The 60948-nt window shown below is 50.7% G+C and overlaps 1 protein-coding gene across 1 annotated transcript; it reads left to right on the plus strand.

Moving 5' to 3' along the window:
- Positions 1-32680: 32680 nt before the first annotated feature.
- On the plus strand, positions 32681-60695 carry LMCD1 (LIM and cysteine rich domains 1). The gene is made up of 6 exons (XM_062008562.1): positions 32681-32725; positions 45559-45647; positions 47404-47659; positions 51956-52291; positions 58008-58223; positions 58772-60695. Exons 2-6 carry the CDS (start codon positions 45559-45561, stop codon positions 58928-58930), a joined length of 1056 nt encoding a protein of 351 aa, XP_061864546.1. The 5' UTR covers positions 32681-32725; the 3' UTR covers positions 58931-60695.
- Positions 60696-60948: the final 253 nt, after the last annotated feature.

The raw sequence follows: 60948 nt of genomic DNA on the forward strand, positions 1-60948 counted from the left end.
GACCTGAGCCCTCCGCAGCACAGAAGCTGCTCCACCACCTCCCGGTTCGTACCCTCGGTGTGGGACCCGGGGTGACAGGTACCCGGCACAGACAGCAAATGAAACCCACCTGCACTGTGCCATCGCCACTACTTCTCAGTCTAGAACAGAAACCCCAGCACAAAAAACGTTTTCTAATGCTTTTGCTCTAAAGCTGCAGCCGCTGAGCCCCTCCCCACCCTTCCGGGGCTGAAATGGCTGCCAGGTGAGGGCAGGCTGAGGGGCCACGCCCTGGCCCCCGCCGCAATGCCAGCGCCCTGCAGCCGTCAATGCCCCCGAGACCCCGGCACGACCTACCGGCTGTCCGGTGACCTCGGCGCTCCTCCGCGCTCACACCGGGCCGGCCGTGCCCGTGACACCGGCTGCCCACTGCGGCGGGCCCGGCGCTCACAGACAGTGGGGACGAGACAGGACACGCCGCGCTGCGCCCTCACCGCCCCACCCGGCAGCGCACCGCGGCCCTCGGCAGGAATGGCAGCCTCGGGGCTTTGCCGTCGAGCAGCTCCTTCAGAGGGCTGTGGCAGGAACGGCCGCCTCGGGGCTTTGCCGTCGAGCAGCTCCTTCAGAGGGCTGTGGCAGGAACGGCCGCCTCAGGGCTTCGCCGTCGAGCAGCTCCTTCAGAGGGCTGTGGCAGGAACGGCCGCCTCGGGGCTTCGCCATCGAGCAGCTCCTTCAGAGGGCTGTGGCAGGAACGGCCGCCTCGGGGCTTTGCCGTGAGCAGCTCCTTCAGAGGGCTGTGGCAGGAACGGCCGCCTCAGGGCTTCGCCTTGAGCAGCTCCTTCAGAGGGCTGTGGCAGGAACGGCCGCCTCAGGGCTTCGCCTTGAGCAGCTCCTTCAGAGGGCTGTGGCAGGAACGGCCGCCTCAGGGCTTCGCCTTGAGCAGCTCCTTCAGAGGGCTGTGGCAGGAACGGCCGCCTCGGGGCTTTGCCGTGAGCAGCTCCTTCAGAGGGCTGTGGCAGGAACGGCCGCCTCAGGGCTTCGCCTTGAGCAGCTCCTTCAGAGGGCTGTGGCAGGAGCGGCCGCCTCAGGGCTTCGCCTTGAGCAGCTACTTCAGAGGGCTGTGGCAGGAACGGCCGCCTCAGGGCTTCGCCATGAGCAGCTCCTTCAGAGGGCTGTGGCAGGAACGGCCGCCTCGGGGCTTTGCCGTGAGCAGCTCCTTCAGAGGGCTGTGGCAGGAACGGCTGCCTCAGGGCTTCGCCATGAGCAGCTCCTTCAGAGGGCTGTGGCAGGAACGGCTGCCTCAGGGCTTCGCCATGAGCAGCTCCTTCAGAGGGAGCTCTGAGGGATGGGTAGTGGCTGGACCTGCACCGGGAAACCTCCATCCCCAGATCTGGCTCTCCACACATCAAAAAACCCTCTCTCCCTGCCGTTCCCCACCCACGTGTGTGGCGTGTCGCCGCCTTGTCCATGGTATTGGAGGGCTGGGCAGATGTCTGTCACAGGAACGTGCAGGCAGGGTGAGCACACGGCACAAAGGTACATTGTTGAGCACACAGTCACCCCAGACAATCTGCTGTGGGTTCAGAAGCGATACGAAGAGGCATTTTGGTGTCATCATTTTTGGTGTTAAATCATTAAGCACAAAAATATGACACAAAAACCTGCACAAGCCGAAATTGTGTGACTGTCCTGAGAAGAGCTGCAGTGCAGCACAGGGTAAATGACAAGGGGACATTTCTGGGGCCCGGAACGACTCTGAGGACGTTCTCCAGAAGGATTCTCTTTTCGTGAGGATGACTTCAGTTTCATTTAGGATATGACAGTAGGTGCTACGTTATATGTGTGTGGAATGGTAATCAAACTGCAGCATATGTGAAGAGTAGTTCAAATACCTCAACACACTAGTCATCATCAGTTTCCATAACTGAGCAGCTCACAGGGATAATGGGGCTGTCTTCTCTTGACTTTTCTTAAGGCAAAAGTTGTTATGGCACTGAGAAATCTAAAGGCCAGGAATTCTTAGTCAGAAAGCCATGACATTTTTTGCAGCAGACCAGAAAGATTGCATTTTGCTGGGGAAGGAGCATTGCTTTTTGATTCATTCATAAAATAATCCTTGGGGGCTGTACTGTAAGCATGGCTCAGGTCTTATACAAAGGGTTTGTATCACGATGGTGAAGAGGCACTTCATTTTCTATGCCAACCCATTTTCCCCCTTCTGTTCTGAGACTGCCAGTAAGAGTTAATTGGTGGCAAGTGTGAGAGCAACCGCTCTAGCGTGGAAAATGTCTTCCAGGGTCTCCACAAATGCCATCCATTCATTATTTTGCATAGACTGCCTAGGAGAAGATGGATAATGGTGTTTGATCAGTACCGACACAGATTAGAGTGAAAACAGTGACCTCCAGGTTAAATGTTTTCTCTTTTATCACCTATTGGCTCAATTAAAGAGTGTGTTCTGGAGAAATGATATTGCTGTTATTGTTTGCCATGTTTAATTCAAACACCTATCTGCCTCCTTTTGGAAAAGAATTGGCAATCATCACAAGCAGCATCTTTCCAAAAGCAATACATAAATAAACAGATAAATCCTTAGTTGTCTGCAGCAAATAAAGTAATTTCACCATGTTTTACTAGGCTCCAGAGTTCTATGGAAGTAACACATTTGTATGCCAAAAACCTGTTTCCACCAAAAGCTGATTCTACCCTTGCAGAGTATCTGCCACCAGCTGCAGTAAGCACCGAATTGAGTGTAAGCTGGGTATTTCCCATCTGGTTCTGAATTGCAAAGAGCAGACATTGAGACTGAAATAACTGGGTAATTTATTGAGATAATTAAAATTAAGATCACTGAAATAATTAAAGTTTCTTTTTCTTTCACACTCGTGCCTCATCAGGAAAACACACCATCTGCCCCATTGCGAGGAGAACATTCCTGTTGCTTCTAAACACACAACCTGCCGATCACGAGGGTTAATACTCCCTCCTTAGTACAAGGGGGTTTCTGGATGATTGTGATGAAGTATGAGATGTGTTTATTCACTTCTTTGCCACACAAGAATGAAACTAATAAGCCATTGTTACTGAGAGAACTGTAGACCATCCAGGCGTTTTGTAAAGAGGCAGGAATAGTGTTGAGTAATACAAATGACAGGAGAATCTGGATGTGACAGTTCATGCTTCCTACAAGGTTATAACATAAAGTGCTGTGGTCTTAAAAATAGGTGATTTGTTTAGAGTTTCTCACAGTTCTTCCTAAACTCAGGCCACAGCATCACAAAATGGCCTGGTTTGGAAAGGACCATTGAAGATCATCTAGTGCAACCCTCTGCCATGGCCAGGAACATCTTTCACTAGCTCATGTTTCTCAAAGCCTCATCCAACCTGATCATCCAACACTTACAAGGATGGACTTTTGCTTTCATGGTCGAGGGATGAGGGTTTGTGTTCTAGGAATTCATAATATATCTATAATTCAAAGCACTGAGAGAGGTGGGTGGCCTTTTCTTGTGTACACCTTTTGAAATCCTATTTGTCCTATCCGGAGAAATTAATCCTGCTAACAGTGTGCAGCCAACTGGGATAACAGAAGGCATCTTTGCAAATCTAGAAACCATATATATGTGGAGACTTTATCAGGGGAGAATTCTTTGTGCAGGGATGGAGAGAGCCAGAGTAGTTGAATACAGGTCTGTTTTGTCATGCTGTTACAGGACGCATGACAGCACTCGGTGCTGGACAGGATACAGTGCTCAGCACTGCAGGAGCTGTTCTGGGTTGTGCTATCATTTGGACAAAATCCCGGATCACCTGCCTTCAACAAGAAGTCAGGGTTTTCACTGGTTTCAGATCAGCTTGAAACTCACTTGCTGCATAATGAATTGTGACATCTTATGTTAGTTTGGTTCTTGCAGCCTGGTTATTTATCTGTGGAACAAGAAAGGCATTGGCCGTTAATAAAACAGCAAGTGACACGAGAGGCACAGACAGCATCACCAGATGATTCATTGGGCTGCGAATCAGGACGTGCAGGCTCTGTGACTGCAGATAATGGCAACAGCGTGAAGGGATGTTGCATCGTTTTTCAGGTGCTGTCACAGCACTTGCATGGAGGAGAGCACAGCAGTGTCCTGCTGCTGCTTAGATTAACTCTGCACTGCTATTCTACAGGTGGTGTGGTAGAATCATGACAGACTGGCCTGTGCTAGGTCCCTCCCACTAGTTCTGAGTGCATCTTTTGTTAAATAGTTATGCCTCTTCACACTAAACACAGCCAAAACATCAAGATTTTTTTTCCTTGAGGCAGGAAACATCCAGCAGATAAAGGAACCACTCATGTACCATTCTATGATTCTATGAAGGGTGAACCCTTCAGAAAGAAGGGGGAAGGATATTTCCCGGAACAAAATCCACCAGGTTTGCTGCGCGCCCATCATTAGCAGGAACAGGCTCCTGACTGTCAGTTAGACAACTTGGCTCTTTCTAGCAGGATCCCCTACAGTATCACTCCTGTAACTGCAATGGAGTGAGGGGTTCTGGTTTTGATTTTTAATACCAAGGTGAAAGACCCTGAGATTTTAAAAACTAGATTTACAATTCAATGTGTGGCTGAAGCCAACAGGAAATCTTATGGGAAAGGGATAATGGCTTCATGCTTGTACATGAAGTGTCTGCATGCATGATGCATAAAGGCAGTTACTCTACCCAAGTCTCTTGGAGACTCATTTCTCCAGAAGAAGCTTTCAGACTTTTTTCCCCTGGACATATGTGTACTTCCCAACTGTCAGGGTCACAGTCTCTAGTTATGAAGTCTTTAGCAGGAAAAAAAGTCCTTCAGGAGAGAGGAGTTATATAACTGAATATCTATAATTAAGCTGAGCTGTGACGCCAGTAACCATCCTGCACAAAACACAAGCTGTGACTAGTGCACTTTCTCATGCACGAGCTGAAACTGAGCCCTTTCTCAAAGGGGTTAAATAAATAATTCAATGACCATTTATAGTATGGTTATTGACTTTCTTTTTTTCCCCTTTGCTATGATACTTTCCTTTTCATCCTCAAAGTTGCTGAACTTCACGGTAGAGCAGTTTGAGCAGGACAATTGGCACTGTCAGGGCAGCAGCATTGTGAAAACGACGTCAGCCACTCCACAGAAACTCTTAAGCAGCAGCATTTTCACAGCTGGATCGGGGGCCAAAGCCTGCAAAACATGATCTCTCTAACTGCTCTGCAGTCACCATCTAGGCACTGAAATGGAAGCAGTGGCTTTTGTCTGGCAAGGTTGTTCTTTGACCAGAAGACCTGAAAGGGAAGAACAAAGAGCACAGGAGACAGTTGTAGTCACAATTCCCTGCCACGTCCACTCATGCTTTAGACAACGTGCTGGTGCTCTTCGGGTTCCACTGCCTTGTCATTGTCTCTCTGCTCAGTAGTAAACTTTATCTCAAAAGTAAACAAAACTGTTGAGAAAAGCCTTCCTGACCACTCCCCTTCTGAATTGGTAAGATGGAAAAAGCTAATAGAAAAGAAGTAATATTGATGTATTTCATCCTGACAGCTCACTACCACGAGCTGTTACTCCTGTCTTTTAGTTTGGGGTATTATCCCCCCCTTTGCCTATTTGGGGTGAACAATTCCAGATTAACTTGTTGCTTCATTTGCATGAGGAAAGCCAGTGAAGCTCTGCTCTTTACTGGAATTAAGATTAAAAGGGTATTTTCAGTTCTGCTCCTGATGCAGAAAGTAAGCAGTTTGTATCTCCTGCAAGCAAGCAGGAGAGGGCTGCCTGAGCCCACCTCTATCTGGATTGAGTTGTTTCTCCACAGCAGGCAGTGCCTCATGATGTCAGTCAGGACATTCAACCAGCAGTGAATTATAAGGGTGCAGGATCATTGTGACTTCTGTCCCTCCTCTGCAGCAACGGCTACTTCTAGATGAAAGCCCTAGATAAGCTGAATTTCATCTGGATGACAGAACAAACCTGAATCATTTCTGGGTCCAGACATCAAAGGGTCAAGTTGCTAAAATCCTCCCCCAGCACGAAGACCTGTGGCAGCTAATTGCTTCCATGGAGCCGAAGAAAATTCCCTCTGTCTTCACCATACTCAGCTACAGAAAATTGCTGCTCATCCAGCCACAAATATCTGACAGGCAGTCTGACAGCACCTCAGGGACAGAGGTTTTCAGGCAAAGTATAGCTATGTATCAGTGGCGTGTTCATGAGAAAATTCACAATGTGCTGACAATCCAGATCTCCTAGTAGCATCACATAGTCCAGATAATATAAAAGCCCCAAATAAAAGGTGCCCCTGGGGTATGAAAAAGTAACTTTGGAGGAAGATATTAAAATATTCTGGGATATAAACCTACTGGCAAGCAACACTGAACTCTGAGGGCAGTAATGGATGTGTCACAAATTCACATCGACCCAAAAGGGTTTATAAACCACAAGGTCAAAGGCAGCAGGTACATTTTAAACAGAAAAGGAGATAAAACATAAAGGCGAGTTCAAACTGTATTCGAATTCAAACACAGAAGGAGCCAACAGCTACTGAATTTCAACAGGATTTATGTGACTGCTGCCTTTACAGCTTTGAAACCCTTGTGAATATCTATCTCCCAGAAGTGTGCTCACATAGGAGTAACTTGCTTAAGCAAATATCTTTAAATCAGGTCTGATCAGCTCTATTCAGCAGGCACATGTCCAGTGGAAGGAAATTTCAGAACACAGCATGCAGCTGCAGAAGTGTTTTAATTAACAGCAGTACAACACTATCACATGGACGTTTTCTTTCAAGCTTTCCAAGGAGTTTCTCTTCCATATCCCTTGCAGGTTTACCAGCACAGCCTCTGGCCTGTGAAATAAGTGAAGAAATTAGTTCTGCCAGTCACTGCCATTAGTGGATTTCTCCCAAGCATTTAGGATCTCCTTGTAGCTATGTATGTTTCTACATTACTACTGCAATACAAGCATCTGCCTCAATATGATGGATAGTGGCCTAGCAACTTCATCTGCCAGTTCCCTCGGGACCCACGGATGCACCTCATCAGTGCCATGGCCTGTGCACCTTCAGGTGCCCTGGATGCTCTCAAACCTGACCTTTGTCGTGTGTGGCTCTTCATTCTCCCAGTCCTTGCCTTTGCCTCCTGCAACTTGGGAGGTATGGCTGGAGCATTTGCTGGGGAAGACTGAGGCAAAAAAGTTGTTGAGTACCTCCGGCTTCTCCATGCCCTGGGTAACCAGGTCTCCCATTTCCTTCTGGAGAGGGCCCACATTTTCCCTAGTCCTCCTTTATCACCAACATACCTACAGAAGCTCTTCTTCTTGTCCTTGATGTCCCTGGCCAGGTTTAGTTCCACCAGGGCTTTAGCTTTCCTAACCTGATCCCTGACTACTTGGACATTTCTCAGTATTCCTCCTAGTCCACCCAATAATCTCCATGTAAAACCTTCCTGGAAGGGTTTCTTCAGTACATGTTTCATCTAAATCTGGAAACATATTTGACAGAAATTCACAGGAAGACATTTGAAACCATTTGAAGATACTGGGGCTGATAATTTATTCCCAGAAAGAATGTCATGCTAAAATTTTCTCCCCTTCATAAGTGTCGAAGAAATTCACAAAGAGCTAAACTCAGCCCCTGGTGTGCGGCACGAGTGGAATGGCCCTGGCAACACCAATCTATATAAATGTATCTAGTAATTTATAGAACACTGAAACTTACTTTAGGGATAATTTCATGATAGTCATTTGGTAACCACCAAACTGGCAGAATTAAGGGAAATGTAATCCTGCAGGTGACTGATGCCACTAGGAATTTGGACAAGCTAATATTTTGCTACTGCAGTGATCCTCCCTCTGGCTTCAGACTGACATTCTCAGGCTGTTGCTGGAGTGGTTTGCAGGAACAAGAGTGGAAATACCTCCCTCGAGAGTCAACTAGCAAAATCCCCCGAAGCAGAATGAGGCGTCTCATCATTGACAACACAGAGGCAAAGAGTACACTGCTCTCCAAATCAGTGCTGTGGAGATTCACAATCTACAACATGTCAAAGGACACAAGGAAGATGACTTTTATATTGCCTTAAAATCATTGGGAGCAAAGGCTTTGCAATTGAAGCAGCACTTGCCCTCAGCAAGTTCTGTGAAAGGCCTCCAGCATTTTAAAAACAGGACAGCAAAGGAAAATGTCCAGAAATTCATTCAGTTTGCTGTCTGTAGGGATATGGGATCACTGCTTGAGGTAGTCACAGCAACCTGAAACATTCTGACGGCTGCTCCAGACAGAAGCCACACGCTGCCTGCCCCGGGTCGCCCTGCTGCCCGCGTGCACGGCTGCAAAGGGCCCTGCAAGGCAGCAGGGTCACGCTCCTTTCGGGGGGACAGATTCCCAGTTGAAACATGCCACTGGATTTGTACATTGCACTTCACCATCCTGAACTCTGTGGGAAGGAGGGAACGATTTAGTGTGCATTTTAACTTCCACTTCTGTGGATCGACTGGAATAAAAGCCCATTTGACCAGCAATGCTTGGCAGCTCTAACAGAGTTTGCCAGCCTGTTCTTTTGTTCATTATTTTCATTTTCTGCCACTTTGCTTACATAATACGAATTCTACATTGCTCATCACGATCCAGCTTCCTTTCTTCCCACTCCTGCCTAGACAATTCTCTCCCCCTTATCCTCCATCGTCTTTCATACACATAGCGGCTTACAGCTCAGAGTAATAGGGAGGCTTTCCTCAAAGACTTCAGAGATTTTTGTGCCTCTGACACAACTTTATGTTCTTCTGCCTTTGTATTATCCAAAAAAGCTCTTTGCATCCTTTGACTGCAGAAGGAGGAAGCCTTACCTTGAACCTCTCAAGCAAACACCTGGGTTTTGTTAAATAAAGTGCCTAAGCTTTTAGCATCTTGGGAGAAAACAGTTTGTATCAACATTGCTCTTCTCTGCATGCAGAGTGACTAACACAGGTTGCAGTTCCACACTCTGCATTTTGGGGAACGGACAGCCCGAAAGCAGAGCTCCTGTTGACTGAATTTACCCCACCACATGGAAAAGGAGGACAAAGGCAGGAGCAGTGTAAGGGCACCTGTGCACTCATCTTGCTGCTGGAAAATGCTCATGGCTGGAAGTCTGAAGGGATGACACAGACAACATCAGAAGGAAACCCTTTATCACCAGGTCTACAGCCAGCTGATACTTCTGGCTTTGAACAACAGCACCACAGCTGCCAGAGCAACCTTTCTGTTTCAATGTTTCATGCTATAATGTGTGCAGTGAAGTCCCACCTCCCCAGCCCAAGCTGTAAGCAAGTTGGAAGTCGGGACTGAAGTGTCCTGGACGACTTCTCAGTCTTAAACAGAGTGAAAAGTGGTGGAAACATGAAACAGCCCAGCCAGTCCTGCTGACCTTTCCTCAGCTGGACTCAAATGGCACCCTGCTGCCTCCAACACAAACCAGCACAGAATACAAGCTGAAAGTGCTCAAGACCCAGTGTTCAAGTACATTCCCTACCAGTCAAAAGCAGCTTGGGAAATCAGGTTCCTTCTATGCACACTCAGTTTGTCTCCATCACTTGTTCTTCACTGGTGGTGTCCTTTGTGGTCAAGAGGCAGTTCTGAAGGGTTCTGCTTTTTTGAGCTCATTAACCTTATCGGCCTGGGGTGACTTGTGTGATTTTGTGCATACAGAGTGAAGAGTTTTGGGGGTTTTCTGCTGCCACTCATAAGGTTACCAATTATATTCAGGCTTGCTCAGATGCTCAGGTCTTTGTCAAGGCTATGAAGCCTTGTAACCCTTATCTGCAATTTCCAGGTGCCTCACAGTACCCTGAAAAAGTACTTTTAATCAGGTCATGTGTCACCTGGCAGCAGCATTTGGTGTGTGTGCCAGGCAGCGATCTGCGCAGGGCACACGCAATTAACACTCCCTCTCTGCAAGAGGTGCTGAACAAAACTATCATCATTCATTTCTCTTCTCTTTACAAGGACCAAAGGAAAACAAAAGGCTTAATTCAACTCTGGCAGGTAAAAGAGTCCATTGACCTCAGAGGGGAGTGAAACTGGAATTAAAATGGGATTTTTAAGCTGTCATGGACCAGATGTTTTGTGTTATGGCTGCAATAGCTTCGGCAGGACTTTGTCTACAGAGTCCTTTAGGGATCTTGTGCTGTGAGAGATACTATATGAACACTGATATTAATTACCCCGCTGTTGTGAATGTGTATCGGTGTTTTAAAACTTCAGATCTCACGTTAACGTTGTGGCTTTTCAAATGGGATTTACATTTAAAAGCAAGTGGTTTTGCTCTCAGTCCTGAGACGTACAGAACAATAACGCCACTAAAAACGGGACCTGCCAAAGCGTCAGTCCAAGGAAACGGAGCGGCTCGGGGTACCCTTTGCACTGACCCCTTCCCTCGTGCCTGTGAACCTGAAAGGTTTCCACAGCTCCGCAGTCGCTCGGGGCTCCTCATTCGCTCTAACGCCTCAGTGTAGGAGCGCACGTCGGGCAGCGCTTCAGTGCGCTTCTCACCGCTGTGGGGACGGCAAATCCCCGAAGCATCACCGACGGCAGGGTGGGCTCCGACGGACATCGATGCAGGTCCCACAAACCGGCACAGCTCCCCTCGCACCTCCAACTCCCCCCAAACACACACGGAGACCCCCCAGAGCCCCCCCACCGCCCCCCACCGCCCCCCGGCACCGCGGCACTGCAGCGCCACCTGCTGGGCGCAAGAGGGCGGCCGCTCCGTCGGGCTGGCACGGCACGGCTCGGAACTTGGTACTGCTCGGCACGGCTCGGAACTTGGCACTGCTCGGCACGGCACGGCACGGCACGCCACGGCACAGCTCAGCACAGCACTGCATGGCTCGTGGCTCAGCACGGCTCAGGCCTTGACCTGGCATGGCTCAGCACGGCTCAGCACGGCCCGCGGTGCAGCATATGGCATCTGCCTCAAATCAGTATCTGCAGAGCAGAGGTGCCGCTTCCACACCTCTCCAGAATGAATCTGTTCATGACGGCAGCTGACTCGGGAGATCACTTTGGTCCTTCCTTTCAGATAAAAGGGAAAGCCAAGCTCTTCCAGTCAGCTGGAGCTCGCTCTTAATTCTGTGGATCAATATGATTTCTGGCTTTTTCCAGTGGTGCTCAGGCTTTCCAGGAGGGGCACCTGAGCCCTGGGTGATTGATTTCCTCACTTTCCCCTGCCATTTAAAAGAAAAGGGAAATTCTCATCTCGAAGACAGACCCAGAATTCTCACACGTGCATCCTAGGAGCTGCCTGCAAGAGTGTGCTTCTGTGCTAAAAGATCTGTGGGCAGTCTAAATACTGCAGGAGCCACTCTCTGTGCACATACCTGCCAGCTCACTTCCCAGGCACGCTGTCAGGAGCAGAGAAACCAGGAGCAGCTTCCACGTTTCCTGCGACAGTGTATTTGGGACCTAGACACGAGAGTTGTTCTGCCATGAAACTGAGCATTACAAATATTTGCCCGTGTGCAATTTAGTTTGGAAAGCTGAGCACCTGTCAGAAGCATTTGTGAACTATAAGAGGAGGCAAGTGAGAAGCAGGAAAGAAAACCACCTAATTGTACAAAGACTGATTTTGTTCAGAAACACATTATCTGTGTACTGGGCTGGGAGTCTGAGGAGTGAGGAGGTGTTCCAAGGAGCCACTCGGGAGCAGGTGAAACATCTCAGCCATCAGCCTGCAAATCCCCCTCTAATTGTTGAAGACTAAGGAGGGAGTTTAGGGGGAGATTACTTTAGGCTCAGTTCTCTGGGAGTTTTCCTATTGATTTTAAAAGGACTGAGGTCAAACTGTAGCTGCCTGCTCCAGGGTTTTCTCAGTGAAGCAGCTGTGTTTGATCACTGCTGAGTAAAGAATAAATGTAGATAAAGCCAGGGAGAAGGCACTGGAATGAGAGCAAGGGATAGGAACCTATAGAGCCTGTCCTCAAGCTACCTGTTATTGCCATTTAACATGTAGTGAGAATAAATAAACACAAAATACACCGTAGTAAGTCCTGCCTGTAAGGGGCTACAGGCTCATTAAGAGAGCAGTGAATAAAAGGTCACACATCCATCAGTAAAGCTTCAATCATATTCAAACCCTTATGATTTATTTCCTTCCCCTTCTCTTCAGCAATCCTTGGCTCCTCTCTAAAATGTCTCTTAGCAGGAGAACACTTGATATCCCTCTGGCTCTGCAGCCCCTAAGCCCCTCGCTGCCCTTCCAGCTGCCTGTGGTCCCATTGCCACCCAGTAGCCCAGTCTGTGATGCACTCTGCTCTCCAGCACAAGGAAATATTAAGCTTCTCACCCATGGTGCTGTGGTCTTAGATATTAACTTTTTGGATCAAAAGGGGGTTTTAGGTGATAACATCAGAGGACCTGCCGAGTAGCAATCAGGAGGAGTTTTGATCCAGAAGGGATGGCAGAGCAGCAGCAGCTGGGGATGCCCCATCACAGGGAGTGCCAGGTGCACAACTTCATGTGCTGGATGTTGGGGTTTGCTGTCTGTGTGAAGAGCTGTCTGACATCCAGCACATAAGGGAGCTGGGTAATAAGTAAAAACCCCAGATGTGAACCCACCAGAGCTTTGCACATCATGGCTAACCCTTCCTTAACCCTTTACCCCAGGGACACCTGAACTGAGACGCTCCTGGTTGTTTCTGCAGCACTGTATTCACAGGTCACTTGCAGGTTCTGGTTCTTGTGGCCAACCTACATCATCTTTCACAGTTGCTCTGACAGGTCACAAAGCCACGATGTATTATTTCTGTTGCTCTCTCACGTCTCTACTCCAGGCTGTGGCCACTGTATTGCTGCTACACTGAGCTTACAGCTGGCACAAGCTGCCCTGACAGCCCTCGAGGGTTGTTTTTTAGAGGAAGAGAGAGCAAAACCTTTCAGCTGTTCTTACTTAGCCAGCCAGCTCTCTGCCTAATCAGCCCCTCATATATCAGACCCCTAGCCTTAGACCTGAAGGGCCTCAGTGAATGAGTTCTGTGTGATAACCTCTGCTTCCTAGCAGCAACTAGAAGGTGTCCAGAGTTGAAGAGCTTCAAGGTCCAGGGGCTGCCGTTGTTAGAGGAGGTAACTCTGTCATCTACTCTGGAGAAAAGCAATGGGTGTTACAGTGTGGGTGTTGTGGGGGATCCCCATTGGCTTCTGCAGCAGCTGTGGGTGCCCACAATCTGAGCACTGCATTTTGGGCCCCTTTTCCCCATTCCTGTCAGTCAGTCAGTGGGAAGTTCTGGTGGACAGACAGGTAGATGGGTGCCAGCCACTGGCAACAGCACAATGGTCTTTGAATGGAGAGCAAAGACATGAAAAATATTCTTGGTGAAACTATATGGGCAGCAATCTTGTATCAGGACAAGGAGCTTCTTGTACAGTTGTGATCTTCCTTTCTAACCAGTTTGTGTTGTGCCACAAAATCCAAAGCTCCTTCAATCCCAGAGATGGGTCTTTTTTAAAGCTATGTAAGTTTCCCTGAATCAAGGGTAAAAGTGCACTGTGTTCAATAGCTGCATATTTGTTCTCCAATACACAGTTTCTTTTGGGTTTGTTTTGTTTCGTGGGGGTTTTTACTTCAAAAGTAACATGCAATTAATCATGGAGAAGCATGAGTGGCTGACTTTTATCCAGATACTTGATTTATTTTGTTGCTTCCTTAAAGGCAAACACTCCTATTTAATTATAGCAAAGGCTTATGCTATAAAAGACACAAAATAACTACATAAATCCTTAAAACTAATAGCACATGTGCCCATGTTTTGTCATTGCCAACTTAGGGCTTGACCTAATTTCTGCTGAAGTTAGTGGACACTTTACCCACTGAAATCAATAGAAGAATTACTGCAGCCTTTGCTGGAGCAAGTGGAAACCCCGTTCTGGAATATGCAACAACTCCTCTGTCAGGAATGGCACAAACTGATGTAGAATTGAAGCGTTTCCCTGAAGCCACTCTGGGTGCTGATGTGCAAGGCGTGGGTGGGGAAGGGGTGGAGGTCTGCTTCCAGCTGGAGCTCAGCTCTGAGAACATTTCTGCCCTTCTGTTTCTAAAGGACAGAGCTTGTTCTCTGAGGAGTGGACAAGAAATATGTAAAGAATCACCCAGGCTCGCTGAGGGGATATTTTTTCATTACTATCTAAGGAGAGGTCTCTGTATTATGTTGTGAGATGGTCAGATTTTCCATTTTCAGAGCCAAACCTTTCAGTTCTTTCTCAATCAACATTCCAATTGATCTGTCATTGCCCATTTTAACTAAGTAGATGCAACAGGACTAAGGCCAAGTTTAAAATATGAATAAGAGGATGAGCTATGAGGTGAAATGCTGCTGCCTGGCTTTTACTGTACAAATGTTCTTGCTGCTTGGCAAATTTGCTGTCTGAGTATCACTGGCATACTCACGAGATGAGTGCAGCACTTCTCTGGGCTGCCCAGTGTGCCCAATGTCTTCCTTCTCCCCGAGTGTTATCCCAAGGGGGAAGAGGAGATTTCAGTGCCCCAAGGGTGATGGGGTGCCTGTTCCCACGGGGGCTGCAGGTCATCAGGGCTGATGTACAGGGCTCGGTGCATCGCCATTGCCTTGAAGTCCCAGTTTGCTCTGGTAAGAGCCTTGGCAGTTTTCCAGCCTTCTCCATACTCTTTGGTTCTTTCAAAAAGCAGAGCACTACAGGCTCACACAAGTTCTCCTCCAGAAGACGTAATTAGTTTTGACACCTATGGCATGTCAGGGCAGCGTCAGGCCTTCACCTCCCCTCGGAGCTGTCAGTTCTCTCCAACCTCTGATTATTTCTGTGCAGTTTACTGTACGTCTCCCCAACACCAACAGAGCCCCTGTAAGCTGTTCTGCTGCTGGCAGAAGGAGCTGGGACCGTTTCCAGGCTGCAGGAGGCCCGTCCCCCAGATGTGTTACCTGTGCTCCTGGCACATCCCCCTAATCCTGCTGCTGTTGTGCCTAACTGAAATTAAACATGTACAAGGAGTAGCCCTGGCATGAATGTTAATCACCAGCTTTTCATCCTCAGAAGCATTCTGCAAATCCCTTTGAGCCCTGGCTGTTTCAAAGAATAAGAGAGGATTAGGGAGAGACTTGCTCAGCTGATTTTGTTTTTACTGGAGCAGAGTTGCCCGCTGGCAGCCAGGGCAGCATTTACATACACAGCCTGCCACGGGGACCAGGCTGAGACACTGCAGCACAACATCTTAATGAGCCAGATGCTATTTATTCCTGGCTGTGCTGCTGGTTAAGGATTACATCAGTGTGTCAGTGCTGAGGTGAGGAGCTCTGGGAGGAGTGGTGCAGGTACCTGCGTGGCCCCAGCTGCACGGCTCTGCCTGTCCTGGGGTTTGCCTCTTGCAGCCAGGGAAGGTTCTCCAGCCTTACTCACAACAGGAGTGATCTTGTGCCTAGGCTGAGCTCCTGCACCAGTCCCACCAGCTCTGAAACGAGGATGTCAGGTGCCAAAGCCATCAGAGAAAAGGGCCCTGGTGATTGACCTGGAGTCCAGCTTCTGGGCTGCCTTCAGAGTGATGCAGATGCAATCACTAACCCCTCATCGCCCATAGACAGTGTACTGACTCAGATCTTAATGAGAGCTCTGCCTCTGTCTTCAGAGGACAAGGACCTCTCCTGTGGGAGGCAGTGGTAAAGGTTATATCTCTCAAACAAGGCCTTTTGTTTCCTGATAGATGCAGAGCCTGGAGAAATCTGTCAAACCAGGCAGTTACCAGGAGCTGGCTGTGAGGCTGACACAGCAGCCCACCACCATGGGTGGGATAACTGAGGGGGGGACCCTGCAGTCCCACCAGCATCCTTTTTCTCCCAGCCAGAAACAGCATCCCAGAATATTTGGCTAGCTGATTTTGTCTTTGCTCAGGGGTATTTTATATCCACTTCTCATGAATATTTAGCTATTTACTTGGACATTTTTGTAAATCAATTTTAACCAAGTGGGGAATATTTTGATAAAACCCATTCTGAACTTGCAAATGCAGTGTTCATGCTGGAAGCCTCGTTAGAACAATTACAAGTAATGTGCCATTAATGTGTCCAACACAAAAGAAATTAATTCTGAAGACGAGCTACAAATGAACTTCAGATCAAGAACTGTCTGCAGGAATTGCTTTGTGATGGGCTGAGTGGTGAACACTGGCAATTTGTGACAAGAAAATGAGGCCAAATTTATTGCATAAACTACCTGTGGTTCTGCTGTAGTGGTGGCTGAGAGATTGTTGGGCTGAGTTTACCACGAGGAGCGAGGCTCCTGCTGCAGGAATAAACTCCTTGTTTCCATGTCTCGACCCGCCACTCTCAGTCATGATGGGCTGGTTTCTCAAGAGGGTAAGAAACGGACAGAGGCAGATGAGGGGGGAGGAAAAAAGAGCAGCATCAGGTTCATTACAGCTAGCAAAAGTGAAGGTTATTAACCAAGAAATGAGGCCCATCTGTGTGGGTTTGTAACCTCAGCAGTGTGTGGTTCCCATGGCTCCCTCAGCCCATGCAGCACCCGTGGCTTTGGGCTGGCACCTGCTCCTCATGCAGAGACCTCATGGGAGGTAGAGACACATCTTCACCCCTTTGCTGGATGAGCAGGGAGGAAACTTTTCACTGAAACAGTGAAAAGCTGAGACAAGAGATGTGCATTGCTCCACTGGAGAGAGGAGCCAGAACCAAAGCTGGGATCTCTGGTGGCTTCCAACACACTGCTCCCCATGCAGCTTGTCCTGCTGCTTGGCGGGTGCAGGAGCACAGGGAAGGTCAAGGTGGAGAAGAGGAAAATGCTGTTTCCACCGTTAGTCCCTCAGGTGTTTCCCTGCATTTCTTGCCTGGCTCCCTAGGTGGCAGATGCTGCCTTTCTCAGCGCAGTTGGCATCCAACACTTGCTTAGCCTTTAGGGGTGTGCTGCTTGTTTCTGCATGGGAAGCTGAGCATGAGCATCTGGCTAGATTTTGTCGTTTGATCCACAGAGAGGAGTATATGAGCATCCCATGCCTGGTCTGCCTTGGACAGGACTCCCTGAGGGAAGAGGCATTCCCCAAGTTCGAGTGCAGGCAGCAGAGCAGGTCAGGATGGGGTCAGAGCCTGTGGATGCTCCAGGACACTGCTGAGTCTGGGTGTGTCTGGGTGCTCCTCTTCAGTCACTGAAGGGGTTCCTGGCCATGGGAACAAGTTTGCTCTTCTGTGTCTGGAGAATTAGGTAACTAGATGGTTTCTTTTTAATTATACAGAAGAGAAGCTCTTGTTCAATGAAGAAAATAGCAAATAACAGATCTAGACTAAGTTAGCAGGGCCCCTGCTCACCCAGAGGAGTTCTCCTGCCCACAAGTAGGTTTGTGGGTTGCAATAAGATGCCATCAGCATATCAGGAGCATTAGTGCCATTTCTGTTTCCTCCAGACTGATGGAAAACCTGTACCTCTGAAACACTGAAACGAACCTGACCGATGGGTACTACCAGACCTGTGACCAAATCACGGAGGCACTGCCACAGTTTCTACTAAAATCCCACTTTTTGGGCAATCTCAGCAGATTATTCAGGGATGAATGAACTGTACAGCCATGGCTGGGCTCACAGGTCTGTAGTTAATGCTTTCATGTCCTGGAGGAGGACAGGGACATGTGTGGTGCTACCGGGACCTTTTCTGGATCAACTGGAATCAACCTCCCAGGGTGTTTTTACTGAAAGACTATCTCTTTGTACTGTTTCCTTTCATATGGTATTGCACAGACACATCTGTGATCTTCATGGATGTCACATCAACACAGAGTAAGGTTCAGTTAAAGAAATGAACACGTCAGTCTCAGATCTGGAGTAAAGGACTGTGGCTTCAGTGGAGCCAGCAGAGAGAAGCTGATTCACAGGCACTGAGGAGCTTGCCCTGTGGTTACAAATGGTTTAAGTGAATTGTTACCACTGTGCTGGTTCAGGGATCTGGTGGTTATGCAAGAAAAACCATATGATTCACTGGAATATATGAGCTTCCCAGCCCGTGGAAGGGCAGCTCCTGGCAATGGGCAATAGGAGCAAAATGAGGTTTTTATTGTTCGAAAGGCAGAACGTGATGATGAGTGTCTGAGACTGCTCAGTGCAGTAACCAACCAATGCCTGCCTCCTTCCACAGCCCCTGAAATTCACCCTAGATTAGTCTTGTAATTCATCACATAAAAGTTCCCCTTTGTGTCCCCCAGCTGTGGGGGAGCCTTGCTGTGGGGGAAGCACGGCTGGCCGTCACACAGCAGGGAGGTGGGAAATGGGCAGGAACACCTCTCACAACCTTTCCCCTTGTCCCAAAACCAGAACCTGAGCCTGTGTTTTTCTGACAGCAAATATAAAGCAAGCTTTGTGAGGGAGCAAGCTTCAAACACACCTCAGTTCACAGGTGGCTGTTCGGTGTTGCCAAGTACAGTCTGGCTGCCTCGGAGGGAGCAGGTTTGGGGTGCCGGCTGCTCTCCTCCTGCCTATAACAGACTTGAAAAATAGTCATTTAATATGCAGCTTCAGATTATGGGCTATCTTTGCATTTCTTATCTCTGAGGCTACCAAAACAAAATCATGCATTATGCTTGAGAGTTTTATTAGCTCCTAATCCCAGAGGTAACAGAAGCCCGGGCCATGGCAGGCGGCAGCTCTGCGAGCGCTGGGCTGAGGCTCAGGTGTTTCCCACCAGCCAGAGCTCACGGGTGCAGCTCCTGAATCCAACGAGTGTTCCTCTCTTTTATTGCAATAAGTCAGATAGGTGATAGCTTGGCAACAATGGGAAACAGTTATGACCCAAAGGTCCCTTTCCACAGCCGTGCAGAGGCCCCTCAGCCTCCAGCACCGACACTCTGAAGACTTTCGCTGTCGGGATGGGTGTGCATTTACCTCCTGTGTAGGGAAATATCTCTGCAGCCTGTGAGACAGCCCAGCAACCCTCGTGTCTCACATGATGGGGTGATGTGCAAAGGGAAAAAGCCCATGACAAAGTCTCCTCCAAAGTCCTGCCCCTGAAGGGCATCGGGGCCACCTTCCATGCCACAAGTGGTTTCAGTTTGAATGTACTAAACCTCCCCCAGAAGTGATAACATATCAGTTGTGTTGATGCAATCACTCTGAAACGGACCTGAGAAGCTTTATAAAACATATTTACTGCTGTTGTTATGTGTGTTATTCTCAAGGGACAGGAGACTTAAAAGTACCAGCCAGTAAAATGCATGTGAGCTTGCCCACCATCAGTAGAGATCACAACCAGCACAGCCTTTGGCTTGGTCCTTGGTTTGGTGCTCAGCTCAGAGTGGAACTGGCCCTCAGGGCTGTGGTGGGAGTGTGGGAGGGATCCCCAGCAAGTGGTTTGGGCAGGTTTGGGCTCTGCTCTCCTGGATGCCACCAGCCTTTTGGCTTTCTTCCTTTTGCTCTTCTTTTTTTCATTTCTTTTTGACCAACCTCTCCCCCTTGCCTTGATCAAGGGATTTAAACCTCATGCAGCCCTACACACTGTATTTATTAAGATCAGCAGTGCCCTTTGAATATCATATATTCATAGGATGGTAGGGGTTGGAAGGGACCTTTGGAGAAAAGCAGGCTCCAAATGCAACAAATTACATTTCCAGGGGGAGCTGGGCAAGATAAGGAAAGTTCCAACCCCTCTGTATTTTAAGGAAATCTGAAGGATCTGGGACCTAGGCATGTTCTGGAACGTTTGAGATCTAGGCATGTCACTTGTATTTTTCAGGTCAGAACATCTCCTTTACCCTTCACCTTTGGGGCACTTTGTCTCTGCTTCTTGGCTTCATCCTCACAAGCCTGTGTTCCGATTGGGGTGATTAGTTGGGTGGTGTGTAGGTATGTACCCACATATAGACATGTTTGTACGTCTAGTTTGACTTGAGAAATAGAGTTTGCAATGCTGCAAAAGCTTCCACATGCACCTAAAAGTACAGAAAGAATGCTGTGGGGATTATTGAAGGTGCATTCCTGATGACAGGGACCACTCACTTATGTTACCAAAGCCAGATTAAATGGAGAGGTTTGCCATATCAGTGCTCAGCTGGGAAATGCCCAGTTCAGTAAACTCAGGGCAAAATTTGCTCTTTTTTCCCAGTGTCCATTTTGCTTTCAGAATGGGTTTGTTTATAGGGTTTTTTCAGAGTCACTCTGGAATACTGAGGCGGGGGGCAAAGGAAATGGGATGAGGCAAACACAGGTTGTTGTGACTCTTGTGTCAAAAGCCTTTTTTGGGTGAAACTCTGAAAACCCGTGGAGCCCTCACAGACACACAGCAAAGCCCTTGGAGCAGCTGCCGTGGCCTTGCAGTGCTTGTGGTCTGCAAACAAGTACATGAATATTGCAGTGATTTATCTACTGGAGAATGAGGTTCTCGCTGGATTGCAGAATGCATCTGGACCAGCCTAATGAGCACATTCTTCACCATCAGAGAGGCTGCAGAGGGCTTGCAAATATTTTAGCCATGATTCACAGAGCCAAAAGGTCTTGTTTACTGATATGCTATTTATACCTCGCTCAATTAAACCCCTCTGGAAAAGAATGAAATCAAAGATGCCAACACTGGCAGTGCTGTTGGAAGTGGCTCCTCATTAACAAGATTAGAAAAACACCATTAATAATTTTGCTAGATTCTTTTGGGCCCGAGTTTTTGTCCAACTGCATCAAGTATCCTATATGGTGCAGCTGGCAGTGGGGGGATCAGTCAGAGGTTAACCGTGTCCCAGTGGCATCCATGCCACGTCCTTGGGGATGAGCTTTGCCTCACCTTCACCCTGCCAGGAGGTGAGATGGCAGCAAACTCCCTCTGCCATGCACCAGCCCCACGAGGCTGGCACAGGGGCTTTGGGGCAACTGTGCCCAAGGAAGGGACAGATCTGGACAGTCTCCTGAAACCAAAGACCTGCAGCTCGCTCCTGGAAGCAACACACCACAGGGTGTTTCCTGAACAGAATGTTTCTGTTTGGTCTCCTTGATAGTGCCTCCCAGGAGTGCTCCTGCTCAGGGCTGGGTGGCTGCAGAGCCTTCGAGGGTGCAGAGAGCTGGCTGGGGTGAGCTGCCAGGGGCATGGCAGAGGCAAGAAGCAGGAAGCAAAGGAGTCTGCTGAGGTCAGACCAGTTCCCGCAGGACCTGACTTCATAAGCTGGAAAAGAGGTAAATGGCCAGAAAGTCCCATTCTTTGTGTTAGTCACAGGCTGGGAGAGAGAGACAACTGTTCAAAGGAGAAAGCTGAAGAATCATTCATATTGTCTGAATCTGTTTCCTGGAAATCCAGGTCTTTCGAATCTGATTGTTAAAAACAACCGAAGCTCTACACATAAAGTTCAAGGTGATGTCAAGTGCTGTTCGCTGGAGCCTTCCCAGTGGAGTGAAATGCCTTGAAATCCACTAATGGATGGAGGGTCCTTCTGCTACATGGACCAGCTAGAGACTCTGAAGGTGTCTCCTCATGCAGTGCAGCCATACCTTATTCCACCCCCTGCTCAGGAGATGCCTGTTAGAGAAGCACTGTGGCAGCGAGCACAGGGAGAGTTGGCATAAAGCACTGAGCTGTAAATCAGCGCTGGAAAGTGAGCACAACAGCCTTTACACACCCCTGTAAACGATGGGCCTGTTAAATAATAAAGAGTTTGTTCCCTTAATACACTATTAATACATTTCAAAACATTGCATCTTTAAAAGAATGTCCTTCAGCCAAGTGGAAACAGGCTAATGTGGGCTTAGAAAGGAGTTGGGAGTGCCACAAATTATAAGTGCTTTCTACTTTATCAGCATTACAGAGTACTATTAATTTTAAAAATAGCTTTTAAAAACATAGACAGCATACCATAACGGAGATGGCTGCCTTTCAATGCATCACCCTGATGACTCCTTCCACAGCAATGACTTAGGCAGACGTGCCAAGCTCTGTTTTGCACACATGGTATGCAAAAAGCATGCAGCACAAAGTTAAAAAAAGCAGTTTTGCCTTTTGATTGAGGACTGTGGCCTGGTGGGACCCCCACAGCCTGTGCCCAGGGAGCTGCTGCCTGTGCTTCCTCCCCACAGCCAGTGCCCAGGGAGCTGGGATGGGAGCACTAACACACGTGCTGAATGATTAAAAATGAAGATGCTAATGGGAAATGCTAATGCAGCTGAGTAGCTCCTTTAAAACAGTCTGCCTATACAAGTTTTCGGCACTAATTGGCATGAGCGTCCTCAGAACGGTGTGTTATCTCTGTCTAAACGATAGAGGAGGTAGTTGCCATAGCAAGGACTGTTTTTATTGACTGCTTAAAGGAAAGAGACACATAAAACCGTAACCGAGGCCAGAAAATGAATGGGAAAAATCCCTGGGTAGCTCTAACTTACGCCGCAGCTTGCTCGCCTTTTGTTGTGTTCCTTTGCAGCCCTCACAGAGCTCTGCTCCTCATAAAGCAGCAACCACAGCCGTGGCAGAGGGCAGTGACCCGCTGGGGCAGCCCTCACAGGGTCAGCTGAAGCTCCCAATGTTCCCCCCAGTATTCGTGTGCACAAGCACATTGTCTCTCTCCTTGCAGGTTATTCCTTCCATGCATGGATGTGCTGCATTAATGTGTATCCTGGCCCCATTGTATTTTATTTAGTAACATGTCACTAATTTAATCCCCATTTACTGCTCACCTAAATCAACCCAAAAGACCACAATTCACTACAAGGCAGAAGATTTGTTCTCTAAAGTCATGAGAAGAATGACCAGACCCTGGCTCAGGCTATAGGGTGAGGTTGCCAAAGTCACAGTGATGTTATTACTTTATCACCTGTAAAAACCAAATTGTCCACCTAGCAATGGCAAACCCCATGGACCTGTGTCCTGCTCTGCCCAGCAGCCTCCCTTGGGGCCTTGGCTCTTGCCTTCCTGCCAGCGAATGTGGACCGAGCTCGTCGCTTTTGCTGCCGGCCGGGGACCACAGTGAGTGAATCTTTGTGCTCTTTCATGCCCACGTCCACGGGTCTGCAGCTGCATGATCAGACTCGTAGTCAGGTGAGCACCAGAAGCCAAGCCCTCTCTGTCTGTGATGCTCACACAGCACTCTGTTGCCTCTGTTGTTGATCTGGCTGTGTGGACAAATAATTCTGCTGGAAGCGTGCCGCACAAAATCTTGATATCAACAGGCACAAGGAAATTCCTTTGCTCAGATTTTCTCCCACACGCTGCAGTGCAACTCTGAGCCATAAATCTGGCTTTGTCTGAGGCCGACAGCCACATTCCAGCGCCGTGTTGTGGGTGTGCACGTGTGCCAGGCTGTGCTGGGTGGCTGCACACGCTCTGCTCGCAACCAGCCATCGCCACCAGTTCTCTCTCTGTCTCTCTTTCCCCACTTTTCCCCAGTACTGTTGAAGTTTAATATCCAACAGCACCTTCTCCAGATTACAACTCAGACCATCAGGTGATGCTTCTGGAAGAGCAGCTGTAGAGTTCCTAGTCCCCACTATAATGTCTGTGGACACAGGACACACTCCCCATCACAACCGCATTTGGCAGACCCATGTGTGCTGTGCAGTCTGTCCCCCTCGCTCTGTGCCAGGCCCTGCCATGCCAGCTTTGTAACAGACCACATGTTGCATGGTACCTCACATCCAGTAGAAAAGTGTGAGGCCTCATCAGAATCAGTTTAACCTGCTGGCCTGAGCACCTGGAGTTTAACTGGGCATCCATCTGCACTGCACATCAGAGCTGTGTGTTGGGCCCTACAAAAGGACACAGGCTTCATATTAATGGTCCTGGGGCTGCTGCCTGCAGAGTAGATTAAGTCTGTTTGTGCAGGATCCAGACATGCTGCAAGCTATAACATCATTCTCTCATTTTTCCTATTATGTTATGATCAACTGCTGTTATTTGAGGGTATTTCAGCTCCATTCATGATGCACGGGCAGAAAAATGCTGCCTGCCGTCCTTTGGAGAGGAAGCCATCCAGCTTCAGTGAAACATGGTCATTGCTTCTTCAAGCAAAGGAGAGGAGACTTTCTGCTTTGCTCATTGCTGGGCTCTACACCTAGACACTGTTTATTTTCCTGAGCCTACATTACAGGATTAAAGCATTAATACACTGGTGTTATTTGGATGGTAACTTGGGTGTGTTTCTCATCCACAGGAATTCCCCAGGAGGGAGAAGCTTCAAAGACCCAATCAGAGAACAGAAATAACTTTGTCCCCCCTTCAGCACCTCTGACCATGCCTCTGGGCTCCATTTCCAGTTTCCCAGTTCAGCACTCCCACCTTCCCCTGTTTCTGGGCTGGTTTTCCACCACCTCCCCAGTGCTCTGGAAGTAAAGGGGAGAGGGTGCTTGGCATCAAGGTGCAGACATGGTCAAGCGGGTTTGTTAGGAAATGCTCTGCTGGGAGACCCTCAAAGGTGATTAATAGAGGTCTCAAAAAGTAGCATCCATAGCCCAGAGCATGTGACCCTGCAATGCTGCCTGCAAGCAGCATCCAGCCGTGCGTGCACATGCTCTGGCCACAGACAATCACCCCAGAAGCCTCAGAGACCATCTAGACAGAGGGAAACAAGTGTGTGGATGGGAAGGAACGGTTTGTACAGTGTCCCGACAGCTCTACTGGGGACTGGAGAATCCCAGGTCTGCTTTCTCCCTCCTGCAGCCTCTGGGAGTTGGTGACCCTCGCTATGCAGGCAGGGAGGAGGGTCTGACCCTGGTGTCTGCACATCCCCACGGCAGTTGACCAAACTTGACTGAAAACGCGAGGGCTCTTGCTGGGAAGTGCCATTTTTCAGCTGTGTCTCTCCCCCACGCTGGCTCTTTGGTCAGAGGTGTGTTTGAACAGCCCCTCCATGGTGATGCTGATGCAGATGGTGAGCTCCTCGGAGCAGCCCTGAGTCAGGAGGGCATATTTTCCACTGACAAGGCAAAAGAGTTACAGCCCCTTAAATCAAATTAGTAGACAGCATCTGAGTGGGAGCCTCCATGAGATGAATGAGCTGGCAGTTTTTAAAGAGTAACCACGAGGTAATAAACAAGATTAACACAAAAGTAATGGAGGAATGGAGATAAATACAGAGAATGTCCATGTAATGTCAGAGGAGGTTGCATGCCAGACTTCTGGCAATGTGTCTGAGGCAGGAGTAGGTAACTCGTACCTACTAAATCACAGCCATAAATCCTGTGCTGTGTTAACAGAACATGAATGATCTGCTCTGAAATGAATGGGGAAAAGAAAGGGAATTCAGTGGTTGTGATAAAAAGAGCTTCTAGCCTGGGCTGCTCCTCTGTGCTCGGGCCAGGTTTGGAAGGCACTCAGCTCCTGATGGGGCAGGTGGGTGTGCACGTGCCATTCCGTCCCTCAGCCCCATCAAGATGCCCCTGAAGAAGACCATGTGCTAAGGGGACCACAAAAACAGCTCCCAAAGCTGTTGTCCTGAGAAAAAATGAAGTTTATGCTGGTGAGTTGATTCTGAATTACACACCATGGGCAAAAGGAGGTGGAAATGGCCCTTTCTTGCCCTTCCAGAGAGAGCAGATCCCTTTGAAAAGCCGACACTGCCCCACGAACCTGCATCATGTGTTTCCAAAGAGATGTGTCAGATCTCCAGGTAGTCTGAAGTCTCAGTCATCTTCAGTTAAACATTACTTAAACAAAGCAGGTTATTGGTTAATGGGTGAACTTACTGTGAAGTACAAAAGCATCTCCAGGTGAAAAGGAGAATTTGTGTCTACAACACAAGGCTGAACCTTTGCAGCTCTGGTGCAGAATCTCCCTGTTAGACTACAGAGGTCCCAAGATGTTCCTTGTCTCTCACACTTATTTGGACACAATCTGGGTGAGGTAAGGGTCAGTATCTTTTCCTAAGTGACCTGATACACTTGGAAAAAGGAGCCACACTCTTGAACTCACAGACTTCATCAGACCCCAGCTCCATCCAGTTGTATCAGTGGCTCCAGAGAGGTTTGCCTTCTCCCAGCAAACCTTCCCACCTCCTGTGCTCAGACCAGAGGGGTGCAGACAGAGGGTTGTTTGCCTGCTGCTCTGCAGTTATGGAGTGTGACTGTGCGAACCTGTGGTTACAGTTTGGTACCTGCAAGTATGTTTTTATTAGCGTCCACACCTGGAGAATAGGGAAAGAGGAGACATGATCAGCGGCTCAAAGGGCTGTCAAGTGGAGAAAAGCCTCTGGTGCAGTGGTCTGAGCCCTGCCTGAGGGCTGGAGAGCTTCCAGAGCTGATGCCATCGGAACAAACAGCATCTTTGTGATGTGAGGGCAGAGGGCGATGCAGAGCTGATGGCACCAGAGCCATCCCAGGGGAGGCACTGGCCAAAGCCTCGCTGCAGTGCACTTTGTCGCCTGGAGCTGGGCTCACGGCTCACACGTGTAAGCTCATGCTTGGGTTGAAGTGCTTTGGTGGTGTTTGGTGCCCTTACAACCACTTGAGCAAATAATGGAAACTATTACATGAGTGCTTTTGTCTGCCACTGCTCAGAAACAGCCCATATGGCACAGAGATGCCTTTCATTTTTAAGTGCTGCGTGGTTTCAACTTGCAAGAGCATTTGATAAACTGTGACCAAACTATAGGGAAATAAATACTTTCTCTGAAATCCTCAGTTGTTTTCCAAACTTGTGAGCAACCAGTTAAGCTGGATGGATTTAGAAAGGCCCTCCAGTGCTTTTCTGCTGGAATACCAAATGATAAACACCATTTTTCTTGTGTCCCTGCAGAAACAAGACAGCCCAGGGTAACGTAAAACTTTCTTTTGCTTCCTTCCAACAATGGTGCATTTCTTCTTTTAGAGGCTGATTAATATTTATCACTATAGTAAATGGCAATTTAATATATCCTAGCAGTCCTGCAGCTTATCATTAATTTAAGGAAACAGGACACCCACCATCAAACTACAATGGGCCCCTCTGCAATGAGTAATGGGGGTGGTATGGCAGCCTTTTCCAAGGAGCCACCCAGGCTCTGTGACAGTGATTCCTCTGGCAGCCCATTGCTGTGCAGACGCAGATCAGCCCACGGGCACCCAGCACCTGAGGGGCCTGAGGCTGCACCCCAAGAGAGGCCACTGAGAGACAAATGAGTGGGAGAGCAGCCACCACAGACTCACAGAATCACAAGGGTTGGAAGGGACCTGGAAATCTCACCCAGTGCAACCCCCCTGCCAGAGCAGCACCACCTAGAGCAGGGCACACAGGGACTCATCCAGCTGGGTTGGAGTGTCTGCAGAGAAGGAGCCTCCATAGCCCATCTGGGCAGCCCCTGGACATGAAAAGCAGTGTTCTCCTCACAAAGGGTACCAAGAGAAGCCCTTCAGCCTTCGTCCACCCGAGGGCTGTGGGGGGGCATTTGGTGGGGCTGCTGGGCACCAGAGCACTGTGTAAAACGCTGCTCCTAAATTCTTCCAAAACAGGGCTTGAAGTTGCAGCTGGGTGAGAGACTTTTGGGGCTGTTTTCCACTTTAGAAGAAACTTTGCAGAGGAGGAATCCTTGAGTCTGAGTGTTTTTGTTTTTGAGATTCCTGAGCTGTTTTCGGAGGTGCCCTTTGGAAAGTTAAAAGAGGACTCTTGGTGTCCAAATGAAAAGCTACTTAATCAATAAAACTCCACACCGGGCTCTGAAGAGTAGCATCAGATAAGGTTAGTTCTGCTTTGTTAGTGGTTCCATTTCTTCTTAACTACAAAGACCTGCAAAATCACTGCTGTTATTTTTGTGTTCTTGGACTTGTAAGATTTCCCACTCTGGTAGCACACACTGTAACACTTCAGCCCTCACAGAAAGACAACTCAAACAGTCTGATACAGACACACACACAGAGGGTGACACAGACACTTGATGCAGGACCAAAACAAGGCCACTGCTTTATTTACATGTACTTGTGCTGCACAGTGAGGAGCCAGCGCTGCTGGGTCAGCAGGTCTCTGCTGTTTGGAGGCTAAAAGACCTGCAGCCCTGAACCAAAGCTGTGGGGCTCCATGATGGCTTTGCCACAGCTCAGGCACCATGCCTGATCCCACGGTCTCTTAGGGCTGGTCTGTGCCTGCCCTCCCACCCTCACCATCCCCAGCACCTCTGCAGCACCCTCCAGGCCCATCTGCTGACCTCCCCCAGCCCCACACATCACCGAGCCCAGGGACAGCCGGGGACAGCCTCTCTGGGACATTCCTTGCTTTCTTTGTCTACACCCACGGCTTTCTCAAGAGTTTTTGCCTCATCCAGACTCCGTTTCTTCCCTTCCCAGACTTGTGTCCACAGCAGATGGGACAGTCCTTGCTCAGCAGCGTGGCCAGCAGGGCAGAGGATGCTGACAGCAGTGGCGATGCCCTGCTGCTGCTTTGCCTCAGCACAGAAGCTGGTTGTGCACCACTGCCAAGGGAGAAGTAGAGTCCTTGATTCAAAACAAAAGGGCAAAAAGGATGATTCATTTTCTTCACTCTATGTCATTTCTTACTCTACAGACAGGCCCACGGAACTCAGAGGCTCAGACTGACACACGAGTTTAAGAGCTTTACTCACTACAAATAACCTTTGATGATGAAACTGACTGCGTCAAGCGTTGGAAGAAAGAGCTCGCATGAATATGGCCAAATTAGGAAGCCCATATCGTAACAGTTGTGTTCATAACCACATGTATTGCTGGTCTATTTTTTTAATCCACATTACTGGGTCTATTTTTGACTACAAACTAGATGACTCATTTGATCACGACCAGTGAAAAAAAACATAGTATGTTGCCACAAAATATTTCTTTGAGTTGATGTCTTTTTTCTTCCCACTGCAATCACTTATTTCCTTACAACCAACCATGGGCAAAACCAGGACACACGGGAGTCTGATGTCTTTCATTCAGTAACCAATGGCAAAGGAGCTGCCTGGGTTTAATTGACACTTGTCATCATTTTTCATCAGTTTCCTCCACTTGCTTTTCAGCCCTTTTCCTTTGATTGTGTTGCTCCCATCGAGATGGAAGTTTCTTGAGAAATATTTCAACCAAATCTGCAGTTTTACTACTCTGCTTGTGGAACAGGGGCAAACACTTAACCAAAAGCAGCTGTGGATCAGTATTTTCTACTTCATTTATCCCTTTATGTTTGTACAAAAGAGAAAACCTGAAAATTAGCCAAGAATGTAATACCGCAGATTCTCTCACCAGAACACACAGCATAGTTTGCAGTAATCCCTTTCACCATAGCATGGGGTTCTCGATCTGCAGCACAGACTCTGCTCCCACACAGGCAAAAGCCTTCTGCCAGCCTCACAGCCCCCCGTGGCCGAGGCTGCGGGGGTCCCGCACGTCGGGCTGTGCTGCCCGACTGCGACGAGTTCGTGGCATCCTATTGATTGTTGTTGGCCAGTTCTGTTGTCTCTGGGCCAAACTGCCACTTGCATCGCTCAAGGAGCTCAAGCCAAGCAGCTCTTTTGAATTAAGAGCATGATGTGGGTGTGCTCGGGGGCAGCGTGGCCCGGCTGCTCCACGGACAGACAGACCCCCATTCCCCATCCAGGCAGCCTCAAGCCAACCTTGCTGTGGCACCTCTCCATCTCCCTTGGGACTTGTCCCCTGAGAAGCCCGAGCAGGGACAGGGGCTGGGATCAGAGCAGGGTGCCAGCACTCCTCTCTGCTCCATGGCCCTGGCAGCACACAGCGGCCGGTGAGGGAGAGGACACGGCGGCTGTGGCCAAGCAAGCCAGCCTGGCACCTCATCAGCCAGGTGCAACCGCTCTGGGAGACTGGCTTCACTCAGGCAGCGCCTCACCTCAGCTCCTCTCCTTTTTCCTTCTTCCCACCTCCTGGTGCATTTCTATGGCGTGAGGATGAGGCCCTGGGGCTGAGCTCTGAGTTCCAGGCGCAGCCCTGATGCATGTGCCAGAGAGCTGGGCTGGATGAGCTGAGCCCTCTGTGCCGAGGGCAGCATCTGGAGTGTGTAGGGTCAGGAAGGGGCAGTGAGGACGTGCCCTTCGTTGTCCAGATTCAAAAGTCAGAAGGGCTGGCAAGCAGCTCACCCCATGCTTCAAAGCCACAGCTGAAACAAAACGTGTGGCAGGAATATAAACGAGGAATAAAGCTGCAAACTCAACTGAGTTAGACCTTGGAAAATCCATCTTAGAACGTACAGGTTCTAACCTGAGAAGTGGGTATTGCCTAAGATGCTTTAAATCACAGAGAGTGCTGCACTAGGAGAAACAGCCCTCCACAAGTGACCTAACACGTCTTTCCCTCCCCTGTCCTCAGTGACTCCCATGAACTCCTGACCTTGCAGACCAATAAAGACAAACTCAAAGGAGATAAGAAGTCTGGCTTCACCTTCAGCATCATTTCAGAGGAAGCGAGGAGCTCTGCTTGGTTCAGAAACGACTACTAATTCCAGCCCCTTGCTGCTGTTATAACAGTTAGCAACTGGGTTTTTTGTCCATGGTACAGGCTTCTGCCTTCAGAGTGGGGCTGGCCACCGGGCACACTGCAGGAAGCCACAGCCTGGTGACACCTCTGCAGGGATGGTTTTGTCCTGATACAAGCTGCTGGTGAATCAACAGGAAGCTGAAATCTCTTGTTTCTCATAATTGAGCATCTTTCCCCTTTGTCCATTTGTCGTCGATTTATGGGGAATGACTACTGCAGAGATTTAGCTCTGTTTAGTCACAGGATGATTCTGTCTCTTCCTAGCAAAGACCTAAATATAGCACAGACTCATTATTCAGAGGCCGTCAGTGATAACTGGCCTTGGCATCCTTCCCAAGGCACAGTCTGAGCGGCCAGGTCCTCCTCGGGGCTGACTCCCACATGCCTTTACCTCTCCATGCCTGCAATCTGCTCCACTTCACAACTTGCCACGATGCCAGAGCAGATCTCATCCTCAAAGGCAACACTGGGACTGCCTGATGACAGGACAAATCATTCAGAAACCTAAGAACTTTTTACAAGAGTGCCCATCCAGCCTGGCAGAGCTCCTGGCCTCTGGGGGCAGCCACCACCAGGTGCTTCTCAAGAGGCTTGTTGAACATCAGAAACGATGTGCCCTCGACACAGCTTCTCGCTCTGCCTACACCTCGCTGTTGCTTGTCATGATTTATCTGTGCTACCAATAGTCACAATAATTCCAGGTGGGGTTTATTGGAACTATAAGCATCTAAGATGGGTTTTTACAAATCTTTTTCTAATCTTGGTTTTATGATCTTTCCATACTAAGAATTCAAAAGCACAGTCACACACTGTGTCAAGCATTGTTTGCAGGCTGAGGAAAAGCCTTTGCCAGGCCCCTGCCCTGGTACCCGGGGCTGTGTCACAGCTGCTATTGGACAAAGAAACAAAGAAAACCCAAACCCAGCACCTTTAGACGCACCGTGTCCCTGTGACACAGACTGGCACCCCCAGACAGGCCGCTCTGTGCTCACCGTGGGGACCCACTGCAGCTGTCCCAGAGCCATGGCTCCCCGCTGGGCTCTGGCCCATCACCCCGGCCCTCGTGGCTCACAGAAATCCCATTCTAAGTCCTTTGCTATCTCCCAGGTGCATGTGTGTGTTGAGAAAGGGAGATAATGTCATCCTGTAGCCATTTCAAATGTTTCCCAGGGCTGCCAAGCCCTTCATGACATGGGTTTGAAAAACAATATCCCCGTGCCGTTCCCTCCGCTTGCTTCCAAAATGCCTCTGGAAGGTCAGGTTCAGATGCTCTCCCCAGAGGGACTTTGTCTCTGCAGAATTTCTCGTCTGCCTTTGTTTTTTAACCCGGAATTTTCTGAGGATGTTCAAATACCTTTTCTAAAGGAGCGCAGATGCTGGCTCTGTGTGTCAGGGCACACTTGGGCTCTCGGGGGATTGGGGGTGGCCCCTGGGGCTGTTGGCCTCTCAGGCCAGTGCCACCTACACAGCTCCATCCCCGTTATTTCTCTTGAACAGAGTGAATCCCTTCTCCCTGGGCTGGATCCTGGGAGGCAGCAGCCCCTCGGCCCCGTGCTGGCAAGGCAGAGCATCCAGCCTTCTCCCCTCCCCTGCACAAAGGGGCTTTGTGCTGGGCAAAGCAGGAGCAGGCAGGAATAGTGCTTGCCAGCTGTAAAGCAGACTTTGCATGTTAAAACACTTCAAAAGGCAATAGATTCTCATCCAGTGCTTAGCACACCGAGAGAAACATGGTTTGAGACATGGTTTGGGACAGTTTCTTCTGCTAAAAATATTCCAGGGCAGCTTTCTATGGCAAACTGTCCCAGCACAGCCCTGTTTGATTGGCAAACCCATTTCCCCACGCCTGGTGTCAGAGCCTGGGGCAGCAGGACAGAGGGACGGCAGGCCAGCGGGACGGTGGGACAGGGAGGCAGGGGGACAAGGGGACAGGGGTGCAGGGGGACAGCAGGCAGCCCCAGCCCAGACAAGAAACGGGACTTGGCTTGAGAGCCATCAGCTGCCCGCGCCCCGGCCGGGCCCACGCACCGCTCGGGCATCCCCGGGGCCCCTCCCCGCGCCGCCGTTCGGGGTGTGAGCACCCGAAAACATTAACTATCGCTTCCTTCGGCCCTTTCGCCCCCGTCCCGCGCCCCGGCGCGCGCAGCCCCGCGCAGCCCCGCAGCGCCGCTCCCGCGCACACGTGCGCGCCGGAGCCCGCGGGCCCCGCCCCCCGCACGCCATTGGCCAGGAAAGTTTCTGGGCGGCCGCGGATTGGCTGCGGGCGGCCCGGGGCAGCGGCGGGCGCCAATGAAAGGCGGCGGGCGAGCGGCGCGGCTCGTCCCGGGCGGGCGGCGGGGAGCGGCGCGGCGGCGGCGGCGGCGCGGCCGCGGGAAGGTGAGTGAGCGCGGGGCAGCGGCCGGCTCCGTGTGTACCCCTTCCGTCCTCTGAGCGCCGCGGGCGCGCACCGGGGACCTGCCGCTCAACTCCCCGCTTGCTGTAAATCTTCACTTTCCGTTCTTTCCCTCCGTTATCCCTCACCTGCCGCCCCCCGCCTCGCGCTGTGCCGGCGCCTCTGCCCGCTCCGCGGTCTCCCCGCTTCGGGGGAGGTGCTGAGCCCCGGCTCTGGGCGCTGAGAGCGGGCGGGATGGGGATGGGAGCGGCCGGGGTTCGGCTCCCGGGGCGGCCGGGGTTCGGCTCCCGGGGCGGCCGGGGTTCGGCTCCCGGGGCGGCCGCGGGTCGGCTCCCGAGCTCCGGAGGTTCCCGGGAGCAGAGCTCCCTTAGGGCTGCGGTTGCCCGGTGAGGGGCCGCAGGTGCGTGTCCCGGGGCGTCACCGCTCCGGGGGTGCTGAACGCCCGCGGTCTGACGCGCTGCGCGTTCCCCGGGGCAGGTCCGGCCGAGCGCATCCCCGCCGCGTTTGCCTCTTGTTCTGTACAAGAAACCCCCCTCGACGCCGCTTTCTGTGGAGGAGCAGCTGTTTGTTGTCTCAGTTAAAGCCCGAGCACCGCTGCTGGTGTCCCGGGGGGAGTCGCGTGTCTGCTTCAGAGCCCTGGGAAGCGACTGCTGGTGCCCAGGCAGCCTCCCGGGCTCTCTCACGGGGTCTTCCGATGAGCAAAGGAACCAGAATAACCGAGCTGCTCCCTTGGCACAGCGTTAGCCCGAATGGAAGGGATTTTAACTGCTAAATAGACAACGTGTGGAACGGGTTGTCAGGGAGCAGCTGCTCTTACGACCTCACTTGCTGTACCTTTGTCACTGCGTGATTAGGATATGAGTTAAACACTTAATGTCAGCACTTCTCAGTTTCCACATTGTTGTAATCCCATCTCTCGATGCCAGACAGCCCCAGTGGGGCAGTGGCGAGTGCTATGCCCTGGGACTGGCCTCCATGGGTCTGCCTGGGCACAGGGGCACCTCCAGACTCTCCCTTTGGGCCATGGCACTCTTTGCCATGAGCTTTCTTGCCAGTGCTGTCCTTGGAGATCCCTCCTTAACTGTTAGGACAGGAAGGTTCAACTACAAGGTGTAGCTCCCTGTATCCTGTTAGGTTTTAACTGTGCCACTGCTGAATCCTGAGGAAAGCTCTTTGCTGGGTTTAGTGGCACGCCAGCTCCTTGCAGACTGCCCTGGGCAAGTGCTGGTGTTTGGCAGCAGGGCTCGGTGCCTGTGGCCCAGCATGGATGGTGGGGGCAGTGTTCTGCAGCACTGATGCTCCTTCTCTCCATATGTCCTGCCTGAATTACCTGATTTTTGGGTGGGAGTGAGTGTCTTCTCCTTTCCTATCTCCCCTCCTCCTTCTAGCTCTACCTGCCCCATTGTTTGGCTGCCACAAGGACCCTGTCCTTGTAGGCATGCAGAGAGTGTCCATGGTTCAGCAAGTACCTCTGCAAAGTTCTCCTCTGGTGTGCCATCCCCAGAGACTCGGAGCAGTGTGCCTGCTGCCAGCAGGTCCCTGTGGCTGGTAACCCTCGGGCATGTCTGTAGGGTCCTGTTTGCCCCAGCATTTGTGGGGAGGGTGCCTGGAGCCCCTCAGGAAGCTGTTACCCCCACTGAGCAGAGAGCAATGCTGCAGGAGTGAAAACTGACCCTTCTTCATGGGCAACTCTGATTGTGGGTTGTGTGAGGCTTGCGGGGCTGTGGTTGATCTGGTTTAGTCACACAGCAGCTCAACTCCTGCCTTATCCAGGGTGGTGTGTGCAGGGCTAGGGGGCTTCAGCAAGGTCCAGCTCCAGCCAGCAGCCCCAGCCCGGGGGGCTCTTGGAGGAGAGAGCAGAGAAGCTGAGCTGGATGTGGGCAGCGGGGAAGGCTGAGAATCTGTGCTGTGGAGCAGAAATTGGCCCTGCTGAAGCCATCTCTGTGCAAGACCCATCTCCCAGGAGCTTCCTGAGCATCATCCCAGGGGATGGAGCAGCAAGGCTGCACAGGGGTAGGTCAGAGGCCTTGCAAGGCACCCTGTAGGGCTCGCAAGTGATGAAACCTTCAGCATCTTTCCAGGATGTGTGTCTGGATCCTTGGTGGGAAGGCAAAGGACAAGATGTCATCTTTAATGTCATTAAATCTGTGAAGGGCATAACACAAACTGTCTGCAGTGGACGGGCAGAGCTGTGCTGGTGGCAGGCAGCACCGAGCAGACCCCTGCGTGGGGCGAGGGAGGGAGATGGCTGGGGGCTGCCTCAGTCTCCTGACAAGCTGCCTGTCACCTGAACGGGAGCCAGGCGTGCTAGTATGAAAAAGGAAAAGTCCCAGCTAGTCTGAACTTCAAAAGGGATAAGAAATAACATAATAAAAACCAAGGAGGGGGGGGAAAAAATAAATAGAGCCCCTGGATCAGTAATCTCTGCCCAGAGACAAATGGGCGTCTTTGCAGTAGGCGGCTGTTTAATTTCCTGAATCATGAGCAGGGCACATTTTCTGGGCATGGGGTGGAATTCTGTCAAATTGTAATTTGGCTTGGCAGTGTCACACAGCCAGTTTGAGCAAGTCAGGGAAGGCAAGTCTGGAACTCATTAGGGCTCGTTGCAAGGCCCTGAAAATGTGATTTTCAATCACTGTTGGGTTTAATTATTGTTGATGTCTTGCCTAGCGTATTCTGGGATTGTTTCTGAGGAAATTAACACAGCATGAGTGGGATGGCATTCTGTTTGGCAAATGGGTTGTTTAGATTAAATTCTAAGTGGAGAGTTAGAGCCCTGAGCAGAGATAAAGCGTGCTGGCTGGCATTTCGGGCGCTACTGGAGCCCGTTCAGCTGGACCCTGCCGCCAGCGGGGTTGGTGTTCTGTTCTCACTAAGCTCAGTCCATTTCGTCAGGAGAAGAAAATAACTCACTAAGCTAAAGCACTGTTAAAGCCAAGGTAGGATTTACTCACTTAATACAAGTTTTGGTTCTTTAACTCTTCATTTTCGCAGCCACCTGAAGCAGCTGCTCTGCTAAATGAGCCCCTGTGTATGGGGTGGGCTCAGGGAGAGGCAGAAGCCCCTTTGCCATCGGCAGAAGGTCCAGAGACTTGAAGACTCCTCTGCATATACCTGCAGATGTGGCTGGGAACTTGCCCTTTGTAAAGTCCAAAAATGTAGAAGCTTCTAACAGAGCCCTGTGGAGTGCACTGGAGACACAGCCTTTTCACTCACTCCTCGTGCACTGGGCGCCTTGGCCGAGGTGTGCGGGATACCTGGGCTCAGCCCTTCGCTGCATGTGCCTCCAGTGCTGGGGCAAGGGCTGGCTTCCTGGAGAAGGGAGGTGTGCTCAGGGGGCTTTCTGCAGGAACACATCTGTGACATCTCTGTTCCTTCCAAACCCACTGTGAAGCAGTTTGTGCCTGCAGTGGTTAAGATGGCAGGTGCTGTCCCTGCAGAGTGTGCCTGCAAAGCTGCCACGTTGCTCACTTAAAGCTGGTAGAGCTCATTCGTGTCAATGCTGTCAGGAGCCGTGTGAGCAATTGCATCTCTGCTGCTGAGAGCTGGGCCTCATCACTTTTAACAATTAGACTGCTGAAAGTTATTTATCCCTTGCAGGCTGCTGCTGTGTTCAGAATGTCTGGTTACAGTCTCCACGAGCAGGAGCTTGGATTTCATTATGAACAGTCAGTACAGCCTCTGTAAAGCCTCCTCTTGATGGAGCAGGGCCTGGGTGCTGATGGGCTGGGGAGATGGCAGCATCACCCTGTGTGCCCTGCTTGGAAAGCTGGTGGCTACTTGTGTGGGAGCCCAAGGGAGGAAGCGCTGCTGCAGCTGTCCCAGGGAAGCAGATGTTGATCTTGATGAGGAAACCTGCTTAGCTCTGAACGAGTATTTATAGATATAGAATCATAAAGCAGCACATGGGTTAAAGAGCTTATTTTGGGACTTGGCCTCAGAGTGACACTGAGTCCCATAAAATATGATTTACAAGTTATGAAATCCCTCTCGTCCCGCAGGGAGACGGTGTCTGGAGCATTTGTTTAGGCTGAGGTTTTTTTCTCTCTTTGAAAAGGAAATACTGTATTTCAGCCATTCAGGAAAAGAGGTATTCAGATGTCCTAGCTTGGAGCTATTGCTCCATTTAAAGATGGGGCTCAGAGAAAGGGGAAGATTTCAGGGCAGCTCTTTACAAACTTTGGAAGAGGAGGAGTTTCCTAGGGCTGCTTACCAGCCTGATTCCTCATACTTCTACCCTCTCACCTACTCAGAACCCTTTGACTTCATCGCTGCAGTTACTGAAAGCCTCTGAACTGCTTCAGAGCTATTATTTCCCACTGCAATGGGGGACTTTCCCTCTTGCTGGGGATGCTGCTTTTGTGCTCCCCCATGGGTCAATGTCTAAGCTTTCGGGAGGCAAATGCCAAGTGTGTTCAAAGCAGTTGGTACACCTGAAGCCTTGGCTTAATTGCTGACAGATAAGGCACCATAAATGGTTAATGCTTAGCTCACTGGGTGCAGCATTTCAAACCTGCTCAGGAATGGCTCTCCTGAACCGATGGAAGAGGCAAGGGGAAGGAAAGGCTGTTCTCCCTCATCCAAGGGGATGGGTGATCCCTGTGACTGAAAACAGGCAACAGGAGTACATGCTGGCTGCCTCACTAGGGCAAATGATGGGAACAAAAATACTATGGAAGTGGAGGAGAGTGGCTGAGGAAAATGGAAATGGTGTGTTTTCTGCTAGTGCTTAATTGTGGATGCTGTTAGTGGTATCTTTCCAGCATGCAAAAATACATGCTTTTAGGAAAGTAACTTCTGCTTGCACCTGTGTTAAAGCCTTGGTTAAGAGAAGCACTGAAACAGCTGGGTGGCTGCTGTGTACAGACTGCTGTGCAAATATCATCTTTAATTTCTAGCACAGTGGGATATGCCTCTTAGAGCTTTAAATACTTGGGGTTTATTGCCTTACCTGCTAAGAAAACAGGCAGAGTTCTGTCAGCATTAGCTTTTACAGAGTCTTTGGCAAGTTATTCCAGGTAGTGCTTCATTGGGAAGGAACCTGTCAAGGGATGAAAAATCTACTGCATTCTTATCAGAGGAATGTAGGAAAGCAAATTTGCCTGAAAGCATTGTGGCTGGCTGCCCATGCCCTGCCGGGATGCGAGGTGGCACAGCCCTTCAGCCTCTGCATTAGGGTTCAGGGCATCACCACCCACAAAGTGGTCTTGGACTTGTTCCTTTGCTCTTTCTGAAGACCTGGAAATGTCACTCAAACACTTGCTTTATTTTCCTCCTATATAAGAGGTTATGAAAGTCCAGGAAAGAAAAGACCCCCAGTGTTTCTCTCACGTGCTGCCAAGTCTGCTTGGACTATTGAAGAGAATCTACACATGCCAGCTGCAACAGGGAGTCTGCAGGAGGACAGCCAGCCAGCTCCTGTCAGCTGTGTGTCTCAATCCAGAGCATCAGGACACAGTACCTGAGCAGTGTTTCTCTTAGTCTGAAGTGCCTGTCCTGGGACTGCACGTGGAGGGTGGGAATGCAGATGGGCAGCCCCAGAGGCTGGTGCCACAGCTTGTCACTAGCTGTCAGAGGGCTACTCCTTTACTGTCTTTTTCTTAAATGCCTCATGGCCAAGCCATTTTTTGGCATTCTTGCACTGATGAATGGGCCTTTGATACTTCAGAGGGGTTTGTGATAGCAGATAGATCCTATGGAACCCTTGAGGTGAGGAGGGGAGAGGAGTGGCCCAGGTTTGTCTCTGCCCTTTGCACTGTGTGAAATGCCTTGATGGCCTTGGGCATGTCTTCAGCTTCCTTGTGTCTCAATCCCCTCAGCTGTAAAATGTGAACAGTAGAGCTGAGAAGATATTGGAGTTGTACAGAAATGTGATGGAAGCAGCTTCTGAAGTGCAGTGTGTCAGCATACAGAGGGACCCCCCGACTCATGGTGGGGGGGGGTCCCAGAGCTCCAGGCACCTTCTTGGGCTGCAGGTGGGAAGGACAAAGCTGTCTCAAGTGCAGGCAATGGCAGATCACAAGGAGAGCCCTCTGGAACTCAGCACAGCTACTGGTCAGTTAAATTTGAGTGGGTTCTTCCCATTCCATGCATCCACTTACAGCTTGGTTTGGCTTTATAATTAAGGCCAAGTGTCTGAAGCACTTTTTTGCTTGTGGAAAAATCTATTCATCTCTTTTCAGAGTTTGCCCTTCTCTTATCGTTAATTCACACACTGTTAGTGGAGGGGGGAATGCTGCCAACTATGTGCTCTTGGAAGAGAGAGATATTTGCAGAGACTCTGAATGTGCTGCGTCTCCGTCATCTGTAGGTTGAGATCTGGCAGCTCCATTGAAATAGTTCTCTCAGATATTGGTGCCTTTTCCTGATCTTTTGCTTTATGTTGCTAAAACAAAAGGCAACAAACTTCTCACTCTGTAAAGTTTAATATCAGTAAGTACTTCCAGTGCTCCAGATGATACCAACCCATTCACTGGTGACTCAAATCCCACAGAGGGGTTCTGAGATGAAAGACAGTCTTTTGTAAGTGGCTTTTTTCTGTGAGTGTGGTAATTTAGATAACTGTGCTTGCTCAGAGTCTGGCAGGGAAACAAATTGTTTTCGGGTCATGATTACAATAGATGTTTTCTGTCGATGAAAAATGAGAGGGAAATAAAACAACCTTTTGCTGCTTTTGGTCAAAACTATAGGAGCAAGTGTGTATTTTGATTAACTGGCTTGTAAAGTGGTGGTTTGCCCTTGCACACGTGCAGTCCCCTTGTAGACACTGTCAAGGAGCCGCTTCTGAAATCCAGAAAAGTTTGTCCCGCACAGCTCTGAGCTTCCCACTTGAGGTAAGCCCTCCTGCCTGGCCTTCTGCTGCCCAAGGGATACTTCAGGCACTTTTGTGTGCCAGTGCTGGGAGTTGACTCCCCAGTGTGTCAGAAACTGGACCTCAGCAGATCTCAGGTGTAGTTAATGAGCTGGTCAGCAGGAGAGAGGGGAAAAAACAGCATAACACCCAATGCTTGAAACTGCTGGATGAGATCAGTACATTTCAGGAGCAGCAGTTGCACTGCTGGGGCTCTTCTCTGGTGCGTCAGTGCCAGCGCTAAGGACACTGATAAAACAGCAAGAAAAACCCCATCCCAGGAGCGGTGCTGGAGCTAACATTCGTGTAATTTAGTCCAAATGCTGTAGCTTTGCATACAAGCTCCCAGGCTGTGTTTCTGGGGTGAGGAACACTTGCACAAGCTGGATGCAGAGCTGGTGTGGCAGACCCGTGTCACCAGACCTTGCCTTTGCTTGATAAGCAAAACCAGCCCACATCTCCCCTAATGAATGGCAGAGCAGTGAAATCAGGCAGAGCTCGTGTGTCAGGCTTCTGGAGTATCTCTTCCAGCAGAGGGGATGAGCCAAAACAAACCCAGGCTGAGCTGTCTTCCAGCTGGGGACATGGATATTTCATCCCACCAAGGGCTTGTTTGTTGGATCCCTTCAATATCTCACTAAAGTGGACTTTAAGAAGCCAACTAAGATAAGTGGGGTGGCATCACTGCCCGTAGTGTCCTCCCAGGCTCAGCACTGCAACCTGAGGAACAACTCCCCAGAAGAGCTTTTGTGGAACTTTTCAGGTCTCCAGTGGTGTCTTTTGGGGGTAATTTTCCCCCAAAATGTTTGAGGCAGGTTTAATGAGAAGCAGGTAATCCCTCTCAAAGAATTTATCAAGAGGTCTTCCAAACTGGAAAACCATCTAGGAAAATGCTGAGTGGGACATTTCCCATCCAAACCAGAAATTAAGGTGCTTGAGGCCAAGCTCTTGAAAGGAGGCTTCTGCCACCCAGGAGAGAAATCACTGGGATTCTTTTACTTGGTAAAAGGACCATAAGCCAGTACTTTAGGATTCAGAGTAACTGCTTAAATAGCTGAACAAAGGTGTGGGGTTGCATATGCTGAGAAAGGGGCAGTTGGGTACAGTACATGGGTGTAAATAATATGGCAGTTATAGCAAATCTGTCCTTCCAGAACCACAATAGGATGGAAAAATGCAACCAAAGAGGCTTTTTGTGTGTACCAAGTCTGGATTTATTCTTACTTCTAACTAAAACCCTTGAATGTGTTAATATTCTGCTGTTGAGCTTGGCTGATTTTTCTCCTGCAGCCCATGTAAATATTGCCTAGCTTTAACTGATGATGGTGTACTTTTCCAGAGCTTGCAGCATTCCCCTTGCTGTGATACAGACATCTCTGCTGTTGGATGTAAACACTTCACCCTCCAGTTGTTGGAAATCCTTAAGGAAATCTGAGTTAGCTCCCTACTATTATGCAAGCTTAGCTCAATTTTAGTCGAATAATGACAACAACAAATGAATTGCTATCCATCTGTATCCTGAAACTCAGCAATCCTGCTGAGCAAACTGGTCCCACCCGTGTGGGTATTGTACAGCTATTCCCTTTGTTCAAGGGATTTTGTCAGTGTTGGAGTTGTTAATCTCTGACATTCATTGCAGCTGGAGGAACCCCACCCAAAGGGTTGGTGTGGTCCCTTAGCTGCGGGCTCTCTTCTGCCCTGCACACCATGTATTGGGGTAGGGCATCGGATGCCAAGGCTGCGTGAGGGTCTTCCAGATGCTGCACAGAGGGTTTGTGTTGTGGGCACTGCAGAGCAGTCTGCCTGTGAGGAGGTGAAACAAGGACCTCTGCTCCAAAGGGCTGTTGTGAACTTAGTATTAACTTTTTGGAAACTAGTTTTTCCTCTTCCCTCCCTAAAAAGGAGGAGCAAACATACTTGAGGTAGTTACGTGTCTCCATCACTGTTTTTGGTCTCCAAATAAGGTGTTGTGCAATAAGTGCTCTAAGGATCCAGAAACCTCTGCAGAAGTGGAAGGGCCCTGCTCTGCCAGTCCCTTCTGGAGCTGTGGCTGCGGTCCCAACAGCCCTTTCAGAGGCTGGAGAGCAGAGTGTGACTCTGGCAGCGGTGCCAGGGAGGAGCAATGCTCTCACAGGTTCAGCCCGCTCATGGATCTGCTCTGATGGTGCTTGTGCTCTCTGGCACCAAGCACAGCAAGTTGGAGCAAGCAGAGTCCTGCCTCACATCCCATCACGCTGTGTGAAACTAACTCTTGCTGTATGTTCTTAGAAGCTTTGGGTCTTCAGCAGCCTTTGGTTAATAACCACACTGGCCAAACTTAATAAGGCTCCCAACCTTTCTTTGGGCCTGAGTTCCTCTGAGGCTGCAGCTCCAGGTTAATCTGCCAGCAGGGTGGTGGCCAGGGCTGCTGCTGACCAGGCTGAAGCTGCCCTGTGTTTGCTTGTGGTATGTGGTGTGTGTGCTGCTAATGGTGAAGCTGTCCTGCTAGGAGATAGCTTGGCTTTCCAGGGGCAGGACTATTAGAAACTCTTTGTGGTTAGACCAAGGTCGCTGTGGATATGCAGAAGAAAAGAGAACTAAGTCTTCCAAGGGAGTAATGGTCTAAGCATCCTGTATCAGATAAGGATGTCCTTACTTCAGCTATCATCCTTTTGTTACAGTGACTGATTCAGCAGCTGGACCTGGCTCCACTTTCCTCTCTCCACCTTGTTTGTCACTTAAACCAAGTCCCTGATCTGAGCTGTGGTCTCATGACACGTAGCATGCTTCTGCTGGAGGTCAGAAGTAATTGATCAAGTCTGTCTTGACCCCATCCCTTGTGTGTAGCTGAAGAAAGATGGTGTAAGGAACAGCCTAATAGCAAAGAAAAGGACAACTAAGCATCACCAAAAAGCAAGAGCCAGGCTCAGGGCTGCATTTCCCTTATGGGACTCTGGAGTAAGACATGCTCATAGTTTCTAATCAGGGGTCCATCTCACCAGACCTGCCAGGGAAGCTCAGTGTTCCTTTCCAAAGGAGTCCTTAAGCCCTAAGCAGAAATGGAGCTGTGTTTGGGGTTTTTTCCTCGTCATTTCTCATTATAGGTTCTCTCTTTTCCAACCGCTGAGTGAAGTTACCAGTGTCTAGAGTGGCCCTGCCTTTGGCCAGTGAAATAGTGAACTGTGGCATTGCTGGCGTATTCCTGACATTGTTCACAGAGGTTTTTGAGGGTAGAATGTCCTCAGTGTCCTATCATTTGACTACCTAAGAATTTCCTCTGCACCGACTTGTGTTCTCTCTTTTAATAGCAAGAATGCTATGAGACAAAGCCAAAAGGGAATCTTTTGAATGTGTGGTGTATCTAGTCGTGGTGAGCAGGATTTGCTTTTCTTCCAAGCAGTTTGTTGACACAGGCTTTTAAAAATTATTACAAATGTCCTCAAACTCTTTATCTTAAACTCTGGCATTTCTTTGTTTAACACTGCTGTTCTCAAAGGGACTTGGACATAGTGGAGATGAGATAGTTGGGGAGCATTTGCCTCGCGTTATCTCGTTGGGTTTGGGGTGGGTGTTTTTGCAGTTTGTCTCTCTTTCAAGAGATCTCCTTTTATGCATAGTCGAGGAGCTGGAGCTGTGAGAAGCTCCATATCTGGGCAGGAAGTCCTGCGGACCAGGCAGCCTGAAAAACAGACAGCAGGGCCTGTTATGCTTGGCCCCTGCACAGGGATGGAAGCGAGTGCCTCAACCCTCCCTGCACTTGTGAGAGCGAGGAATGATGCTGTCCTCCAGGCACATGCAGCTGTGTTGCAGTCAGTGTGAGCTGCCCAAAGCGTCTGAGCTCACGGAGGGAGGTGATGCACCAGCCCTGGAGGGGACTCGGGTCTGTTGGTGCAGGCTGCTCCCGCTGTCCTGGTGAGCTCTGTGATGGCCTGTGCCACAGGGTGTCCCTCAGGTCCCAAACCCTTGTCAGACCTGCCCAGCCATCCGTGAGCTGGCTGTGTGCCCAAGGTGCTGTGGGGCAGCCAGCTCTTTGGCTTCAGCCCCTGCCTTTGGCCATGGACAGTCATGCCCAAGCCATTGTGTAGCAGCTCTTAGAGTCTGGTAGGTGTCCAACACACACCCTGCAGCCTGGACACAGACCTTCCAGCTCACTGGGGTGGAGGGTAGTGCCAGCCTGCTTTGGAGAGCAGGTACGAGGGTGTTCATATGTGACTGAGTATGTACTTCCATGGGGTTTAGACTTAACCTCAATTAAGCTTGGACCTGGCACATGAAGCAGAAGTTCTATTTGGACAAGTAGAACAAATGACTGGCTTGAATAAACTACCAAGAAAGAATCTTATGAACACTGAAGTAATAAATTGAAATAGTGGATTTAGGTACCAAGGTGGATGTCCCAGACTGGTGGCCACCCCCCACATGCCTGTGAGTTCCTACACTGACTCCTGGGCTGTGAAGCATCAGGTTCTCGTGGTGGAGACTCACATACTGATTCTTGCTACTGACATGGCTTTTCCCTTTGCTTTCCACCATGTACATAATGGAACATTTCCAAATGACATGTGTGAAGGGAGTGTGAAGAGGAGCTGGGGCAGGAGGAGGCATAACAAAGTGATTATTTAAGTAGTCCTTCATTGCCAGATCACACACTGTCTTAACACAGAAACGTGCAGGGACCTCCTCTTTCCAGCAGAAGTCTCTGCAGCCTCAGCTGGTCTTCACATGGACTCTGTGTGCACACAAATGATCCCTCAATGACTAGAACATGCCTATGCTTCAGGTCTTAAAGGAGGGATTGAAGGTCTACAAAAACTTGATGAATGGGAGCAGGCACCACAAAGGGATGGTGGTTGTGAGACCTATCTGTGTTAAGCCTTGATGGAAAATGCAGACTGAGGTCCAAAGTGGTCAGAAACCTGCAAGAGACTGAGAGATTGGAATGCTGCTTGAAGACTGAAAGTGCTGGGGTTTGTGGAGGTGGATGACCACCCTTCAGTGTGATCTGACTGCACAAGGTCAGATGTGTGGAGATGGGGTGAAGCTTCCGTGCTGCTTCTGCAGGCTGTGCCCTGGGGAGGGACTGCCCTTGCTTTCCTTAACTCCATTTTTACAGGGAACAAAGGTCTTTCAGGAGAGTCTGAGAGCTTCTGTAAAAACATCTGGGCTGAGAAATCCAGTGTGCTGTGGTATCACTTCTCCCTCATGCTTCCTTCAGCACTTTGGGTTTGTCTCCCATTGTGTGCTCCTGCACTTTCCATGTTCAAAAAGCCATGTTTGATAAATCTGTGGTGCAGACACTGAAATGGGTTTGTTTTCCAATGTTATTGGCTCCTGTTGTGATTTTTTTTCACACTTGTCTCTCCTGTTGGGAGGTTCTGCAGCAGTCAGCACCGATGTGTGTGACTTTCTTGTTCTCATTGAGCAGCAGAAAGTGCAGCACAACCACAGCCCTTTCCTTCCCGACCTTTCAATGCTGTGTTTCCCGTGGAAACCACCCATAAAGCCCAGTGCCAGAGGCATGGAACGTGCCACATTCCCAAAATACACTTGAGTCCCTGTAGAAGGACATGGGAGATCCAGGCTGCGGTAAAGCAAGTTTAGCATTAGGTTATGGTTATGGACCTCCAGGTCTGACTGAATTTCTCACTGCACAGATTCCTAAGCAATAGATAAGCTGAATAAAAAGAACCTTTGAACGAGAGCTGAGCCCTGTGCATGAGGAAGGTGGCTGCCTGGTGCATGTTCACTGTGTTCCATGTGCTGGCTTTCCTCACTTAAGTGAAAACCTTCATCCCAAGCATCCCTAAAACCTGTAGCAGGTCTGCATGGACAGTGGTCAAATGGTGTTAGGGAGGCTTGAGGCTTTGCAGGAGCCAAGGCATGGCTGAAGAAATCTGTCTGAAAGCCAAACTGCAGTATTAGTACTCTAGTGTGGGGTGAATGTTGATGCTGAAGCCTTTCCAACCTGCGTGTCCCGTTCTTTTGCAGATGTCGGCGAGCCAGCCGCAGTCGGGAAGAGGTGTGCCTTGTTTACGCTGCAGAGGGATGTGCATGGGCTTCGAGCCACATTCCTGGAGGTAACGTCTTGGCCTTGATGGGCCCTGCCCTGTCCCTTTGGTTCTGTTGATGTGCAGACTCCAATGCCTCTGAGCACTTCGATCGGGAAGTGCAGAAAGGACCTGCTGTCTGGCAGGAACAGCCGCCATTTAGGAAGTGCCTAAATGGAGCTGAGGCTCTCATGCAGTGATGGCTTTTTGCTTTCCAACAGTTTAACTCCCAGGGAGCAGGTAATCTCTGCGAGGCTGGATGAAGGTCTTGGCAGCAAGCTGTGGCTTGGGAAGAGGAAAAAGCCAGGGTGAGAGGTGGCCCAGCTGGCAGAAGGGTCTGCCCTGCCGTGAGACCATCCCTGGCACAGCCCTGCTTGGTTGGTTCTGTTCAGTGGGCTGTTGGGAGCTGGACATGGTGCCAGAGCTGCTCCAAGCTGTGCTCAGCAGCAGCTGCCAATGCCCTGTGCTGCAGGGGTGGGAGCATGGCTCCTTCCCAGCCTGGCACATTGCTGGGGCATGGGTTAGTGAAAGCAGACATGGCCTTGATTTGGAGGCAGGGAAGTGCTGACCAAAAGGACAATCTCTCACTGTTGGTGGGAGCTGGCTGTCAGGCTTGTCTCTGAGGGAGTGTGTGGGTGCAGAGCTGGCAGCACGGAGCAAAGCTGCTGTGGCTGCTGCTGGCTGTGCCGAGCACACTGACTGCTGATGTGCTGTGCTCAGTGCCAGAAAGCTCTGTTTATTTGATACTTTTTCAGCTTTCTTCCTCTTAAAACCACTAATCTAGATAAACAGCCACCATTTCAGTGGCTGGTGGGAGCTGGACAGTACTGCCTGGCTCTGGGCAGGGGTGGTGGGCTGCTGCCCTGCCATAGCTGCTTGCAAGCCAGAAGGGGAGAAACAAAGGGGGCTTTGAAATGGAAAGGAGCTATCCAGGTGGTGTTAATCAAAACAGAACTGGTGCCCCCCGAGGTTGTCTCACAAAACACTAGCCTGTTTTCTGAGAGCCCCAAGGCCTCCTTGTTGCTGTGGGCTGGGTGCTGTTGCAGGTGCTGCTGAAATGCTTCAGTAGGCTTAGTGATGGAGGCACACAGTAGTGCCCTGCAGCTCCCAACTTCAGTACCTCAGCTGTGTGGAAATGCACACTTTAAAACAATCATTTGGTTGAATCAGTACTTTTTTAATCAACTCTGAGGTGGATTTGGATTATACTTGTAGGCTCCTGCTGAGACACTTGAGGTTGCATCAGAGTGATCTTTCTCCTTTTTGCTGTTAGCATTCAATGGAGAAGCTGGCCACAAAGAGTGGCTTATCTTCATGATTTATAACTTATAATTAAAATGACAGACACCTAAGTATCAATTCCTCTTTTAGCAGTTGTTTTTGTAAGGGCACATAAAGCTTTGTAGGAGGTGAGGCTGGTGCTTGGCTGTTGGAGGCTGCTGAGGTTGGGAGGTTTAGTGGTGTTTGAAGGGCTTTTCAAAGCTCATGGCAGCTCCCTGGGCTGGGTGGGAGGCAGCAGCCTCAAGGAACCTGATCTAGCTGGTGTCCCTGCTCACTGCAGAGAGGTTGAACCTAGTGACATTTAAAGTCCCAACCCAAACCAGTCAGTGAATTGTGCTGAATTCCTGCTCGTGGCTCAGGCTGCAGCAGCCTTTTGGTTATTGCTGTAACCCTGCTCTGTTTAACCCTTGGGCCAGCCTGGCGCTCGCTGGCTGAGCCGGGGCGGGATGGGGTACGTCCCACAGCCCGGCTCACGTCGCGGGGCTGATCCCCCTGTCACCCGCAGGAAGATCTGCAAGTCGTGCAAGTGCAGCCAGGAGGATCACAGCCTGAGCTCGGACGTGGAGGACGACCGCAAGATCGGGCGGCTGCTGTCGGGCTCCAGGTACGCGGCGCTCACGGCCCGCAGCAAGGCGGGCGACGGCGGCCGCATCTACAAACGCAACCGCATGATCGTCACCAACCCCATCGTGTCGCGCAAGGACCCCACCTTCGACACCGTCACCTACGAGTGGGCGCCGCCGGGGCTCACGCAGAAGCTGGTGAGGGTCCTCTGCCTGTGGCGCTTAGTGGGGACGGAATCGGCTCTGGGGCAAAGATATTGGCGGGGGCAGGGGGGAAGGAACACGACATGGATGCAGAAGTGGCTGTAACACTCTGTGCTTTGGGAAACTGTGTAAATAACCCCAGGGGGTCGGGAGGGGAGGGGAGGAGGCTGCCTTTGGGTTTTTATAGGCTTGCTTACATTTTTAGGAGAAGTCTTAATGGGTTTTACAACTACAAAGCTCACTGCTTCAGTAAAGCACGTGTCCAATAAAAACATCGCTGAGGAGAGATCCCATCTCTGTCCTGCCAGCTGTACAACGCCTGTGCAGCCCACGCAGAGGCTTGCACACTCCAAAACCCCAGCCTGGGCATGGCAGCAATTCCTCCAGGGGGATGGGCTGGGATTTATTCTTCTCCCTAAGCGCCCCCAAGGAGGGCACCGAGGGGGCAGAAAGCTCTGGGACATACACAAGGGACCTGGTTTATTGGGGCAGGAGGAGTTGCCCTGAGCTTTGACATCCCTGCCACGAAGGAAGGTGCTGCCGTGCCTGCGGAGTCTGATCACCCGCAGATCTGGGGTGAGCCTGTCCCAAGAGCAGCCAGTGAAGGTGCCAAGCTGGAGGATTCCACTAACCTGGAGGATTTTTTTTCAGCAAACATTTAGTGAAACTGCTTCAGTCTGTCTCAAAAGCAGAGAAATTAAATCAAGGTGGAACGAAATAATGCTGCCTCCAAACCCAGTGCTGTCTTTGTAAATTACTTATGGAAATGGGCTTTAATGATAGGGGCAAAATAACTGTCATCTTTAACACAGTAATTATTCTCTTTGCTTTCTGAGGTAGGCATTAAAACTCTTGGACTCAAAATAGGTCTGATCATCTCAGGTTGATTAACCAGCAGTGTGACTGCTGCTTGTTTGAGCCTCTAAATCACAGAATGGCCCTAAACCTCCCCAGAACACAGCCTTGTTTCTTGCCTCAGCTGGGACGTTTTCCCCTCCAGCTAAACCCAGTCTCTTCCAAATAAAAGAGATTTCTGTTTTGGTAAAGAGAACTTGGGCTAGAAAAGGGGGAGATGGGGAGTGTGTTCCCAGCTTCCCTCCTGTGCCTGGGTTCTGTGCAGGCGAGCAGCATTGCCCTGGGGGAACGCATGGAAGTGGCTTTTGGTGTGTGGAAGTGTTAGCCAGCAGAGCAGTTCTTGAGGGAGAGCTTTAGCTGTGTTGTGGTACTAAAAGCATTCTACATGACACTGTCCTTAGTGGAGGGCTTTTGCTCTTCAAATGAAACAAATAGTTTAAAGCTGCTGAAAATTGCAACCAGATTTGTTAAAGAATTCGGGAAGCAAAGGGGAAGTGGCAGCTGCAGACCTGAGAGGAAGGCTGGTTTTCTTCTCAAAACTCAGTTGCCTTCACCCCCATGGAAAAGCTGACTGGGGGTGGCATAAAGTCTGTACTGAGGATGCAGCTGAGGCCTGTGGTGCTAATTGGAGCTGACCACTGAGCTTTAATGAGAGCCTGAGACTCCTGTGCATCCAGCTGCTGGCTCTTAATTGTCATGCTGCTGCTCACAGCCCCCTCTTCCTTTCTCCTTTGCCTGGAGAATGTGTGTTTAACCAGTGTTTGCCTTCTGCAGGTCCCCCAGGGAAGTGGGGAGCTTGTCAGGGATGGGGAGAACAATGATGGCCCTCTTCCCTGAGGCTTGCTCATTAAGCACAGGCTGCTGCAGCACGGTGCCTTGGGACAGGGTTGGTTCCTCACTGGGAAGGATGCCCAAACTCTGCAGCTTCTTGGCTGCTTTCTTCTTCTGTGGGGGTCAAACCTCAACCATCTCCCCAAACATGTGCTTGCAAGGAGATGTCCTGAATGTAGGGCTGTTCAGCTCCCCTGCCTGCAACAGCAAAGGCAAACTCCATCCCTGCAGTGGGAACAGCTCGGGGGTACATGCTTCATGGAAGCTTTGGAGCCCTTTCTAGGGCCTGAGCAGACTGGAAGGTGTCTTGGTTCAAGTAAACAAAGTGCAGGAACTTTGAAGACAACCTTGATAAATTTTTGGCCTGAAGATCAGCTTGACAAACTTTTAGGAGCAATGTTGGATGTCAGCCATTCTCAGGATATAGTTCAAAAGGGATTTGGGCCAAAAAGCTTTTAAGTGCATAACTGACTTGTTCCAGTGATTTCCTTCTGAAGGCAGCCTGGAAACTTGGGATTGTTTTGAATATTATTGTCCTGAAGAAGATGGTCCAATAACAGGAGGAAGTTCAAAGCATGTTTTTATTAAGCTGTGCCTGGAGAAGTTATGAAGTAGATACTCTGGGTCCTTGGGGAAAGTGAGAGGACAGATCATATCTCCAAAATGCAGTAGTTAACAGTGAAAACTTAATCTCCTTCAAAACTATCTGTGCTAAGGCAACAGAGCAAGGCATTTGACTATACTAGTACATAGTAGCAGCAGAAGAAACAGCATTTTACTGCCCTTCATCTCTGATTTTGGTGTCAGACTGACTTTCTACACACACACAGCCCCCCACACTGTGATCTGTTGTCTGGACATATTTTATGGCACGTGCAGTGACTACCTTAAGCATTCCCTTGATCCCTGAGTGAAATCCCACCATGTGTGATACTGCAAACTGCCACTGAGCAGTCCTGCTGTGCTGATAAGAAGGCTCCAGGCCTTGCTTTTGCTCTCACTTTCAGGACAGACATTTTGTATTGGCAGGGGAGAGACTGGTAGTGGAGTGGAACAAGATGCTTTGGATGCAGGTGTTGGTGTGGTACCTCTGTTGGTGCTGCAGCTGCCTGAGGCTGGCAGATCCCTCCAGCAGCACCTTACCTGTGGGGCAGTGCCTGGGCGAGGCCTGGGAGGAGCTGCCAGCGAATTCTTGTCTCTTGCTGCTGTAGCTGCTATTGGGATTTCTCACTTCTGTGAAAGCCATCTGTGCACCAGATCACTTCTGCAGCATCCTGCAGCTCTCACCAGCTCAGCCCCAGCAGCACAACTCTCCCCTAGTAAACCTGTGGCTGTCCTGCCATTGCACAGAGGCACTGTATGTTGTCACTGTGATATCATAATGTGCAGCGATGTTTAACGTGTGCTCCGAGAAATGGGGGAGAAGCCCTGCCTCTGTTAAACCATTTATCTGTTGCTGTTGCAAGTCTGCAGGCAGCAATCTCCCCCTGCAATGCTACTCTCTGTGTGCAAGGAGCTGAGGTGGAGACTGGCTGACGCTTTCACATACGTGATGCGTGGTTTGGTGGTGTGCAGGTGTTTCTGTAAGGAAACAGTTAATTGCTTCTCTGCTTTTCTAAACTTCCATTTTCAAGTGCTGACCGAGTAAGAACCAAATCTAATGCAGCTGGATGCTGCTCTTTAAAGCAGAATGGCAGAGAGCCAACTGGCTGCCCCTTGGCTCTTCACACTACAATAGGAAAAATGCCTGTGGGGGAAACTCCCTTCCCCTTAGCACCAGGCCAGAAGTAGTTAACTGTGCAGAACCTGCAGAAGTCCTGTGAAGGCTGATGCAGTGTGGGACAGACCTCTGTCCAGAGCACTGTTTAAGCTGCTTCTAAATCAGTGGCCAGTTGAGTAGGAGACTTTAATTTGGGTAGTTTCTTCATATTTATTGCCCATGTTGCAGGGCATCAGTGATACAACATCTTCCTTTTACTGCAAAAACAAGTCAGGGTAGAATTGGTGGCTGTCATTCTCACATATAGACTCAACTGCTGACTCTCTTTTCCTGTATTGTGGTTATTTTAGTGTAAAGGGGCTGGTGTACTGTAAATGATGCTGCATGCAGCCCAGGGGAGCTACAGGGTGCTCTTGGTGCAGTCTGACCTGTTACCCAGAGCTCTCCCCATCCTGGCACAAGGCAGTGGGAAGCTGGCTGCTCTCAAGCTTTGATGTTTTTGGGTTTCTGGTCTTTCCAGCAGCCCTGTTGTCAAGTTACTCAGAACAGTGGTGTGTGAATGTCAGCAGGGGAAGGTGTGTTGGGATCTGGGTGCGAACAAGAGAAGCAAATCTTTGTGGCTTTGCTTTCCCGGGGAGTCAGGAACCCAACCAAACACAGAAAATCCAAAAACCAGTCAACACCCAACCTGTTATCTGAGGGTGAAGTGATGATCAGTAGCCTGGCTGCGACTTGTATCTGAGTAACTTCAGCCTTCCCTGTCTGCAGCGTAGTTTTAGGGTGACTGCCAGGGGGAGGGAGCGCTCTGCCCCTGCTCCGACAGCCGTGGAGCGTCTGTTCCCACAGCTCGTGCTGATGGCAGCCCCTTGTGTTGTTCCCTCCAGGCCATGCAGTACATGGAGCTGATTCCCAAGGAGATGCAGCCGGTGGCGGGCACGGAGGGCGCCTGCTACCGCCGGCGGCAGCTGATGCGGCAGCTCCCGCTCTACGACCAGGACCCGGCGCAGTGCCGCGGCCTCGCCGAGCCCGAGCTGAAGCTGATGGAAGACTTTGTGAAGAAGTACAAAGCCGAAGCGCTGGGTGTCGGGGAGGTGGCTCTGCCGGGCCAGGGCGGCAGCGGCAAGGAGGAGGAGAAGCCCCAGGACAAGAGCGTGGCCGCCGACAAACCCGCCGAGGCCACCAACGGCGCCCTGGAGACCGCGCCTGCCGGAGGCGTCTACGTGAGTGCTGGGGCTGCGGGATGGGCTGGCAGCTGCCCCGGCCTGCCTCTGAGCTTGGGGAGCTTTCCAGGGGCACACTCGGCCTCAGCTAGAGGGGCTGCAGCAGCCAGGGATCCCAGTTCCTCGCTCACTGGTCCAGTGCGTCTCCCCAGCCCTGCCCCGGTGCCTTTCCAGGGCTGCGATGCTCAGTGGCATCAGTGTGCTCTGACCCCAGCGAGCCCCTCGTGCTGCTGCCAGCCCTAACAGGGTAAGGGGGGTGGGTTATCTCCTTCTTGGCTGAACCACCAAGGTAAGTACATCTTCCATGAGCTGTAGGAGCCCGTGACCTCAACTATGGACTCTTGGCAGCTCTGAAAGGTTGGGCATGGCATGTCCCTGGATGGGTACCCAAGATCAGAAACTGTTTTACTGTGAGCTGGTGAGCATCCCCAGCTGGGCTTCCACACCAGCCCAAGGGGAAGCAGCACAAGTGACAGGAGATGGGTTCTCAGGCTTGTTAATGCGAAACTGTGACCGTGGAGATAAGGTTCCTGGGGCTGCAATCACTCTGGGGGACTTTGAACAGATCAGATGTGTATCTGGGCATAAAAATACATTTCTGTGGGGAAACGACTGAGATTCCCTCACACCCTTTCGGATTTGTATTCTCCCAGCACCATCTGGAGTGGCCATTGTGGCTGCTGGGCCAATGTTTGCCATAAAGTATGGTGAGTGAAAGCATTTCGTACTCACCCTTGTGACAGACTTGCAGCAGGGAATTTAAAACTGGTAAAAATAATTGTGTCCAAGTGTTTTTAAGGGAAGACTTTTCTAGCCATTGCTGCACTGAGAGTGTGATGTGTTAAGAGCAGATTTCATTTCATTCCATATTGGGTAATGTCTCCCCTCTGCTATGGGCTTCTGTATTCATGTGCATCTGACTTCCAGAGTCCAGCAATACAGCAGAAGTTCTTCACTATTGCACCAAAATATTGAATTGGACAAAGAAATTTAGGCTAAAAAAGCTGAGAAGGCTTCCATTAAACTCATTAATAAAAGTTGCCTTAGCAATGAGGGTTTATTTAGACTGCAAGCGTGTCCTTCCAAATAAATACGTAACCGTGACCTTATTCCCTAGCTTAAGCCCATCCTTTTTCTAGAGGCACTAGCTGAAAAATGGAGCCCTTCAAAAGCAGTTGCAAGGCATCCACTTTGCCAGCACGCTGTGCAGCAGGCTACAGAGCACTGTGGTTTGTTGCCCTACTGAAGATGGGCCTCCTGTGTCCTCCTCTAACACAGCCTGGTTTCATTTCACCTCCGGGGCGAGAATGAACGTAGCTGACCTGACACGGACTGTGTCCCAACAATCTGGGATGCACTAAACTTCCAGAAGCTCTACTGGCTCTTGCAAAACTGCACTGGAAGGAAAGTTCTGCCATGGAAAAATTCCATATAGCGCTTTGCAGGATATGTGAGGCTGAAAGCAAGTGTGAGCAAAAGGAGCTGTGTGAGGACTGAGCAGTGCAGCGCATGAAGCACAGGAGGTATTGTCTGTGTACTCGGGGTTGAAATGTAGATCAGCACGTTCTGGATGGGGAGGCTTAGGTACCTTCCATTTGTGTGCCTGTGAGTGCCAGCAGCCTGCCTGGGGCCCCTCCAGGGCGTGCTGTCCTGAGCTGGCAGTGTGCTTGCCCCAGCCCTCGGAGCCCTGCAGGACTGCAGCAGTGAGGAAGGCTTTTTGAGGAGATAGCAGTGCCTTTGGCTCAGGGATAGGGGGGAGTGGGGATGCTGAGTAGTTTAATTTGGAGCTCCTCATTCTCAAGCAATCTGATGGTTTCTTCATTGAGTCAATTAGAAGGACACAGATTTGAATCTATTGAATACCAAACCCTCTTGCTCAGCACCAGCAGCTTGACTGAACTCTTTCAGATCACAGTGTGAATCTGAACTATAGATTTATGAGGGTTGGTTGTGGTGGGGGGAAGAAACTTACCCTTACTCTAGAAGAGAAGGGACCCAGAAAGCACCAAAGCTGCACCCAGAACCAAGCTGGAATGATTTCCTTGGGTCTCTCTGGTCCCTGTGCTAAGGCTGTTAAATGTTAAACATGCTGTTGCACACTGGGGCCAGCTGTGTTGAAATTGGTGTGTGAAAGAAAACATACAGGGCCCATGTAAATAATCATGAGTTGCATCTGAGCTTAAATAGTCTTTTGAGCTTGCCTCTGCTGCAGAGAGGGGCCCCATCACTGTAATCAGTCTATCCTACAAGCTAAATGTTCTCCACCAAGCATAAAATCATCTTTAACCCTCTCAGAACTGGAAAGTCTTCTGGTGTTATAACCCTGTACTGGAATTTAATCCTAAAGCAGTTGATAAAAGTCAGCCATTGTCCCAAAAAGGCTGAGGCCAGCACTGCAGTGAGTGCTCTGGGGGAAGCCTCTTGGTGTCTGGGGAGCTCCTGTGGGAGAGGTCACTGGAAAATTGCAGCTCTTGGAGACAGCGGGTCTCAAAAAGCTTAGAAGGGGGGGACACTTTCTTGGCCAGCACCTCGGGTAACTGCTAATAGTGTTCTCTCCTCTCCCTCCATGACAGAGGTGTAAAATGAGTCTCAAGCTGTAATCCCGTCTTAAATGTGAGGAGCTGCTTTTTATTTAGCGTGTAAGTGGCAGGGGTTGGAAGTTATATGGTGCTTAGGAAAAGCCCTGTGAATAATTGCTGTAGAGAGAAACAGCAAAATAAGATGGGTTTTTAACAGTTCTTGTTGGCAAGAACCTGAAGCTCAGAGTTGGAAAGCTGCTGTTAGATCTTGCAGGATAAGCAGCGTAGGGATGGATGGGGCTGGGGGTCTCTCAAGGGGTGATAATGTGGAGGCAGCTGTAGGGTTGGGCTCTCTGGTGCCCTGAGTTGCCTGAATCTGGTGCCCTGGGGAGGTGTGAGGAGAGTGGATAGAAACACAGCCTCGATCCCATATGAAGGGTGCAGAATCCCGTGGTGCCCATGTGCCAGGAGTAACGCTCTGCACCCAGCGTGGCAGCTCCACCAACTTGTCTTGTTCGTACCAAGCAGAAATAGCCAGGCTTCTGCACCGTGCCAAGGTTGCTCCTTCACTGGCTGGGTCTTGTGAGTACCTAGAAGTGTGTCTGAAGCTCTCTGCAGCAGCAGGAGCAGTGTGAGCAGACATATCCCCTTTCAGCCTCCCAGAAAAGCCAAGCCAGGAAGCATTTTGTGTCTCCCCTTGTGCTGCCTTCGCTCATCACACTGGATTTCCTGGTAGAGTAAGAGATGCCTGTCAGCATGGTGGAACAGCTCCAGGGACTGTGGGGCAGTTCTGACAACCCAGGCTGCAGAGAGGAGGACGCAATAGCAAGGTGTGTGGTGTGCTAGAATTGCTAGTAATAAAGGAAAGGCTGCTGGGTGAGTGTGGGTAGGCCAGTAGCCTTCTGCTTTGTAAAGGGAGAAAGGAGTTTACAATTCCCTGGATGCAAAGAGCAGTCTTTTTAGCACTCCAGATGTGGACTGGCAAAGGGGCTGGATGTGATGGGGAACTTGGCATCACAGAACTTGTCCTGAGTTTGATGCTCACAAAGCCCCTACAGAAACCCCCCTCCCTCCGTGTGCCCAGAGAGGCTGTTTCAGCTGCTGCCTTACTGGGGCTGCAGCTGGGAGGATCCTGTTCCTCCGTCCCTGCCCCATCCCTGCCATCTGCCACTCAGGAGCGGCCAGCTGACCTTCTACTCAGAAGTTCTGGTTTTGTCTCTTCTACCCCACTTGTCTTAAATTGGAGCATTTGTAGGCAAGTCATCCTGTGAGCCTGGGGAGGTCCCCAGCCCTGTGGAGCACGCTGAGGGGAACACAGCAGCTTAAAGCACAGCGTGTGCCACACACGGGCAGCTTCCCGCTGCACCTCACCTTCCTCAGAGCCCCGGGCTGCTGCTGTGGAAGCCTGGCCTCGCAGCCAAGGGCTCTGCTGGAACAGGCTCCCGCTGCTACTTAAGAGTGTTTGTTTAGGGAGTGACAAAGCACAGGCTCGAGAGCTGTGAGCCTGACCTGGACTCTCCAGACTTAAATGGGAGCTTAAATAGCAGCCCGTCAGCGTTCGGCATGGGAGGAGAGCTCTGCAGCTTGCTCTGAGCTAATCACACCATCGCTCTGCAGGCACAGACAGCCCCGTCGGTCGAGTGTGCAATAAGCAGAGATGCTAATTAATCTTCAGATTAGCCAAATCTAATTCTGTTTCTCTGGGCTGTTACAAGTTGAAAGCCCTGTGCTGAAATCTGTAGAGTGCTATCTGTCTGATGCATAGATGTGTGTATTAAACAGGGAGGAAAGAACAGGGCTCCTAATCTGTGCAAAACATCATCTTTGGTGTGCTGCCCTGCTCCACGATAGGATGTCTCAGCTCTGTCAGAGAAACTCTGGATTTCAGTGGAGGTTTGGTTTAGCATTCAGGGGGATGCCAAAGGCCTGACACATTGCTAATGGTGGGTGCTGCCCTTATAACCTAACCAATTTGCTGTCAGGAAGAAAGTGACTAGTGTTCCTAGTGGGAAGAGGGTGGTGAGGCCCTGGCACAGGCTGCTCAGAGTGGCTGTGGCTGCCCCATCCCTGGCAGTGCCCAAGGGCAGGATGGATGGGGCTGTGAGTGACCTGGTCTGATGGAAGATGTCCCTGCCCAGGGCTGGGGAATTGGAACTAGATGGTCTGTTGAGGTCCCTTCCAGCCCAAACCAGTCTATGATTCTGTGAAATGATTAGAATGATCTTTAGTTGTGGCTTCACCCTCTGTCCATACATGGCACTGGTCTGAGTGTTTGCACAGGATGTGGAGCAGTTGACTCGGAGACGTTGCTTCAGTTAGCCTGTGATGCTCTCTGTGTTGTCTGAGTCCTACTCCATGACTGAGACACTTTTCCTGAGCTGCAGCCATTGCTTTCTCTCCAGTTTAGCATTTCCTCCCTCTTTCCCTTCACTGCAGTGTCTCTGCAGCCTCATCTCAGACCGGTACATTTCAGCCTCCCAAGCTGATACGGCTGTAGGATTTGGCTTCGGTATTCTCAAGTTTCCCTTCGTAGAACAAGAGCTGTGGGTCACTCGGGTTGTGGATCCCCTGGGCTGTGGGTCCCTCTGACTGTGGGTCACTCGGGCTGTGGGGCAGGAAGGCAGTGGGGTGCTCAGGCTGTGGGGTAGGAAGGCAGTGGGTCTCTTGGGCTGTGGAGCAGGAAGGCAGTGGGTTACTTGGGCTGTGGGTCGCTCAGACTGTGGGGCAGGAAGGCAGTGGGTCACTCAGACTGTGGGTCCCTCAGGCTGTGGGGTAGGAAGGCAGTGGGTGACTCAGACTGTGGGTCCCTCAGGCTGTGGGGTAGGAAGGCAGTGGGTGTCTCGGGCTGTGGGTCACTCAGGCTGTGGGGCAGGAAGGCAGTGGGTGTCTCGGGCTGTGGGTCACTCAGGCTGTGGGGCAGGAAGGCAGTGGGTGTCTCGGGCTGTGGGTCACTCAGGCTGTGGGGCAGGAAGGCAGTGGGTGTCTCGGGCTGTGGGTCACTCAGGCTGTGGGGCAGGAAGGCAGTGGGTCACTTGGGCTGTGGGTCACTTGGGCTGTGGAGGAGTGGGGGGAATCGAGGCCGTGCTCGGCGACTGTGGCGCTCAGTCTTGCAGCCGGGACAGAGCAGGGCAGGGAGGGGCGTTGGGACCGGGGGCGCTCCGCGGCGTGCGCTGAGCCCCGGCCTGCTGTCGTTGCAGCGCTGCGACACGTGCAAGCAGGCGGTGCCCGGGGACTGCCCGGTGGTGTACGCGGAGCGCGCCGGCTACTCGCGCCAGTGGCACCCGGCCTGCTTCGTGTGCTGCCGCTGCGCCGAGCCCCTCGTCGACCTCATCTACTTCTGGAAGAGCGGCGCGGCCTGGTGCGGGCGGCACTACTGCGAGAGCCTGCGGCCGCGCTGCGCCGGCTGCGACGAGGTGAGCCCCCCGGCCTCGGCTCCCGGCCTGCCCCAGCCCCTGCTGAGGGGTAGTGCCGGTGCCCAGGGCTGTCCCAGAGCCGCGAGCCCGCCTCGGCTGCGGTTACAACCTGGCAGCCCCTCCTTGGCGCCGTGTCTCAGGAGCAGCCCTGTGCCTTGGGTGTCAGGAGCTTGGGGCACCCCTTTTTTCTGTGGTATCCAGCAACAGGACAAGGGGTGATGGGGTGAAGCTGGGACACAAACAGTTCCATGTGAACATAAGGAGTAAATTATTTCACTGTTGAGGTGAGGGAGCCCTGGCACAGGCTGCCCAGGGAGGGTGTGGAGGCTCCTTCCTTGCAGGTCTTCAAGAGCCCCCTGGACACGTTCCTGTGTGACCTGATCTAGGTGAACCTGCTTCTGCAGGGGGGTTGGACTGGATGAGCTCTAAAGGTCCCTTCCAACCCCACCATCCTATGATTCTGTGATCCCCTTTCCCCGTTCCCGAGGCCTGGGGTGCTCCAGCTGGGTGGGATAGTGCAAATCAGCAGCTCTCTGTCTGTCCCATAGATCATCTTCTCGGAGGACTACCAGCAGGCAGAGGGGATGGCCTGGCACACGAAGCACTTTGCCTGCCTGGAGTGCGAGACGCTGCTGACGGGCAAACCCTACTCCCTGGAGAACAGCAGCCTCCTGTGCGTGACCTGCAGCAAGAGCAAGCGGCTGTGAGCGGGGAGCGGCTCCAAGGGCAGCCACAGCGAGCTGGAGAGGGGAAGGTTACACTTAGAGCCTGGCTGTTCACCTGCAAGCGACCCGCTGCTCCCTTGCATCCCGTACGGCTTGCAGGAGAACATTTCCCTGGGGAGGGCGCGAAGGAAGCTCGTTGAGCTGTGGGTGGGAGGTCTGCAGCACGTCTGACCACGAGGGACTGAAAAGGGGACTCTGTGTTGTGCTGGGCTTTTTATAAAGTCTCTCCAGTCTTCTGGTGACTAAGGCCTTGCAGTAGTCTTTTGGAAATAACGCATCTCAAAAGTAAGTTGTGGCTACCAAGCCTGCAGCCATGGCGCAGGCTGGGGATTGTTCCTCTTGTTTGGAATCCGTGCTGGAAGTCGCCTGACAGGCTGGTGAGGGCTGTGCTAAAGCATTGGGTTTGGAGGCTTTGATTAACCCAGGTGATTGCTTTCCAAAAGCAGACTATATAACGTTTCAGCAACATGTAGCTGTAGCTTCTTCCTCGGTGTACAGTGAGTTGACAGCCGGTGACTGCTGTAACCTGTGGGGTGGGAAGGGTGCAGCTCTGCCCCGGGGCAGCTGCCTGGCTCAGCCCATCTGCGCTTCAGCCCTGGAACTGGAATGCCAAAGCTGGCAGGTCCCAGCCCCCACAGCCTCCTGCTTGCCTCCCACTGCTGGCTCTTGCAGGCCAGCCTGTTTCCACAGAGCATCATTGTGTTCCCAGCACACTGCAGGTCGTTAAGTGTTAGAGCAGGAGCCTTGATTTCGACTGGGTTTGACCAGGAATTTTATGTCTTGGGGAGGAGTGTGTCTGAAATGCTGCAGTGCCAGTTTTCCCTGTAATATGTCAATGATCTCCTCCAAGTACCAGGGAGCCAGACTTCAGCCTGGGCTCTGCCCTGTGCCTCATCCCACAGCTCTCCTGTCCCTCAGGGAGGTGCCCATCGCCCTTTGGACCTGGTAGGGGTGACACCACCCTGGGATCTGGGTCTCTGCAGATAGTGTTTGGTCCCTACATCAGGAAATGCTTCCTATAGTCACTGAAAATACCAGATAGTCTGGGCTTGGTCTTTTTCCTGATACTAAATGTCTATGTTACTTGCCAGAGAACTGGAATACGTTTTGCAGAGGTGAGTGAGCAAAGAGTTTGCTTGCTGCTCTTTCTGCTACAGAAGCCGCTGGTTTCTCTTTAAAGCACGCTCCATGCTGTGGATGTTTGCTTGCTTAGGATAAAACAACCTGCAGCTGAGAGTTAGGGGAGTCTGTAGGGGCTGCAGGGTCAGAACGAGCAGCTGCTGCCCAGGCTGTGCCATGGGCTTGGCGAGGAGAGGAGAGCCCAGTCCATCCCTGTCCAAGTAGGTGAGACTGATGCAAAGACACGCTGAGTGGGGTGTGAGTGCCTGCTGTGCCTTGCCTAGCCCCATGCTGCTGTGCTTGGCACTCCTGGAAGCACTGGGGTGTTCATAGTGACTGAAATGCTGCTGCTGCAGCCGGGCAGGAGAGTCCCGAGGGGCTGTGGCAGCTGGGGGGCAGGGGAGGTGGCTGAGCAGGTACCTCTGTGCTCGGGTCCTTTGTCTATCTCAGGTTAGTCAAGGGCTGTGCTGAGTGCCTGGGGGTGTTGCATCTGGAAACTTGGATTCTGCAACCCAGAGAGGATGTGTAGGCCTGGAGTTCTGCTAGGAATGCTAAAGCTCCCTTGGATGCAGGCACTGCGGTTGTAAGTGAAGTGGGAATGAAAAATAAAGCCCTGTGCTTAGCTCTACTGCCTCCTCTTCATTTTGTTACAAGGGAACTGTCTTTACATCTTTGTACATAGGTTTTTCAAGACACAGCCTTGCAGTCAGGGTAAGCAGTGACAGGAGCAGTGGGAATGGCCCATGGAATGCTGGTTCAGCACAGGCATTCACATCCCCATGGCATTCCCAGAGGGAAAGTCCATGTCCACCCCATCCCTATTCCAGAGCTGCTTCCCCCTGCAGCCCCTCCCCAGCTGAGCCCAGCCAGGGGCTTGGGGA

Source organism: Colius striatus, chromosome 15 (genome assembly GCF_028858725.1).
Source record: "Colius striatus isolate bColStr4 chromosome 15, bColStr4.1.hap1, whole genome shotgun sequence".
Classification (NCBI taxonomy): Eukaryota; Metazoa; Chordata; class Aves; order Coliiformes; family Coliidae; genus Colius; species Colius striatus.

Excerpts from the sequence above, each read along its gene's own strand:
- LMCD1 (XM_062008562.1), top strand. The coding sequence starts at position 45,559 with ATGTCGGCGAGCCAGCCGCAGTCGGGAAGAGGTGTGCCTTGTTTACGC. Across the intron at positions 47,660-51,955 it reads CGGGGCTCACGCAGAAGCTG|GCCATGCAGTACATGGAGCT; the intron begins GTGAGGGTCCTC and ends TGTTCCCTCCAG. Across the intron at positions 52,292-58,007 it reads CGCCTGCCGGAGGCGTCTAC|CGCTGCGACACGTGCAAGCA; the intron begins GTGAGTGCTGGG and ends CTGTCGTTGCAG.